Genomic DNA, 72,089 nt, shown 5'->3' with positions numbered 1-72,089 from the left:
AACATACTAGTACTTGCATACTCCGTGCTGTTTGGTTCATCTGGACAACGCAAAGGGTTTCCTCGCAAATCGTAAGAAGTCTCCGGACGTACTGTTTTTATATCTCTCGGTATTTTACTGATGTTGTTTAATCTAAGCAGAACCAAAGAGAGATGCTTAGTGGGGACTAACTTGATGGCTCGCATCGGAAATACAGAAAGGCGGTTTCCTGAGAGTTCGAGGAAGTCCAGACTTACCAAACCGTGAAAAGCCTGTTCTGATATGTGAGAAATGTAGTTGTGTGAGAGGATGAGTTCGGACAACGTCGCGAGAGTAGAAAAAGTGAACTGACGAAGAGAAACGATCTCATTTCTGTCAACATCAAGGTAGACTAGCTCACGAAGTCCTTGAAACATTTGTGGTAATATGCGTTTCACCTTGTTGTTGTCGATAAAAAGGTATCGTATTGCAGGAGTTGTATTGAAAGAGGGGAGGTGGGTTATTTTGTTATTTGACAACCTTAGTGTGTGGGTGTCAGGCGCGATGGAGTCTATAGGGACGTGTGTTAAGTTCTGTCCTGTATAATCAGTGTTATAAGCAGTGATTTTTCCCAAACAAGTGGCTGACAAAGCAAAGATGATGGCGGTAGCCAGGTTTTCCATTTTGCGTCACGGTACAATAATGCGCTGTTAAAACTTCCTGTGGATACAAAGGAAATGATCCAACGAGCAATTACAACAGAAACCAGATACTTAACAAAATTAAAAGTCGTGATTTTGTTGTAAATAGCCTGAACAAGGCACAAAACAACCATGCTACATAAACTTTAGTAAGAAAAAATTCTCTCTAGGAGTAAGACTTCATCGCGGATCGTGCAAAAGTGAGTAATGTTGAAACTGACCTGATCGTGACGCTGGAAGGCCCAAAACCAGGCTAGGGGAAACCGTGACTCTGCGTCTCTGCGTGTGAGGGAGGCCGCGCAAGAAATGCTTTTTATGGAGTGTCAAGTGGTGCATTGCGGCGAAATAAACTTCTGTCATTGGTCCGATGCCATGAACTTCGCCTCAGGAAACAGCCTGCAAATTAGTCTGACATACAATTTACACATTTCCCATTCATTCCGACTATCATGGCATTGAGGCCACCGCCCGGATGAATACTATACAAGAGGAACTTTCTTTAAAAAACTATTGTATCTCTGACCTCTCTTGTCCCATCCCAGCATCTTCTTTAAGATTTATTCGCTCTATCGACGTAGTCACCACCACACTAACCCCGCGGGTCCAAAATCGGTAAAATTTAGCCAAACGGGGTAATAATTAGTCTGGGAAGTTTGGTCACTGTACAGTTCATTTGCAGCACCACCACCCTCCCGCGGACTGACACTCCTAGTCAGCTACTAGTACATGTATTTCCCTTTTTTGCCGAATCCTAAGATCCGTTAACCTCTTTCGCAGACTCCTGATGCGGCGGCGTTAATTTTTTTGGGGAGAGACGGTTTCCGCCGCATCAGAAGTCTGCGAAGGAGAATACCATCCGTTACCCCGTAGGAAGGCTTGGTGGAGACTAACTCTATCGCCTTATGTTCACATGGTAATATGTTCATAACTTCATGGTAAAAAAAACGTGTTTCGTTCCATATTAGGCCCCATATTACTAGTTCCATATGCTATGTTCTTGAATCCGAAGTCTTGAGGGTCCTTGAGAGAAACAATGAATAAAATTTAGCCGCACACTCTCCCAGAGGCAAGAAATCTGCACCCCGTGGATGATTTATGATGAGTATATCCTTCTTGGTACATTGTACCTCAAGGACATTGGTTCAAATTCCGGGGACATGTAAGATAACAGTGATGGGGCCGAGGAAGCACCCGAGGGTAAGGATTATTGTCTGGGAAAAGAACCGCACTATCTTATTACACCCACCGTCGCCTCCCCGAATTCTGCATGTAACGTTACATTCTTACGGCCCTGGTCACTAAACTCGGTATAGTTCAGTGCCCGAACATAACCAAGTTGTATAGAATGCAATCGAACCTCTATTAACTTCTGCACCGGAAAACAAGTTAAGAGTAGACGTGGTAATGATTCAGGTTCTATTCTTCAGGACACCATTTGTATGATACGGAACGAGCAATCTGTCTAATTTGATCAAAGTATGAATTCTCACACAAAAATAACATGAGAAATGTTGAAATTGAAAGTCACAGACAATAAACTGATTGCTAGCTATTCACATTCAATTTTGAGGGACACCAGCGATGATTTGATTTGATATATCATATATTACTAGAAAGGCCGACATTTGCTTGAGAGCAAATGCAGCGATGGCTTCACCACATCCCCCATACCGAAAATGGATCTATTCCACGATGGCCGCCAATAGTCTACACCCCCATGCAGCAATGGAACCTTCCAATGCCGGAAATAGCCAAAAAGCCCTATTTTACATAATTTTAAAGTGGTTTAATTGTCAAAATCGTGAATAACATTCTTTGGACATGTGACCAAGGTATCCCCATACCAAATTTCAGGTCATTCGGATTTAATATTAGGGCACAGGAGCCAAAAATGTACATTTTTGGTCCGAAAATAGCCAAAAAGCCTTATTTTCCCCAATTTTAAAGTGGTGTATGATGAAAGCTTGAATGAAGTTTTGTAGACATATGTCCAAGGTATCCCCATACCAAATTTCAGGTCATTTGGTTTTAGTACCAGGGCCCCAGATCTCAAAATGTACAAAAATGTATATTTTTTGCCTGAAAATGGCCAAAAAACCCAAATAAAACAATTTTTCAAAAAAATTAAAACAGTGCGTCGGGGTACTTGCCCACTCTACCTTCATGCCAAATTTCGTGTTATTTGGCCCAAAAACGGCAGAGATGGATCCATTTAAAGAAATGGCAGGGGGAGGAGGAGGAGAAGAAGAAACATGAGAGAACACAATATGTCTTCACCACTTTGTGGTGAAGCCATAATGAACGGTATTGTCCTAGAAAGGACATGGTATGATGCAATCAATAAAACAAATACTAGTATTGCGATGTAAACTTTTTATTTCCTTTTGTACACATTTATACAATTCTTCTAGCCTTTGCCAGGCTTCAGCGGCCTGAAAGTGTGGAAATTGGCCGAATAGACAGCACTGAAATTAGCCTCTCAAGTAATCTCCAAGCAGATTCTACGGTGGCAAGGCAGTATCCATTGGCAGAGGAGTGTCCACTAGCCACCGGGTGGCCAATGGATACTGCCTGATCAATTTGATACTGTCTTTGGTGACCACTGAAAAATCTGCTTGGAGATTACTCCCAAGTTGCTACCGTTAATTTCTCTGCCGTGAAAGCACGCCACCTAGCGGATTCTTCACTCGTCGCCGGAAGAGAACTTGTGAATGGCTTCGTAGTTGGAGCCATAGGGGAGCAAATGACCTTTCCGGTGGAATCTATGGTGAAACCATAGAAAACAAGCACTTTCAAGCACATTTAACTACCTTTATTTCAAATCCCTCAAGTCTTTACCTCCTCTGCATATTATGCCTGGCATTTTATCATTTTGTTCAGCAGGGGCCTTGCCCAGCACGTGACAGTTGAATTGACTCTTTACGTGACGTCATCGCAAAGCAGACAGACCATGCGCACGCCCAGTCTTTTTGGCAGGAAGGCGACAGAGGGTATGTTAAAGCTAAAAATTCTGGCATCAGGACAGGCTAATACAGAGATGTGAGAAGGATTACATTCCAGTGATCTGTTGCATTTTAAAAATGTGGAAAATAATACATGTACTTACAAGCCATCACATTCTTGAGCAGATTAAAACTACCTTGGCACAAAAAGTGGCAGGTTTACAAAGTAGTATTTTGGAAGAGTGTTTACTGTTTTGTACAAGAAATTTCATCTCCTATTGTCCATTATGTTCAAAGTGTCTTAGGTTTGATGCAATAATGCAGTCACAAAAATGAGCTATACATTTGACTCTTTTGTTCTACCATACATGTATTATAAACCAGGACTGCTTCAGATCTACACATTCTATATATACCCATTATGTTACTCCAGTTTCAGATCAAGACTTTCTTTAATCTAGGCTGAATTTTTACAAGATGTTTTTTTCCTATACTAACCCACATTTGTAGACATTTTATCCTTACTCTTACTATTGTTGAAGATCTAATATTAGAAATAGATTATTAGTTTCCCATTCTTTCTTTTACGTATGGAGTTCACATTGTCAAAGTACTGCTTTTGCACTTTTCTACATTGTATGTTTGCTGTTTGTCAAATCATTTGACAGAACTAGTTCCAAGTTGGCCTTATTAACTTATTAAAACAGACATTGAAATTAAATACATCAAAGTAAGTCTACTTTTATTTAACAACTAAGATGTGTAATAACGAAATACAGATAATTGAAATGGCTAAGAGCATTGGGCTCAATTTGAGTATACCCTTTAGAAGCACATCGTAATGTGCCTGTGTGTGCAGAACTTTTAATTGGTTGTTGGATGTTTAGTCAACATTGCATCAGAATTTGCATGTTGCAGTCAATGTATTCCTTTTAATACATGTAATAACAGAAGTGACAGCTATTGGCAATGCTGAGCCAAAATCAACACTGTCTGAACGAGTTGAGTGACTTCATTCCTCTCATCTTTACCCAGTTATTTTCTGGTTATCTAGAAATACTGGCATTGGTCACTCGTCCGTTGCTTGACAACTTTCATACAGGATGTCCAAATCCTCCATAGTACGGGCACTGTCATGTGCCGCGGTCATGTTTTCGGGTTGCTGTCCGTACAAGCTATTTCTTGAAAGAGAACAGGTCGTTTCGACTTGGTTCTCATTTACCGCACAGTAACATGGAGTAGGGTTACTCAGATTTAGGTCTGTGTTTTCGGGTTGCTGTCCGTACAAGCTACTTCTTGAAACAGAAGGGGTACTTTCGCTTTGGTTCACATTTACCGCACAGTAATACGGAGTTGGGTGACTCTGATTTAGGTTTGTGTCGTCATACACTGGATTTTCTGTTGCCATTCCGTAGGGCCTTTCTTCCTCATCGGACTCAGTTTCATCCATGTGACAGACAGGTTGTCCAGCTCCGGGTTGTAGCGGGTCCGGTCCTGTAGCTCCAGGACCGTAGCCGTCACACACAGGTAGAGGGGGCGGTGCCGCAGAGGCGTAGTGATCCTGTCCCTCCTCAGTGTCTCCAGAATGCCCGAGTGTATCATCGTTACTGTATTGATGGATTTCTGCTTGTGTAGTAAGAAGGGTCGTGTCCGCAGCAGCGGTTTGAGTCGCGGCATGGAGACGAGATCGTGCCTCATCTGTAACTGACGGAGTTTGGACCAGTTGGGAACGTCGTAGGGAGAAAGTGTTGGGATCGAGTTCTTCCTGTATTTGATATGCATTGGGTGCGGCAGGAACAGAGATAACCATAGCTTGTACTCCCGCTTGAAATGTTGCACTTGAAGTGGTAGTGTTATTTCGGTTAGCACCGGACCGTTTTCTACAACACAACACCACGGTGGGAATGAGTACCGCAAGGAAACAACTAATGGTGACGGCAGCGATTAACAAAATGTTAGGTCTCCTGCTTTCTGTAGTAATGTTGCCAGGAGCACAGAACTTCTGACCAACTGGCCTTAAACGATACCCAGGTAAACAACAGGACTTGTTCGTAAAATTGGGACAGTTGTCTGGTTTGTTTTTATCTGTTGTTATCTGGTGTTGCCGTTTCTCACTGTTTTTCTTAACTACGCATAAAACAATATCAAATTTTGCTTTTAGGTCACCTTTTTCCGCTACAAAGGTGTATACGCCGGAGTCCTTTACTGGTAAATTTTTCATCATGCTGACCTCAGCAGAATTGGGAAGTTCGATGCGTCCACTCGGGGTGCTCAGGTAGTACGAGTTTGCGGAACGTAACTTTATATCAAAGACTGAACCAGCCTTGTTTATACCAGGTACAACGTCTTGTGCTAATTCTGTTAGGATGTTTGTGTCTTCAAATACCTTGAAGATGGAGGGATGGATGCCAAAAGATTTAAATCGTTCTTTGACAAATATTATTTTGTGAACGAAAGATCGATTATTTCGTGTGTCGATCATGTAAAAATAGGCCACAAACGTTCTTACATACTCTGTGTTGTTAGATGTGTTGTTTGATTCATCTGGACAACGCAAAGGGTTTCCTCGCAAATCGTAAGAAGTCTCTGGACGCACTGCTTTTATGTCTCTCGGTATTTTACTGATGTTGTTTAATCTAAGCAGAACCAAAGAGAGATGTTTAGTGGGGACTAACTTGATGGCCCGCATCGGAAACACAGAAAGGCGGTTTCCTGAGAGTTCGAGGAAGTCCAGACTTACCAAACCGTAAAAAGCACGTTCTGATATGTGAGAAATGTAGTTATGTGAGAGAATGAGTTCGGACAACGTTGTGAGTGAAGAAAAAGCGAACTGACGAAGAGAAACGATCTCATTTCTGTCAACATCAAGGTAGACTAGCTCACAAAGTCCTTGGAACGTTTGTGGTAATATGTTGTTCATCTTGTTGATGTCGATAAAAAGATATCGTATTGCAGGAGTTGTATTGAAAGAGGGGAGGTGGGTTATTTTGTTATTTGACAACCTTAGTGTGTGGGTGTCAGGCGCGATGGAGTCTATAGGGACGTGTGCTAAGTTTTGTCCTGTATAATCTGTGGTTTTTCCCAAACTAGTGGCAAAGAAAGCAAAGATAATGACGGTAGTCAAGTTTTCCATTTTGCGTCACGGTACAATAATGCGCAGTTAAAACTTCCTGTGGACACAACGGAAAGGAACAAACGACCAGTTACATCTGAAACCACTGAAAGAAATGTTCTCGATTGCAAAAAACAACAACAAGAGGAAAATTTTCTTTGCTGCTATGTGTCACACCTTGAGGTGCAACCAGAAATGCATACAATGGGAACTACATAAATGCATTTTATTCTGTTCGATTCATATTGAGGCACTGTTATGCTGCTAAAAGCAGCTCAGAGGTCGTCACAAATTGCCTATCTCGACACAAGCTAGTCTATATGACAACACTGGTCTGTTCCTTAAACACCAGAACTATTACATGCCCTACTCTGCCTCTTTATGGAAAATGAAAAAGTCAAACTAAAAAAAACACCTTAAAAACAATAAAAGCAAACATGATACTCAAGATATATGTTTTGGTGCATACTTTCGTATACTTGCAGCATTGCTTCACTTTAAATATCCGGAGCTGGGAAGTGGAAATAATCTATAAAAGTGCCGTTGTATAGTTCCAGATATTAGCACAAAAAAGCACACTTGCTTGTGCTGCAGGTTTCTAGTCACTGTTTCTATAATTCAAAGTCGTGGGTTTTGAAAAAGAACAAGGTGCAAAACAGTCATGCTACATGACGTTTTGTAAAAAAATCTCTCGAGGACTTCATCGCGGATCGTGCAAAATTGAGTAACGCGGAAACTGACCTGATCGTGGAAACCGTGTCTCTGAGTCCTGAGTCTCTGCGTATGAGAGAGGCCGCGCAAGAACCTGTTGTTTATCGAGTGTCATGTGGTGCATTGCGGCATAAAACCTTCTGTCATTGGTCCGATGCGCTGCTACGAACCTCGCCATTCACACGTAATTTAGGAAACAGTCAGCAATTTACACATTTCCCATTCCGACTACTAGTATTCAGCACCTGCAGATGATGAATACTATAAGAGGCACTTTTTCTATTATATTAAAACAGTGGCATCTCTGCCCTCTCCTGCCCCTTCCCAGTATCTTCTTTGAGATTTATTCGCTCTATCATCGTAGTCTCCATCAGCCATCAGACTAACACCGCGGGTTCAAAACCAGTAAAATTTAGCCAAACAGGTGTAATAATTTATAGTCTGGGAAGTTTGGTCACTGTACAGTTCATTTGCCCCCACCCCCTCACTTACACTCCTGACCAACTATTTCCCTTTTTTGCCGAATCCTACGATCCGTTAGCCCCCTTCACAGACTTCTGATGCGGCGGCGTTAATTTTTTTCGGGGAGCGACTTTGCTGGGGAAAAACGGTTTCCCGCATCAGAAGTCTGCGAAGGAGGCTGCGAACCGTAACCCCGTAGGAAGGCTTGGTGGAGACTAGTTCTATCGTCTTATGTTCACATGTTCATAACTTCATGGTAAAAAAAAGTGTCTGGTTCCATATGCTATGTTCTTAAATCCGAAAGTCTTGAGGGTCCTTGAGGAGAGAAACAATGAATAAAATCTAACCGCAGCAGTCTCCCAGAGGCAAGGAATCTGAACCTTGTGGATAATTTATGATGTGTACATCCTTCTTGGTACCCCAAGGACATTGGTTCAAATTCCGGGGACAGTGATGAGGCCGAGGAAGCACCCGAGGGTACGGATTATTGTCTGGGAAAACCACTGCCTCTATCTTACTTACCACATAACACCCACCGGCCGCCTACCCGAAAACTCGGTATAGTTCAGTGCCCGAACATAACCAGGAACTGGTAATATTGTCAGAAGTTTAGTGTAAACCAATAAAAAAATCAACTAATAGGTACGAATACACATCTAAGTCAACTAATTCACAAAACTCACAAGTTTGACATCGACTCTAGTTTATTATAAATAACTCTACATATAGAAAACAGACACAAGCCAAGTTTGTAAAAATAGAAGTTTTACACCATGGAGCCTTAAAAGTACTAAGGAGGGTATTACGTATAGGGTATTGCATACAATGGTAACGGAAGTGGCATGTACATATTGGTGATTACAGATTTCTACTTGAAATCCAACATATTGCATTGAACGACTTAAGTGACTCCACTATCATTTCATCTAGTTCTTATTTAGGATTAAGGGCGAGGTTTAAGACTGGTGAGGTAAATATGATTATCTTTTTTTTCATGTCTTTATTTCAGACTAAATTAATGATCTCTAGTGATCCAACTTATACAATAGAGTTTTTAAAAAGTAAAACTTGCATGAGGACACTTTCATTTTCGAATGTCAATGCTGAAAAACGGATTGTACAATATTTCATCATTCAGGTGTCATATCGAGCAGTTTTTTCTAGGGTCGGTCGGGAAACAGTAAACACAACATCTTTTTCCTAGGCCTTAGCCGCTACTTTGCAGACTTGTGCGGCGGCGGCGTTAGTTTTTTCGGGAAGTGACGCGAGTTTTGCCGCGGAGGGGGTTTTACCGGGCAGGGTGTTTTGCCACAGAGTACTAAATGTTAGAAACAGAGCGAATGGGCCGCATCCTTACATCGGCTTACAGATTACCTTGCCCCCCATCTGCGAGAAACGTTGACACGCGGCCTTGTAGAAGTTATGTATGGTGTGTCCTTCTTATAGAGAAAGGACGACAGTTTCATTCCAAACTAGAATTCCGAGATCTCATACCTCCATGAAATATGATCTTGATATGTAAATGTAAATTTCTTCTTTAATTGTTCAAATGACCTCTGCATTAACATGATATATGCATCGTGATGTATGTTAACTTTTGATTAACTTACAGATGTCCCAAGTATGACATTCTCATCATTCACCATTACGAAATCATAGAATTTTCACATTAATTATGCAAATTAGGTCATCATTTGCATAATTAGTATCTGTTGAAGTTCCGCCTGCCATAGGTTACATAGTATAATTGTAAAACACTGTAATTATAGAATTTCCTCATTAATTATGCAAATAAAGTCCTCATTTGCATAATTTACAATTAATTATGTACATCTCTCTCTCAGCTACCTACACACCAAAAATAATGAAAATATGTTGCTCCTGTCTGGACTTATTGGCTTTTAAACATTTCGCCAGAAAGTGCCCTGCAGTTCCAGAACAAGCCGCTAGGGGGCCCAAACTCATATGACTTCTTCCCAAGCACGAGAGCTACCTTCCATCAAAATTTCATGACCCTAGCATGTCCAGATCGCGAGATATCAAAACCGGAAGTTGCGCTGCAGTACCAAGGGAAGCCACTAGGGGGACCAAAATCTCATCATTTCCAGTTTTCGTCACACCCTACCAACACACCAAGTATGAAACCAATCCATCCAGGCGTTCTTGAGTTATCTTGTTGACCAACAGACAGACGGACGGACGGACAGATAAACGCAACTGAAAATATAACCTCCATGACACATTTCATGGAGGTAAATATCTCAAAGGAAATAAGGAAAAGGACAATTGTCTGTCCACGGAAACATCAGAAACACGTGAACCAAGGCCGTTTGGAAAGCCACACATAGGTGGCGCTTTTAGAGCAAACTATCAAGGCGTTGTGTCTAAAATCTATCCTTTCTTTGTCATCTAGTGGTTTTAACATCTTATAAAGGTCATTCTGTTCAATATGTGAATTATTCTGAATGAAACTGACATTTAGATATTCTATACGCCATTAAACGCTGATAGTTTTACCAGTTCTTGGTATATACCACGTTCAGTGACCATGACCGTTAGTATGTTTCATCATGAACTTGCACCACTCAGGGAGGGCGGGCCCGGAGGACAGTGCCAATGATTGTTTTTCCTGACAATAATCCTTCCCTCGGGTGCTTCCTCGGCCTCATCACTGTTGACGTGTCCTCGGAAATGACACTGAGATCCTTGTGGGAGGTTATATCAATTCTCTTACATACTAGTGAAAACATGGGTTTAAGGGGGTGTTAACTATTTTTTTTCACTAGTATAGGCTTCTAATTTTTCTATTAGCGATTTTAACACAGGTAAATGAACTTAACAAGTCTTTGGACGGAAAAAAATTTCTGAACTAAAATATGAGATAAAGAGCCAGAGTTGGATGTCTACGCAAGGTGCAGATTCCTGGCCGCTTGGAGAGTACAAGTATCCTGTATCTGTATAGCCCGGGTATAACTGCCCTTCGGTGTAACACACCAGCTTCGCAGGCACGCGGCGCGGTGGCAGCTGGCTATAGTACACCGAACGACTTGTCACACCTAACCCTTGAACATCTAACTCTAAACGTGTTGAACGCTATCTTAAGATATGTATCTGGTGACAGCGAATTCCACTCCCGATAGTTTTAGCATAGGAAAGAATGAGTTTTTGAACACCTCAATCCTTGGTTGATAACTCCGGTACTTGAAGGCATGACTATTTCTTGTTCTTTTCTGAGCTGGTGTTAGGTACTTAGTACATGTAGTTGGTACGTCCACCAGTTTATTAGTCATTTTGTACATCATGCATACTTTTGACATTTTCTTATTCTTTGTTTCGCCACAAAGTAACAGTGAACACAAGGAGGTTAACATCATAGAACGTAATCGAACCTCTGAATTTTTCCACTGGAAAACAAGGGCAGACGTGTTAACGATTCAGGTTCTGTTCTTCATGACACCATTTCATATACGGAACGACCAATCTGTCTAAGTTGATCAAGGTATTAATTCTCACACAAAAATAGAATGAGAAATGTTGAAATTGAAAGTCACAGACAATAAACTGATTGCTATTCACATTCAAGTTTGAGGAACACACGCAATGATTTGATTTGATGTAATATTTAACATTATTGTCCTAGAAAGGAGGGCATGGCATGATGCAATACACCAAAATGTCAACTTTTTTTCCCTTTTGTACACATTTATACAACTTTCCTAGCCTCTACCAGGCTTCAGCGGCTTGAAAGTGTAGAAATTGCCAGGGGAGTTGGTCCGCTAATTAAAGAGAGAGGTAAACTGTACTCCCACTCATCAACTCTCCTGGCATGTTATCTATTTGGCTAGATTTTACTCTTTCCAGGCGCTCCCGAAATCTGGTAGAGGCTACAACTTTGCGAATATTTCGTATTTTAGATAATAAATCTATTTCAGTCATTTTTATTAATCATTCTGTAAAATTATTTCCTGTCATGGCAGATCCATTTGTCGTCCATTATTGTTTCTCATTTGAGCAATTTTTTTTCTCAAAGGAATCATTAATACTTACTATTAGTAGTACGTGCTATCTATGTACGGTTACTGTCCAAGCAGAGGTTTGGCTTATTTTTGGCGTGTTTTTGTCAGGCTATTTTTTCCCTGTCCATGATACTGCCTTGTCAATTTGATTATGTCTTGCAGCCACCAGAAGATCTGCTTGAAGTCTACTATCCTCGTATCCCAATACGGGTGCTTTGGCCCGTGTGCTAAAAAAAGAATTTTAACCACAGACCTGCTCGGAGAAGCAAAAAGTTTCAATTTCAATTCTGTTCTCTCGTTCTGTCCTCCCTCCAATCGCCGCCCTTTCCCTGCGGTCTGTCAAGAATTTATTTTGCCAGGAGTTACACCGCGGATATTACGTTGCCAACGTTCCAAAATAAAATAGCACCGAAATTCGCCTCTCAGGTACTCTCTAAGCAGATTCTACGGTGGCAAGACAGTATCTATTGGCCATAGGAGTGTCCATTGGCCACCGGGTGGCCAATGGATACTGCCTGGCCAATTTGATACTGTCTTTGGCGTCCACTGAAAGATCTGCTTGGAGATTACTCCAAAGTTCGTAACGTTTCTCTGCCGTGAAAGCACGCCACCTAACGGATTCTTCACTTATCGCCGAGAGAGGACTATTGAATCACTTTGTAGCTACCTACTTGGTTAATGGCTGGGTGTTTATCAATGTTTTTTTTTCCACAGAAATATACATAATAGCAATGGTAAACAATCTATGGTGAGTGTTTCCTTGTATTGTAACAAATTTTACAACTATGGCATCTTAATTTTCTAACCTTACCAACACAGATAAGTTTTCAATCAAATTCATGTGAGGATTTTTTTATACACCTATCTTCAAAGGCTGATTATTTTCTGGACCAGTCATAAAATACAAACTGATGAGACAAGAAACTTCTGACAATCCTCATTTTAATAAAAGAAACCAACATTTTATAAACATCTGGACATTTTTAAAAGCTGCTACCTGACACAATGGCACAGGCAAGGAAACATAAATATGATATAAAAAGAAATTATTGGTCAGACAACATTTCTATATACACTTACCATGGTGGTCACAAGAAATAAAAAAAACACATCCAAGATATCTACATTTGTGGAGAAGCACACTGAGTCATCATTCACAGAGATATCACAGACAAATTTATATACATGGACCTAACATTAGCATGAATACATTGTTGTACCCAAATCTTCTGCCTACAAGTTAGCATTTGTATTCACTGCATACACAAGACTTCTTGGCTGAAACTGGGTCTAGGAATTGCCATTTGGTTTGTTGGATTTCTTAAGATACGTACCAAAGATGCTATAATTAAAGAAAAGGAATATCACAATTTGTCATGTTTAGGTTAATACAGTGTGAACATGTTGGCTGATATTTGTGGCTCATGTATACACTACTGGAATTGTAATAGCATTGATGGTAACATCAGCAGCCTCCTCCACAGGCTTTCTAGCAGGCAGCATTTGTTTGTAATATCTGTGGGGTTTTCTTTCCACCCAATACACCCCTCCCCTTGCTCTAGCCATGCCTGTAGAAACAAATGCTGCCCACTGGAAAGTCTGTGTGGGAGGCTAGTACATCAGTGGGTTTGTAATATGAAAGGGGAATCCAGACAGTGGCACACATTTCTACATTGTTACAGTTCTTGTACATGGCAGAACACACTAATATGTTGTCATTTTCCAAACATTCCAACTGTATTGTTGCTTTATCTGTTCCCAATTACAAATGTCATGTTTTTTGTCCATTCTTCCCCTGTTCAATGCCTCCATCCCCCCATGCCCCTGGGCCTCCCCAATGTCCATCCCCTATACCCCCTCCCCCCTAGCCACAGCCCTATGCCCCCCTCCCCCACTGTCCATGCCCCTATGCCCCCCCTCCCGCCCCTGTCTCCACATCTAGTCAGGACAGCAGCTGGTCCCAGTCTATCTGTGTGGTGAAGACTTCCCGCTGCAGCCACTTCTCATAACCCAGCTTAAATTCCTCAGGGAGGTCCACCTACAGAGCGGTACAGGTATCATGGCTTTAAATACAACTTCAGGGGTAGAAATTCATTCATCTAATCTGGTGCAAAAAAATTAGGTGCACCAAATATATTTTGGGTGCACGACAAAAAACGTAAGTAAAATACATGTATTAGCAATGCCAAATTACCAAAGATGTAATATGTGCAGCAACTGCTAGCCTGTGAAATCTCAACATAAATGTACAATCGATTTTCCACCATTGACATTTAAAATATAAGTGTCCTCATGCAAGTTTTACTTTGTTAAACTGTATTGTACAAGTTGGATCACTAGAGATAGAGAAGTCTAAAAAAAAGAAAAAAAAAGATAATCCCTACCTACCAACCAACCCTAATTTTTTCACAACTGAAACAGGAACACAACATTTTTCTTCCTAGGCCTAATGTAATATACCAGTCGATTTTAAAAACTACAGTATAACCATACCTTCTGTCCAAGCACACTGAGCAGATTGTTGTCGACGTGCTGGAACTCTGCCTCGATGCCGCTGGGCTCCTCACCGTACCGGCGCTGGTTGAAGCGGTCCACGCTGGCGCGCAGGGCGCACTCCTCCGCCTGGAAGTCCCACGGACGGGCGTCCATGTCTGTCACAAAGGGAAAGGGTTCAGTCCGGGACTCTAATCAGCTTGAAATTTTTTCCATCAGCCCAGGTTTGGACCTGGGGGAGAGTGCTCACAATCTAGGGGGAAAATTTGGCAATTTCCCACATTTTGACTTTGAGATGCAAATCATGGGGTTGAGAGTGTTTGTTGGTGGTCCTATTAGTAGCAACAAGTTCCACTCTGCTATACTTCTAGGAAGTTTCTAACACCTTAATCCCTGGTTGATAACTCTGGTACTTGAAGACATGACCATTTCTTAAACCATTCACAGCATGGCGTATCACACAACTTCACATGCGTGGGACTAGCAGATGTATGAAAGGAGATTTCTTTTCTGAGCTGGTATTAGATACTCAGTAGTTAGTACGTCCACCAATGTACTAATCATTTTGTACAAGTCTATAATTCATACTCACCGTTTCCGTAAGCCCAGTCGTCGTTGAGCCTGTGCCTGACCTGCTGGTAGATGGCTGACATGGTCTTCATGTTGCTCTTCCTCCACTGCCTCCCCAGGTACTTAGTCTGCACCTTCAGCAGCTTCAGCACGTACAGCTGCAGCATGGCCTGTTTCACCTTCAGGGCTCGCTTCAGGATGGGCGCTGATTTAAACACCACCAGCATCTGAACACACACACAGGGGGGAGGGGGGTGGTGGTATCAATAGACAAGTCTTAATGTAAGGTGGAGCTCCACTAGCACTCCATTACTGAAGTTTAGGCTTGTGGGATGTGGATTTAAACATCACCAACTTCTGCACACACACAAACACACACACGGGGGTGGGGGGCAAGTTCCACTCAAGACCTGATACTTGTAGAGCTACGCAAATCACAAAACTGAAGAAGAGTGGTGGATGTCACTTGGAACGTCCTGAAGTTATTCCTGTAATGTATCCAGTAGTACAGTTTAAATTTTCTGTGAGTATTTTTGAATTTAGTATTTAGTACAGGTCATTGACCTTTTTTGTTTGAGAAGAAGGAAAAATTAAGCGACAACAATATGCTTTTCTTTAACGAAGATAACCATAACCCTAATATGTGAGTAAAGAGAACCCACCATAGTCCTGGAGTGTTTCCACTTGGTGAGTTTGTTGAGGATCCTGAGAAGGTTGATACAGGAGAACAGGTTCCTCCAGCAGAACTGAATACTGTCTCCTGCTTCCTGTGGAGGGATGGACACACAAACATGGAAATCTCTTACTACACCAAGGAATTAGGCAAAATTTTTGTCCATAATGAGCAGCAACATTCCGTCAAAGGATGGAAGGATGGATGCTGACTAGAACACTGGCATGGACACTTAGTCACATCAGACAAAGTAAGAATCTTGGACACGGCAAGAGGTATAAAGAAAGAGGCCATTTACATCCAAACATTTTATCTATCCCTCAACATAATGGAAATTGTATTTAGGAACCTTCTAAAGCTAGTTACCAATTTTCAGTACATGTTTAGATCTCACACACTTCTCATGTGGTAAAAGAGTGCTCCTAAGTTAAAAGTTAGTCTGGAATACCATTAATATTTCAAGATTCACATTACGAGGAGTGCTGATTGTCTCACCAGACTTTCTGCGGTGAGTTCGGGCTGCTCGCCGATGACACAGTTGGGGAAGTCGATGACAGCGATGGTGTTCTTGGCGGCGATGTAGGACATGATGTTCTGGTTGAAGAACTTCAGCACCAGCGGGATGCAGTTGGCAAACACCAGGTGTTGGGACATGTACTCAAACTGGGGGAAAAGAAAACGTATTACATGTTACACACAGCAATATTGTAGCAGAGACACTTTGTGTAATATTGCAGCAGCTGTTGGGACATGTACTCAAACTGGGGGGGGAACAGAAAACAATTTAACACATTACACAAACAATCAGCAAGCATGTTTTGGGTGTGTATCTCTGTGTGTCAAAACTATTCCACTAATTCTGTGATAACCAAGATCTTTTAAAAATTCCCAATTGTTTTTAGCGGCAATTTCTAATACGGTACCAAAAATTGGACTTACCCAATTTTGACTATACAACTCCAGTCTTTACCAAAGTTTTTTGTTAGAAACTGCAGTTCAAACTTGCTTCATAATCATTATGATTTCTACCTAGTAATACTATACAGATGAACTTTCAAGATGAACTCATCACTTGTTAACATACTTTCATCTGGAGACCTACAAAGCGACAACAACCTGTTTGAAGATTGACATCCTCCTTGATAAGTTCTAATGTCTTCTACATGATAGAAACCTTTGATGATGCGTGTAAGAGCTAATCCCGTCTAATTGTCCCCCGCCCTTCTATAACGAAGGCGTGATGAGCCCGCGCTTTGATGTACTAATCCCCGGCCAGCGTTGGCCTTCTCCCTGCAATCCCGCCGAGACCGTGTTTGGGAAGGGAGCCGTGGAGATGAAGCCCTTATCGCCGTGGTTACCTAATGAGACCGCACAGGCTCACACCTGAGCGCAGTGAGGGGAGTGTTTGCCGGGAGATCAGGCTAAATGTCAGGATATTCCTTCAGACGTGAGCCTGCTACCTGCACTAATTTAGAGTCTTGGAGGTGTGCTCATCTTGTCTCTGTGCTGCACAGCTCACAGGTGAAAATATCACCTGGCTAAATGTACTGTAGGACATTCGTCTATAAGAACATGCTATGTACAAACATGTAACAAGTTTCCTACTCGTATGACATCAGAAAGAAAAAACAAAGTTGGGGCAAAAAAATTGCCTTCATTATAAACTTCCAGTTGTCAGGAAGGTTGAAAAATGACTGAATGCACAGGACACATAAATCATATATTTTTGTTCTTTCACACCTTCTTCTTTGACTTTGGAAGACCTTGCTTCAGGCTTGAAATTCATTTTCTTTAGCCTTCTTGTCATACAAATGGCAAAAAGTTATGATAGAAGAAAGGCATTCTACAACACCAGCAACATTCTTTCTCCTCACTCTGCAGCTTCTTTTTGTATTTGCAGTATGGTGGCAAACTTTTTTTTGTGGGAACTGGATGAAAACTGATGCATGTGCTGATGTCATCCATATAATCAAGTCCTTAATGTAGTTTTTCTTCCTTACTTGGTAGACATGGTGCAGTTTGAGCAGCATCAGAAGTACAGTACAGTTGTGTGATAAACTACAGTGTTTTTCATACTTGGTAGATGAGTTTGAAGTGTTATATTAGTAGAGGCAATACAGTACAGAACTACAGTGTTTTTTTCCTTACTTGGTAGACATGGTTGAGTTTGAAGTGTTTGAGCAGCAGCAGAAGTACAGTACAGTTGTGTGATAAGTACAGTGTAGATGTGGTTGACTTTGAAGTGTTATACTGTATTACCAGAGGCAATACAGTACAGAACTACTGTGTTTTTTTAATTATTCCTTACTTGGTAGACATGGTTGAGTTTGAAGTGTTTGAGTAGCAACAGCAGTACAGCTGAGATGGCCTTCACTATGATCTCCTTGTGTCTGTTCACATCTATACCCAGTTTCATGGACTGCAACACTGTGATCCTGAGGGGGGAGGGGTGAAAAAGAAATTTTGCATAAAAAAATAATCTGGGCCATATAATATGTATGTTGTTGAAATTATAGCACAGTTTGAAAGACATGTAATAAAGACAACTCTTTTCACAACAATTGATGCTATTTGTCACCTTGACTGGTTTAATCAAGATATTCCACACCTGTTAGGTGGACCAAGGGCATGTTTCCTGTCGAAAAGTGGTGAAGACATAACTTCCTACATCTAAAGACAGATGAACATATTTTCACTTGAAAATCTACTTTTAAATTGAATGGGACATGACAGATCCCTCAAAATCGTGAAACAATTGAGTGAAAACCAACTAAATAGCATGTAACCAAAAATGTCCTTTTAGAGCTTGGAAACTTGTTGTGCAAGCTATTTTCCTGCCATGTGTTGCCAGGCTATATACATTAGGTGGTCACTACAACAGGTTTGACCGTACATGTAGTTCAACTCATACATGTACAAACATGGTTAACCCAGTAAAGACTATTCACACACTTAACTCCACTAATGTGGGTACAGCGACTTACGGCATTTCCTCCGGTAGCACATCTGCCAAGATGTTTATGGAGTCTGTCTTGGCTTTAGACGTGGGGGCAGCTGCTAGGAGGATCTTCAACAGGGCGATCTGAGGAGAGGTGGGAGGAAAGTATCTCTCAACAGCCAGCAATAGGCAATGGTTCATTCAATACATCACCATCGTATTTAAGAATAAGAGAATTTTAGTGTAAATATGTAGGTATACTGTGTGTCTTAGAAAAGCAATGATTCTGGCTTGTTGAGAAATACATGTACATTGTATAATTCATAAGTTGTGGTTCCTACAATTATATCAGTATAATATACATTCGTAACAAGATACCCATTAGTTCCTGCAGCCTCCCAGCCAGATTCTAAGACCTTCATTTTCATGCCCTTTCCTGTCTTGTTTTTTTTTTCATCCAAGTCATGGGAAAATTAATGTGCCTGAATGTCATTCATAACATTTGTTTGCTCTGGCCTCACCATGTACTGTGGCAGACTGGGCAGCATCCCCTGGTACAGCACCTCTCGTGGTGTCATCACGATCTCACCTTCACCCTGAGCAACAAGGTCGAACTTCAGACCCAGGGGACAGAAGCACACAGGTCAGAAAAAAAACAGAAAAGTCTACTGGGGACCATCACCAACTCAAACTGAAGGTACTTGTAGGAGCATTGTCAGGGATTACATCATTTTCTCATGTGCAATCCACAACTTTTCGTTAGTGATAGATACTGTCGAAAAGTCGTGGATGCTAGATCTACTTGAAACGTCTGACAGTTTAGTTTAATCAAAATCCATCCAGTTGCTTGAGTAACTATTCCTTGTGTCTCTGGATGTCTGACCTTCCTTGATAATAATAATAAAACTTGCACAATTTTTCTTCTAGATGCACAAAATAAAGTTTCAGGTTAGCATATGGCATCAAAAAAAGGAGACCCTCACCTTTGTCATGGGGTTCTTGGCAATTTCTTCTTCTCTCCTGATTTGGACTTCAGCCAGTGACACGTAAACATGCTGAAAATACAACAGTTTGTAAATAACATGCAGATACAACCTAATCCACTTGTTTAATAAGACATTCTATAAAGGCATATTAGGGCATGTAACTTGGAAGCCATGATAAGATTATTGTCTTATAACCAGTCTTCTAACACTTAGAAGTTTTATACAAACCAATATATCATAGTTACAAAATGTAAATATTGAGACATATTCTATCTACCTTTTTCAAAACTTTAACTCCTTCATGTATAGGTTGTGGAAGTCCTATCAATGTGTCAGAATCTCTGTGCATAATGAAAATCAAAAAGAGTTAATCCATGTCAATTCTTACTATTAATGAGATCTATATCATGCTAATTGGACAAAATTGATGAATGGACCAAATTCAAGAACAAAGGAAAGTATAGAGGGTTAAAAAAAGTTTGAATCATACTTACATTCCGACTGAAAAACCTACAAATTTGTTTCTAGTGTGGTCCAGGAAGCATTCCAAATCTTTTTGTCTGGAACAGGAGAAAACAGTCTTGGAATTGCAGATATGTTTTAGATTCATAAACATTCATTCTCAGAAATACACAATCATCTTATACACACAATCAGCAAGCATGTTTTGGGTGTGTATCTCTGTGTGTCAAAACTATTCCACTAATTCTGTGATAACCAAGATCTTACACATCTTATAGAACCAATCATCTTATACATGTATGTTTTAAGCAAACCTAAGCTTGTTTAATCTCATTGATGTTGACACAATCCGTAGATTTCTTAAATGAGCAACTTGGGACCTTTCTGAAGAAAACAAATGTGTGCTAACTCTCATTTCTTCACATTTATTTACCAAATTTGCACTTACTGTACTAATCATGACATTTATGTCAATTAATTTTTGGCTGCAACTTAGACATGTTCATAATCCTATCAAGGAAGTGGATGTCACGGTGAAGGTTTTCATGTAAAATGGATTTTATCAATCGGAATCATGTAATTATAACAGTACAGTACATGATTTACATAATGTTCACTTTGAAACTAAGCAATGCTTTTACTGGTCGACTCAAAACGTTCAAAATGGGAACTTGTATGTACAAAAATGCAGAAAATTTTACCAAACCATTGAAAAGTTACATTGCTACATGTTACTACTAGATGTTCTTCCTCTTCATCATAACAAGAAATCAAAGATTTCAGCCTTTCTGATTTTTCGTGAATGTACATGTATTAGAACTGTGGAGGGGATTGTATGATGTAATTTAATCAGGTATTACACCACTTCCCGACTTCCTCCACACACTCCTTACTAACACATGATGGGTTTCCTTCAGACTTGACCTCCCTGTCAATCAACTGTCAAAATCACCTCAGATGCACGGCGAACTGACCTGACTTTTGGAGTCCAGGGAAGCCCCTTTGGTACATGGACTAGAGGTGGCGGAGGGGTTGAAGGTCGCATGGCACCCGGCATCCCCTCGTTATAATCATCTAAATCATCATCCTCGCCTTCCTTCCCATCATCCTCTCCTTCCTGCCCCTGCATGGAATCCTCCATGCTCGTCTGCCTCAGTATTAACTCCTGTAACCAGAAAAAAAAATTGGAAAAAAAAAAGAAAGTCAAGGCAAATCTATGCCAACCAACAATCCCGCCGGGAAAAATCAGCAATTAATCATACGATCAGGGTAATCCCCGCGTAATCCGGAGATAATGAAAATCCTAGTTCCGAAGTTTGTGGGGATCTGCTGCGCGCGATGAACATGCAGATGACAGAGAACATTTTTCATGTCACGGCGGGAAGTACATTAAGACCTCTGATCTCTTTTCTGCCATTTGCATACAGAAAATTAAACACAGGGATCGCATGATCAAACAGTAATCATACATCACAGAGTGTGCAGATTATGTATTAGATTTTCTAACAGTGTAAAGTTGTTGTGGAAGAAAGTTTCACTTCCATAATTTACTGGTGTGTGTTGAGGAGGCTTTTGTAGTGTATGTGGAAGGAGCTTTGTTGAAAATAAAGAAAAATAAACAAACTAGCAGATAAAAAATGCTGGCCTTTTCAATCTCGTCATTACCATCATAATTTTTCCACGTATTGATTGCTGTTGTTCCAATGCCGCATTCAAAACCATTGACGTAGGAAAGCCAGTATTTTTTTGACAATGAACCAGAAAAAGTGAGACGCAGTGAGATACATGTAGGTTGTGCAATCCTAGCTACATAATCAAAACACATTTCCACAACACAGAAAGAAGGGTGGGGGCTGCTTTCTGGATCAATTCCAAGTGTATTGAATTTTGTATCTTGATGTTCATAATAACATAATCTATAGGCAGCTTAAGAAATTAGAACACAGCACTACTGTTAAAATCAATTAAAAGTGTTCAGGTTTACCATGTTTTGTGAAGTATCGGCTATTACATTGATTTCAAGAACAAAACTTGGCATAGGGCTATGTTTCATGATAGTAAGTTTAAATTTGTATCTTTCTCCCAATTTAGGTTTTTGGTAAATGAGAAACAATTTTGTACTTGTACGAAAGTTCACAGGTAAATTTCAGTTCTTCTTGCACAAATTATCTACTATTTTACACAGTAGTGTGAAAAGTGTTTCAAGTTTTCTAAGTCGCTTTACTACACTGTCATCCAGCACTGTCAGGAGGTGTTAAATTTGTAGAAAACTGTTAAGTCTTCAGTAATTAACACTAACACGACCGAACGCCCTACCACCTGTCCATACTCTTTAACTGGATTTGACGATCACAAAAATGGCAAGATCTTTCAGCAACATCTCCTCTTTAAAACGAGGAAATTTCAGTTTCCTGCGCATCAAAAATGAAAAGCCTAAAATTGCTAGAGAGTATTAAACGGAAGCTCTAAAAGATAATGATTATCCATGTAAGAACTTCCTGACAGAAAGAGATGCACTTCCATCTATCTTAAATGTCATTAACGTTCATTATCATCATTTCAAAGACTCTCTGCCGCTAAAGATAGAAAGAACAAATTGTCTTCAACGAAACGTTACAAAGAGAAAATCTTCATTTCCGGCTTCTCCAAATCTAACTAAGGTGCAATTAAGGAAATTTTATGTTATATAATAAGTCTTTCTTTCACCTATGACTGATTATGTATCATTACACACTTCTCTCGACATTCAGGTAATTGAAGTAATTGTCGTTTAAGTGGATCATAAATGGGACAAACCATTCTTAACGAGCGCTAACAAGCAGTACAAGGAGCAAATTAACACAAACCCCTGTCATTTCTGGCACTAACTTGCTAGATTGAATCAAAATCATGAATACGCTTATGGTAAAGTCTTCCCTGAAAGCTAACAAAAACATGAAAAAGAGAAAAAAGAGAAAAATGATGAAAAACAATATTACAACATGTAAATACTCTAGTTTAAAAGCCGTCTCTAAATTCTAACTTAGGTTTAAGTTTAGGTTTACTTTAGGTTGGGTTTGACTTCTTTTTCTGAAAGTGAAAGGCGAATCATACAAACACAACCATGAGAAGAAAATCATGCCTATCTCGTTCTATGCCTGAATGGGTTAGGGTAAGGATCAGGCATGGTTCTGGATATATGTAGACTATCCAGAGCTGTGCCTCAGCATGGTTCTGGACGAAGCACGGTTCTGGATACAACAAAAACGTTTTGTGAATTCAGGAATAGAAAGTAGGGATGCTACTATTATATCTAATCTCAAATCTCAAGTACAATTATAAATTACACAGAAGCCGAAGTCAGAATATCTTTCCTGTAAGTGGATGTTAATGGGATGAGCCCTTGATACCCATTCTTAACAACCAAGTTCAAGGAACAAATTAACACAAACCCCAGATTTTTGGCACTTACTTGCTAGATTGAACCAGAGCCATAAAATAATTATCCTTGAAGTAAAAGTTCTTTCACAATCTAGAATTGTATACAATGATGCCAACAGCTCTGACATTAAGTTAATATATCTGAGTTAAGTAATCCCCAATCTACTAAACCATGAGAATCCTTTAATCCTGGATAATCCTGTTAAGTTTTCATTGTCACATTTGTTATTATCTTCCATTCTCTCATGTATAATTGTGTGTAATACTTGTATTAAGAAGATAATGTTATGAAAATACAAATATACAACATGTAGAAGCTGATACAAGACAGTATAACACAAGTGAGGCTCACAAAGAGTAAAGAAAAGTCATACACATGAAAAAAAAGAAACAAATTCAAAGCAGGAAAAAAAAAACACCAGAAAAAAAATTACTGTAAATTTTGAAAGGTTTGCAGTGGTGAAATCCAGACATTGTGAATATGTATTTCCAGTGTATTACCACTGTACAGATGTCACTCGAAACTTCCAGAGATAATCTCCGTTATTTATCCAGAAGTAGAGTTTTACTTGTCCTTGAACATTTCCTGTGTGCTTTCTCCCAACTGAAGGGATGTTTCCCAGTATTAAAACCAACCAGAACCAGAACATACTTTTCTCTGGGACATCCTGGGTCTCCTGGCCTGCTCCACGATCTCGGTAGCGGAGGTGGGAGGGGACGCGGCGCGCATGTTCTTGATGACGTTGAGACTGTCGTCCGGCACGTGGGGCAAACCCGCCACTTCCCGCGCCTTGTTCTTCCAGTCCTGCAGCTCACGAAAACCTCCCAGAGACGTCTGGGCGGAGAGAAGGAGGATTTTAGACAATACCAGATTATGTCTAGAAGAAGTACATTATATATATAAGAGAACCACATCTTGAAAATATGACTGTGTATTCAGAAAAATACCACTGATATACTGGTATATTTAAAAAGTACCAGAGCATACTTAGAAAAGTACCACACTATGAACAAGTACCACAGTGATGTACCATATTATATCTGAAGTACCAGTATATTTAGAAAAGCATAATACTACTATTACATTGAGAAAAGTACTTATAAAGCATAGTGCACACTGTGCAGTGATATATGAAAGAGTCAAGTAATTCTGTCTGACATGTTGCAAAATGCAGTATTTTCAAATTTGTGTTGCAGAGAAAATTTCTTTGAGATGTCTTTTTCTCAGAAATAATGCTCAGAATGTGTATAACTGTCACTTTGAATTTAGAAAATTATGTTCCAAACTTTAACAATGGTACCATGCGGTGTACTTTAGGGCATTAAATGGGCACATCACAAGTAATTTTCCAAGTAGGGTTCTAAAATGCTGTATTTTGGGGCTTTTCTACTAGAGGCTCTTGCAGGGGTCCCCAGATGATTTTTGTGCTTTTCTGCTCAGGGCTCTTACAGAGGTTCCCAGATAACTACTGTCCATAACATAACAGTGCTATTATATACTGCTATAACTGTGGTGTGGTCCTCTTGGACAGTTTAGGCTGTACACACCAGCTTCTATCCTCTTACATACATTTAACTAGATAACTGTACATGTATGTCAACTCAAACATCAAGAGTTTTCTACGAGTTCCTGTAACATCTTTGCGTTAAACGTCTCTCACCAAGACAACTTTCCAGAGTAGCAGCAAAACTTTCTTCATGGGGAAGTGAGGAGCATTTCCACTGCAGAATTTTGTCACCATCCCAAACAGTAGAACAGCCAGGTTCTCTTTACCATAGATGGCTTGGCCTATTGTGGAAAAATCAAAAGAGTTTAAAACTTCATATTCCTTGATATGCAATTAGAAAAACTATTTCCATGTCTTCTTCACAAACTGGCCTGTAGGAACAAGATAGATTACGATCATTTTCATTTTCTTTAGGGGTATCATAGAAAGGCTAGGTTATAGGGACAACATCTAATTTTCGCCACAATATGTGAGCTGCACTATATCTAAAAAAGGTAGAGCATCATACTTGACAATGTTTGGTTGGCATGTACAAACAAGACAAAACTAGTGCTGGTTTCTATGGTGTAGTAAGATTTCAAACTTTAATGGTGCCGTGGTGAAAATCCTAACACCAGGAGTACATACTGCAGTTTTAGATTGCTACTGGATGCATACATAGATTCACCAACATCTGGATGTAATCTCCATTTTTCCAATTCTGTTGTAGAGACTTTTAAATCTATCCATACTTGCTTCATTTCTGTACAGTGGAATCTTAATTTCTTTATAGCACTTAACAAATATACGCTTCATGAGATACATCTACAACATTTGACTTGAAAAGGTTGCCAGAAAATCCCTAATTTCTGACTCCATTCAGAGTTGGCCAGTGGGCGGATGTGTGAGTCTTTTATTCCTCCTTTATACCTCGTTTGGTTTCAGCTGGGGTCAGTAACTCCCGCCTCCAGAAATGGGGCTAATCTTGGCCGTTCAATCGGCCCCCTATAGTTTTTAATTTTCCGTGTGTGCCTGTGTCAGAGCTGCGGAGTGCCGGGAGCAATTATTGCCAGCCGGTTCAAAGGTGCCATTCGGGATGGTGGCAAATGAGTCCGTAGGAGCGACCTTTCACCCCTCCGCCCCTGCCCAGGCCTTTATTGCTCCTACCCTTGAATCTATCAGTTTGTTACAAGTTGATTGACGACCTTGGGGTTCAGAGATCAATGTAAGGTCCTCCCTTATAATAGGCAATTGCTCTGAGGTGTTGGGTGTTGAAGTCTGTGGCTGTAGGGCTGACGGCTTGCCCCTTTCCTCACTCCTCCACCCCCTGACCTCGCCCCTGTTTATTTACTATTCAGCAGGCATAAAGGTGAGCTGTTTGCCCAGGTGTGGACCCGGCTTGACGTCACTGGCTCCAACCAGATGTTCCCGCAAAAGTCTACAAGAATGCCGATTCCCGGCGAGCATGCGAAATTGCCCTAAAACCTTCCAATCGGAGAGCGCAAAGCGAGGGTAAAACGTGAGCGCGAGGGAAAGAAATGACGAGAACCGTCGATGAAGCCGGTTTCCATTGCTCCTCTTGAAATTGATTGATGGGGTATTGGTCAATTGATCCCCCATCTCTGCAGCTGGGTTATTGGTTTCTGTAGCCTCACCAGAGGACACCACCTTACACGTCCCAACAAAAGATCTGCATACCGCCCGTGTGTGAACAGTAATCCTCGACAAGTTGATCACGACTGTTACCACACAGTCCGCACGCGATGAGCAAGACCGATGGGTCCCCACATAATTACGTTAACCGTGGCCGCTACGGTAAACAAATTACTGCATTCCCTGGTCCACTGGTCTCTGTGGTGTGTTTTTTCTAATCCTAACCTTGAGTGCTGAGGTGTCATTTATTACGTGCCCCCCACCCCCCACCGAGGGGCCACCATGTGCGACATGTGGACAAGGTACAACAGGTTGCCCACCTGACCGCAGTAAATTTCCTCTGCTGATGCGCATTAATTACCACAATGTGACACAGTTACAAGGCACGGCTACAACATGACAAAGGCCCATCTTTTAAAAAGGAATATAGGTGATAGGAAGAGTCGCTACTTTTTACAAAAAATGTCACATTTTGTAGCTACTTTCTAGTGAAAAAGAAAGACACGTTTTGTAGCTACTTTTTGATGAAAATGACAAATTCTATAGCTACTAGTACTTTGTAGAGAAAATGACACATTTTAAAGCCCCTTTTTGGGTGAAAATGACACATTATGTAGCTATTTTCAATGAAAATAACACATTTTCTAGCTACATTTTCATGTCCAACTAAAGAGAGTGCAGGTGATCAAGGTTTTTACATTAAAAACAACTCTTCCTGCAATGTATAGACAAAACACAAGAACATCGTCCTCTGTTTTCACATTCCTATCATAGCTTCAACAGTCTGCCACCAGTATTTGATGGTTTACTGCTGTCCTTTCCAACTCACAGTATATCGTAGCTGCAATTGTGTAGGCAACAGGTTGTTATGTGTAATACAGACAGCTGCCACCGCAAAATTTTAAAGGATGATTTGTATATTGGTATATGTCTATATTCTAATGACAGTCATCTTCTTTCTTCCTTTGGACCTCTGTCATCCTTCAAGTACCTCAAGAAGCAGTGAGGTTGCAAATTTTTCTTTTCGGGAAATGGGTGAAAATTGATGTGTGCACAGATGTCATTCATATAATCAAGCCAGTGTGGCCTTAGGGTATCAAGTGACTGCTCCAAGTACATGACATGTCTATTATGTCTTATTTAATTTTAATGTTGTCACTTAACGTGTGGAAGTGACGTTTAATCAATAAATGTGCAATCAGAGATGGCAGGCAGTAGTAGCAGTGCTGAGGATGTATGGGGATGATAGGATTCTTGATGATGAGAATAGCAGAAATACAGATACATACATACATACATATATGTACATACACAGACAGACAGACACAGATAAACACATGCACGTACAAACACACACACACATACACAATGGAAGATAAGATTTTATGTTCATTGTGTTACAAGTTCAAGGTTACAAGGAAGAGGTCACCTTGAAAACCGTGGACAGTTATGGAAGTGTGGACTTTTGGAATTTTGACAGTTATGGGAGTGTGGACTAACCAAGTTCTCGTTGGAACATGTCCCTGAGATGTTGTTGTTCTTGAGTGTCTGCTTCACATCCGACCCTCATGGTCTCTACCATGGTGTACAGGATACTCAGGACAACTCTGTGGGAGAGAAACACATTCATACATTCATTATCTAACCACATATCAGCATCATCATACCCCTTTTTTATCTATTTTAGCTCTCACACAGTATTAAAAGCTAGCCTGGTTGCCATCCTCCGTAGTTTCCGCCAGCTCCCTAATGTTGCTGGCTACGGAGGATGCCACCCAGGCTAATGAGAAGCCGGGCTACCAAGACAAAACTCTGTAAAAGTTTTGTACTGAGGAAAGAATTAAGTTCACATTTGAACTTCTGTCTATCAATAATCGTAACTGTTGCCTCTGGAAGATTGTGCCTACCATTGCACTTGACAGGGATACACAGATTTTATTTGAAAAATTAAATGTATAAAATTTGTAACAGAAACAAGTAATAAAAGTAACAAATCAATTTCTGATGGACAAAAAGTCCTAACAATAGCAAATATTAAAATTATCTAATATTGCATTATCTATACAATTTTTAATATCACATTTGCTTTGCAAGTTTCCACATTGCTGCTTTGAAATGTTTTGAACATCAAAGGCCAACCTCTGATTCTGTCCATTTAAAGGAAATTAAGTTGCAAAAAGTGGCCAGCACCAGATGACCTCACCTTCACAACAAACCCTGGTGTATCCATTACATGACAAACTACACCACCCTTAACACCTTACAAGTGCGAATAACCAACAAAATTTCACAAGAATGCAGGCCCAATAGGTGTTCTGGACAGGCATTGTTGACAGTCAAACAAAAGACAACAATGCATGAGTTGTAGCGCTCAAGGTGAGGCTCCATCCTTTGTAATTAGTAACTAGATATATTGTTACATGTGTGCAATACCTGCGAGGCCACGGATTAGGACAGGCGGGCATTGTTACAGGTGAAACAAAGGCGTCTGCGGGGGAAAACGATACCTGAGGTCCGTGCTGTCCGCCAACGAGACCGCGGGCTTCCTTAGAGCGCTGGCCTGCGCGTTGCCGTTCCTAGAACAAAGGAGAGTCAAAGTTGAGGCCGATACTCAAGCGGCGGTGTGTTTGCGGTTGAACATATGGTCCTGAGCCGGCTCTAAGCCCTCTAGTCTTTTCTTAAAGCTCTCACCTCGAGAGGAACAAGACAGATCACTGCCAAGGGCAACAAAGCCCTGAGGTTTTGATCACGGCCAAACTAATTGGAAATTTGACACCCCCAAAAGGTCACCAGGATTCTTTTACACAGAGGGAAGAAAACACCTTTACAAATGGAAGGTGGTGTCTGGGGTATGTTTATACTCAAGCCAAAAAGAAATCGTAACCTGAAACATCTGATCTAGTCTCATGTTTCATTATAAAGTAAGGCCAATGACGTAATGTACATAAATCTACCACAAGAAGTTATATTAAAGCCTTTATGTAACAAAGGCAAGCCAATATGTGCAAATAGATCTCATGGCTTTATCCTTGATCTGTAGCGATGCCTTGGTATGGAAAACACCAATTACTTCTCTTGTATTTGGATTAAATTTGAAAGCTTTTAAAGTCTTCACTTCCATTTAAGATTAAGGCTTATGGAAGACCACAAACAAAAGTTTGTTTGAGAATAAAACCTTCACGGGCAGAAAAATAAAATCACAAATATGGCCCCAGGACAGACTTGTGTGGACTTCCTTGGAAAGGTTTTACAGAGCTTTCTGTATTACGCAACAAACCGTCCATATGTTTCTTTTCAACTGGCTACAGGGCTCTGTGGCATTTGCAAATAAATCAATAATGACTGTTGCTTTCTTAGAGCTTTGCTTAGCTGAAACAGCCTTGTAGAGTTTCAACCGCTTCGAAATCACGAACCTTCCAAAACCCAGAACCTGAACAAATGCTGAGGAAAAACGCTTTTGTACAGAATGTCTTAAAACTGGAATGATCATTTTATAGTTGGCGTATATGAGCTCATGTCAAGTTGTCTCTTATATTACTTGTTTATTGTTAATTGTCTGTGCATCTATATTCTGATATTTTGTACATGTATGTGTTACTTCATTCAGATTGTGTATCATCTAGTGTTGTATTAATGTTAAGGACCACATGAAGAACAGCAACTATGTACTACACTAACTGAGGATTAAAAAAAACTTGAACAGCTCCCAAACCACACTGACACATTCATTTCTATCATTTTGACTGTGATTTTGAGTTCAGTTTATTCTGTTGTTATATCTTGTATTATTTTAGCAGACTCCAGGAAAACTAGTGATTGCATTCACTAATGGAGATCTAAACTAGAGTCCCACGATCTCATACCTTCGCCAAATGATGTTAATCTTTATGACTGACAAAGCTGATTCCTCCTGATTATGCAAATAGCATCCTCATTTGCATAAATTATATCAGTTGATCATATTCTCCATCAAAAGACAGTTTTATCTTAATAAAGAAAGCCATTCTATCATTTCCTCATAAATTATGCAAATGAGGTCCTTATTTGAATAAGTTATGTTTAATGATGTTCAGCTTCACTTAACTTTTAAATACCCCAAGTATAAAGTTCCAGGCAGTAACCATTATGGAATTATAACATTTTCTCAATAATTATGCAAATTAAGTGTTAATTTACATAATCAATATCTGCCTGTGTTTCTCTCATTCTCAATTTCACATGTCACAAGCTTGAATAGTCCTATAATGTAATGCAGCTGATTTATAGAATTTCCTCATTAATTATGCAAATTACATCCAGATTTGCATAATTGTCACATAATTATGTCAAGCGTCACATAAGCTACCTACATACCAAAAATCATGAAGATCCGTCCACCGGTTCTTGAATTATCCTCTTTTGAATAATTTCAAAGAAATGTCCCTGTAGTTCCTGAGCAAGCCGCTAGGGGGCCCAAACTTGCGTCACTTCTTCCCGAGCACAAGGCCTACCTACCATTAAAATTTTGTCACCCCAGCTTGTCCAGATCACGAGATATCAAAACCGGAAGTTCAGCTGCAGTACCATTAGAAGCCGCTAGGGGGCCCAAAATCTAATCATTTCGAGGTCTCATCAAGACCTACCCACCTACCAAATATGAAGTCAATCCATTTAAGCCTTCTCAAGTTATCGTGTTTACAGACACACACACACACACACACACACACACATACACGAACGCCTCTGAAAACATAACCTTCTTGGCGAAGGTAATAAACCAAACTAAACCAAACCACACTGACTCTATCTCCATGCTGAGCAGCTCGACGCAGGCGGAGAAGACGCCGCAGTCGTACAGCACGAAGACGTTGTGCCGCGCCCACTTCAGCTGGTCCGCCTCCGTTTCGCACTCTCCGAACACACCTGCAGGGACACACACCCACACTAACTATCACTGATATGTGTAGTTCACTATAAACAAGTACCAGTATATCATCTTTTATTCCAGGCTTTCTATCAATGGTTCAAATAACAAATTCAAGTATGTATCACTGATATGCAGGGCTTGAAATCCTTTTTTCTGCAAACCTGAGCTAGTGCAGATGATAGGCCACACATTTACGACGATATACCTTGGCTACAAGGCTAATACAAGCCACTCTTACATCTGGAGGGACTAGAAGAAACAAATTGGCAGGCACACAAGAGGGCATCCAGGCTATCAACTGATAAAAACCCCTCAAGTTTTGTATGTGTTGTTTAATCATTCTGCCAATGTATTAAGATTGGAAAAAAATGAACAGCCAATCTATTGGAAGAAAGACTTTTTTGACTCGAATATTGTTGTGTTTTGAACAAGTTTGTTTAATTCTCCTGCAATGTGAACATCTAGAGTGGTATCTTTGAGTTTGCTATTTCAAACAATACATATTTGTAGTAGCAACACAACTGAAGACAGTTTCGGCTTTCAGGCAAAGGTCTGACTTGGTTCAAGTGTTTTCTTTCATTTTTTAAGACTTCAGTTTTCCACCTGTACAATGTATCACACACCGGGGGTGCCACAAGTGCAGCTGTTAACAGCATCAACTTGCGTTTGAGGGCCACAAATATAAACACTTGAGTACGTATACTACATACTCCCTCTGTTCTCTACAGTCAGACTTTTGCCCACCCAGAAATATAGTCTTTGCTGTCAGGCCTCAGTTAGGTTAAATTTAAGCTTTTAAAGATCATTTTCATGAGAAAAAGAGAAGTTACAGCTTACACATTGAACTTTTCATGAATCAGTATCAAATTTCAACTTTTTGAAGCATATCTCTTCAATATTACTTTGTGAGTTTGTCACAAAGAATTTTTTTGAAATGCCATGTTTCCTCTTTTGAAGTAACTGTAAGGCCACACGAATTAAGTTTATGGTTCTTCTTCCTTTTTTCCTGACTCCTTCAGATCTTTAATCAATTCCTAAATGCTCACATATCAGGACCAACAGTTCTTCCTTGTTGTTATAATGTTTTTCCACTTATCAATGCAGTGTTTGATTACATTTGTAAAATGTATAAGTTAAAATGTTGACTTTGTCACAGTAGCATTTCGGGGAATCACAGGATGCCATTTTTTTCATTTTCACCCGCCCACTTCATTGATTTACTGCAAAAATCTGAAAACCAACAAACCAAATAGGTGTGGCCTAACCATTTAAGTTACTTGTAAGGAGTTTGCAGTTTAAGGCAGTGTGGCTGGCAGCGAGTCTCCTGCAAATCCTGGCACAGAGCCGCGCCAAATCCTAGCAGAGTCGAGAACACACGCACTTGGATCCGCCAGGACTTACCCTGGGCCAGGTACAGCAGCGACCGCATGGACCGGATTCGCCGCTCGCGCCGGGTGTCCTCCGTACCGTTCAGAAGCCGGAGAACGTGCATCTTCTGCAGACCCGAGTCTATTACCGTCCATTTTTCTGGGACTGGAGCATGAAATAACCAATTAATCAAAATATACATACCACTACAAATTTATGGATTTCATATCTAGACTGTGGATAACATAAAAACTGTGTACTATATAAGCAATGTTGCAAAGATTTGGGGCATCACATTTCTGTTTCTTCCTTGTTTTACGGTTTAATGTATTTTCCAGCAACAGAGGATTTAATGTAACCTTCAAGTTTGTAATCTTTGTAATTGATTCAGAATTTTCCACTTGGTTGCAGCACAGTTGGATGGGAGATGATTTAATTAACAACACTGGCGAATCAAAGCTTTGGTACTTAAAAGGTACCACAGGTACAATCTGAGAAGTCCTGACTAATATCACATTATAATGGCAAAGAAAGGGGGGGACAAAAACTAGCACCCCCCTCCTAGCATGTCCCCCTGTATTACACAATTATAACAAACTGGAAAGAAGACGTAAGAAACAAAAATTCTAGTAAAGTAATCACAAAATATATTTAAAAAGACATATACCAGTACCTGCAATTCATATTTACACTATCTATAAGACTGAAAATATCATTTTGTAATAGCAAGTAATGTTTATTACCTTATAGAAATAATAAAATTCAAAATCATATACATTTGCAACAATAGGAAAATTTTGCCAATTTAGCAGTCCTTCCACTCTGTTAAGTATGCATTAGCATTCATAAGTATATGCATAGCTTACAGATTACATTGTTAGGAGTATATAATTATAAATTTCCATCCAGTTTATTCTCACCAGACAGGCCTCCCTAAGGTCTAGAAAACTCATGAATAATGCAAAACGGATCACATAACTCTATTCATCAAGTGTCATGTATTAAAATGATATTATCATGTTCATTTGAATGAAGGAGAAAAAAATCAATATGCTATATGGAGTTTAGGGGGGCCTCACTAGCTTCATTTTGATTATTCAATTTGGTAGAAATAGATTATGGAGGGGATATATCATTATATCAATACTGCAGTGGGGTGTGGAAGGATTAAAAACAGCCATAAAATTCAATACAAGAATTAATTAGTTCACGCTCTGGTGTAGCTTGGGGGCCAATGTCCCAGTCCCTCTGGGGTTAGTCTGCAGAAACCGGGAAGGTTTTCTTGCTTTGCATAAACCATAAAGTCAACAACGTTTTCTATAATAACAAGAACCACAAAACTGGCTATAGAGAAAAGCACAAATTTTAGAGAGATGTCATTACACAATGTGATGAAACTGATTCAGGTTTTAATTTAAGATTGTGAATTCAACAATTTTCTTGGATGAAAAATCTTCATATTTATCATCTTTATATTTGTCTGATCATTTGATATGCTTTACCATGCTCTTACTATGGATGAAATCATAATCATACTATGACAGCCGTACTATGATGAATATTATACTTTTCTGATTTCTTTTCAAATTTAGGCTAGCCACAGGCAAAAGTTTCTATAACGAGAGGTATGAAATATAATAATTTTCTAGCCTGAAAGAACTTTTCATTCATACTTCTTTGGACCATTTATGATATGCCATATGGCACCCCAATGTAAAGACTCTTTCTCTTACACAATATATACTTTTTTAAGGAAGATCATGCTCCCAAATTTGGGCTGGCTATAGCCTAAAGACAAGCTTTTAGACAAACAATTTATATAAAACCTAACGATATAGTTAAAAATTCTATTCAACTTCAAGTAGGCACCCAATTTGCTCTAAAAATACTAATACTCAAGATTGTACTCCAAAAGTTGGGCTGCCTATAGATACAGGTAAGTTTTTCTGTAACACAGTTCATAGAAAAACCTAATGATATACTAGTTAAAAATCCTATTCAATTTCAAGTAGGCACCAAATTTGCTTTCATAATCAACATCCCACTTCAAAATTTGGGCGTACAAAAGTCTTTCCGGAAAAACAAATTGCACCAAGCCTAATGATATAGTTAAAAGTCCAATTTAGTATAGAACTCACCAAATTTCAAGTACTCACCAAATTTGCTCTAATAATCACGATCGTTCTCCAAAATATGGGGTGGTTACAGACAAGTTTTCTATAAAACCTAATGATATAGTTAAAAATCCTACTCAGTTTCAAGTATGCACCCAATTTTCTCTAATAATCAAGATCATACTCCAAAATTTTGGCTGGCTATTGACAAGCTTTTCTATAACTTATAAGTATAGCACAATGTATAAAAAACAGGGATAACCTAATGATATAGATAAAAACCCTATTCAAGCAGGAACCCAATTTGCTAGCCAAGAGCCAGTCAAGTGCGAAATATGAAAAATGAACAAAAACTGCATGCTTTGTTAGAGAATTTATGGCGATGTGAGGTCAAAAAGGGCAGAGAATAAATCTCCCCCTTTTTCCAAGTCAAGAGTGACATTGAATTTTTTTCTCTGACGCTAATTTTGTTTTCACGAACTACACCATTCGTCATGGGCTAACCCATGGCACTTTCAAAACTGGATTTTTCAAATTCAATTTTCTGGTCATTCTTTTTATTCTTTTGAATTGATGCAGTGAGTTGATTCAACCCTACCCCATAGCATTATTACTGATATCTGTGAGGCAAAAATGTGATGTCGCTGATACAATTTGATTGCTTGTTTCATATTGTAGGCTGGTTTTAGATATTTATTGGTGGTACAAACAAATAAAGAGATGCCTCATGTAGCTTGTTTTGGGGCTAAATCAAACACTTCAAGTATGAAATGATGACAAAAATGTGCAAACAAATGACAGTAAATGTCAACACTAAACAGATTTCCTCATCTAGAATATTTTTTGTTTGCCACATTGAACGCCTTTAAAATGAAGAGTCCATATTTTGTATTAAGCTTAATTATGAGATCTTTGCAGTAAAAACTTACAATCCACTGAAGAGAACTAACTCCTTTAATGCTTGTACTTAGACGATGGTACAATGTATATGAACTCTTATACTTCCTAAGGTCATTTCATGGCTCAGTAGTCACAAAATTGGTTAGTAAAACACAAAGCAACATCAACCCGCACCAAATCTGTATTACCTCTTTGCTGATAATCCTCTTCAAAGTATTTTCTGTTTTGCGTGAACTCTGGTTCTTCTGTGTAACTGTAGAGCTCTGAAAAAAAAAAAAACATGCAGAGGTTATGTAACGATAATCATTTGTAATATTAGACAATTTTTCTAAAGACAGGAAATATAGTATGTAACAGGGAGTGTTCAGAATAAAAAGGCGGATGCCAGGGAAATGTCTTTACGTATTTGAACAGCACCAACGAAAAGTATAATTTACTGCTGCTGCATCTATATATGGTAGCAAGTTTGTCATTAACCTAAAGGTTCTGAGTTTGAATCCCTTGCAGGCCTGAATGGTGTGTCCTTGGGAAAATCGTATTTCCTCACTGGACTGAAAAAAATGAGTACAGTACCTAGTCCAGTTGTCTTAACGTTCATAGCATTGAACAATCCAGTTGGCTATCAATTCTGTATTAAGTTATGGGGTTAGGTGGTAAGAAGAAGGATAAACTATGAGTAAGACCTATAGTGCCTAGAACCTTGAAGTGTACATAGTAGCATAACTATCCATAGTTCTTAGAATTACAACAGAAATATACAGAAGAAATCTGTAGACAATAAACAAATTTCTCTGTGTAACATCATGGGAGTACATTATGGTACTGTGCCTAATAGTGACTGTCATTGTCAAGTATACCCAAACTTACACGACATTATAAATCATTTATGTAAGACTTTACTACGGATCCTACTCCAATCATTTCTAGTATGAATTTTTTACGACTTACCGGCATATGAAGAGTAGGATTTTATAGCAAAGCACGCTACCCCTAAAACCCCTTTAGGATTGACATAGATAGGTTCCCAACTTGACAATGATATATGTGAAAAGTGTGCAAATGAGTCTTTTATATCCTCATGATTGATCATACAACTTCTATGTTGCATTCGTAGATACATGTACATTTACATACTTAACTTTGCTTTTTGCTTGTTTGTTTGTTTATTTTCCATTTGCTTGCATAATCTATGCACGCTTGACGGCCATAAATTCAGCTAGAGGCACAAAACGATCAATAAAACAACAAAGTCAGCGAGAAATAATGACATTGTGAGTGAAAAACCCGCGTCCCTTGGTACACCTCCGAGAAATATTATACCCAGAGGAATTTTTTTCCTGTATGTGGGTGGGATAGGAAGGCCCTGTTCAGTATTACGGTTGGCTCGGGCTTATTGAAGTCGATACGTTGTTTTTCTACATTGTTTGAGTGTCATAAAACATCTGCCATTTCCACGAAGCAGACAAGGCATTTGCTCAAACCATAGCTACTTATTCGCATAAAGAACTACCTGATGTTGGGTGATTTATTGCAAAATTCTTTTGGGATTTGTAAAACTGACTTAAATTCAGTGAAAAGTACAACACAACAGTCCTTCTTTGGGAACCTTAATTTAGGTTTCCCTATTTTATTGGCAAAATGTCTTTACATTGTATGTCTATGGAAATATTTCCAAAGCTAGCTAAGAGTCTCAATTACATTTTTATTTTCCACACCAAGTCTTTTTATTTTTGAAGAGCAGATATTGTCATCTCTCAGTCAGTTGATTTTTTTTCAGGAAAGAGCTACTACTGTTAAACCTAAACCCACAATCATGCCTCTAAGTCGTGGGCTTGAAAAATGGCAGAATGGAACCAACCCAAAGTGTCAAAGATACAACATAACAAAATTATGTACCATATCTTTCCCATACAACCACATTTTCAACAGCTGTGTTATTTCAAGTCTAGTTTCTGACATTGCCTCAGTCAAAACTGATAAGAAAATTGAATAAAACGGCCAAACAGTGCCTCAAACCATTCGTTTGTGTTAAAGCGGCCCAGAACTCTAAAAGCATGCACTTACAACCATCAGGAGATGTGTCTTTTCTGGAAGAGTCAGCCTGGAATCCTTGACAAATGGTTTGGCGTGAATCTATTATTCATAGAAAGATATAGAGAGGGCACTACAGATGACAGCATTTTTTCGAATCACACATAAAAATCCTTGTTCCCCTTCAAGACACATCATTTAAATCATTCTAATGACACAATATAAAATGACAACTTAAGACATGAATTTAACTGTAGTATTGAAGGTACTACTTAGTAATTCTCAAGCCACAGTATATTGTCGCTTGCTTTCCTGTCAATTTTCGCTTTGAAAAATGGTTCAGGAACAGCTTAATCTGATTAAACCAAGGTTATCGTCTTGTTCAATCTCAGTGAACAGTCAACAACGCTTGTATTTTGTAAACTCTGTCCTCCAGTGTATCACAGTATCTCCTTGCTTGATCGGCAAATAAGGACATTTTCAGTTTGCCTGGAAAACCCGAACACCCGGTACGGACCATATGTGCAAGTATGTTTGGGTTCAAGGTTCAAACAAATTCTGTTGAGCCAAGACAGACAATTACAAATGGTTGAAGGGAATCCTGGGAGAGGTCAGAGGTCATGAGTGGCTGCTATGTCTGTGTTGTGCATCAGATCAAACAAAGGAAAACAAACAGGACGGGAAACAGGTTTATAAACATGTAAAGTCTACCATATAGAGAATTCTTTCGTGTATAATGCCTCTTACAATGCGTTGACATGCAAAAAATTGAGATAAATCATCGTTTGAAAACTTAAATTTTAATTAAAAACAAATGTAACATGCCACAATTAGAACTTGATTTTAAAATCTAAACAAGTAAAATCTGAGATTTTATACCTCCGGGCTTTTTATTGTATATTTTTCCATGTTGTTTGTTCTGTATAGTTGATGGTGTTGAATTTTATGTGTTAGATTTAGCGTTCCTGGTTGTGTTAATACAGGACTGGTCAACATTTTCATCTGCAGCCCATACCATGTACCCACGGTAAAAATGCATGTCGAGAACGTCTGAGACAGTATACCACGGTATTTGTAAGTTAAGAAGTCGTACTATACGCCGAAAACATCCAAGATTGCGCAAGAGGGCGTTGACCCCTGACCCATTGGCCCACCCGGAAGTTGCGCTGGCAGCCAGCCCAGCGCCGCGCGCGACGATTTTCAGATTTTTACGCCCCAAAACACATATACAATAAAAACAAAAAAACCTGCACCATCTACAGCCCATTAGAAGAACATACACCGAGTCCAGTCTACCCCAACGCGAGATACAACTGCGATAATATTTCAAAATACATATCGGAAGCAGACACCCCCCTGTTTGACCCCTTTTAAATGGTAAGACCCAAAACTGAAACCTCCCCATTCCTTAACAACATGGTAAATTCCATTTTCAGCATGGCGGGGGTGTCCGGAGCACTTAAAAACCTTTTATTTCGACGCCCATAAACACATATACAATTAAACAAAAACGTTCTGCATCATCTGCAGCCCAATAGCAATACGTACACCGAACAACAGACCAATCCGTCCAGCCGATCGCGAGAAACAGCTGCTGACAGAAATGTTTCGAACAATAGTAAAACCTCCTCGCGGAAGGATGTCTCCTTCCCCGGAGGTAATAATATATCCTGAAGTAGTTTTGTTTCAATGGTTAAAATAGTAAGTTGTCCTTACGCCAATTCAAGAAAAACTTCTATTTTCTTGATACTGATGTTGAGACTGCTAATGTTTAACCCCTTTTTAACTCATCAAGTTTCTTAGACATTTTTGTGTCTTCACCCTTACGAGATCTGTTAACATGGTATTGTGCTGCAAACATCACATACTTCCCATGCCCTTCCTAAGTTCCTTGAACCACAAAAATGTTACTCCTGTACATGAGAGTGACGTTCCTGTCATGCTTGTTTACACCAACCTTTCCACACCTTCGCAGTTGAGATAAACAAGTAAACAAACAAACAAATAAACAACCGACCTGCTATCTCCACCTGGTGTCTGTCGGCATCGTCATATTCAAACTCCAGGTCAGGCTGCTCCAAGTTACCCTGGAAAAAAATTTTGAAGTTGTCATTTTTAGAATTTCCTAGCAAATAGTATGCTAGATTTTCTAGCTACATATATGATTTGAATTTTATGATTTACGAAAAAAATTGCTCCAACTTTAATACCCTGAAAAAAATAGTAAAAAATAGTAAAGAAGTAATTTTTATTCTTAAACATGTATGATTTGTTACAGTCAAAGACTCAAATATTCCTGGTTGTAAGCATTATGGTTTGTAACAAAAATTGAGAAATGTCTACATAACTTTTTTTTTCAGTGTACAACCAACGAAAAATGGTGAAGCATGCTACTGTACTTCTAGCAGACAAAATTAAATTAGCCATTTTATCATGATGTGGCAGCTGCGAGGCATCTGATTGGTCTACAGCAATGATTAAACCATTAGATAGCCAATGAAAGAAACAATGGCTTGTATGATATAGAGCCTCTCTTCATATATAGATCTTTTGTTCTTCTGCAAAGTAATACATGTACACATAAATTTGCTTTCCACTGATATATACGCTATGTGAAATATACTGTATATTACACAAACAGAAACACTCAGATCTTGAATACTTGATATGATTATCAGATAGTACAAAATACAAAACTTAAGTTCTGAAAATAATTTCATCAGGTTGGTAGGGCATACAGTAGGGTACATTGGGATTTCCTAATGTACAACCTGCACTTGATAGAAAATGTACGCAAGGTAAGAGAAGTATCGGCTGTGTATAACTTATAAGAATATCCTGTATCCTATTCCTATAATACACTAGTATAAACCTTAGTCTTACATTCTGACTAAGTACTATATGTGATTTCCATCTAATTACTGTGCATACGAAATGTTTGTGTTGACAAAAATCGTAGGTCCAGGTAATGACATTCTTGGGTAAGTCATGGAGTTAAAAGACTCTTTTCTAGCTCCATGGGTAAGTTAGCATGTTATATGGACTCCTGACACAGAAGCATAAACATACTAAGGAAGTGGTCAGATGATTAACACTGGAACAACATATTCACCCCATGACCCAGCCTCCAAAATGATACCTCTTGGCCAATTAATGAGTCAGGCTCAGAGTATGCATGAATCATGTTGGCATATTAGTACATGGTCCCTGGCTTACACATAAACAACGCTTGTTTCCCAAATAAGTTTTATGTCTTTAACGGAAAGTCAGAGCCTATGTTCTCTCTGCTATTTTTCTGAATTTTTACAAGCAAATTCGGCAGTGAACCACCCTCCCAATATTTGAGAAATAAGTTGTCAATTTTTGTTGCCTACTCTTGTTGTATGTGATTTAATTTAAATGAAAAATTGCAAGTGTAAGAAAAGTGTTACTGTTTTTTTTCAGCCTCCAAACAATACAAGTTTTATCAGATATCAGGCTCAGAGTATGTATGAATCATGGTGGCATATTAGTACATGGTCCCTGGCTTACACATAAACAACGCTTGTTTCCCAAATAAGTTTTGCGTCTTTGATGGAAAGTCAGAGCCTATGTTCTCTCTGCTATATTTCTGGATTTTTACAAGCAAATTCGTCAGTGAGCCACTCTCCCAATATTTGGGAAATAAGTTATCATTTCCGTGGCCTACTCTTGTTGTATGTGATTTAATTTAAATGAAAAATTGCAAGTGTAAGAAAAGTGTTACTGTTTTTTTTTCAGCCTCCAAACAATTTTACAAGTTTTATCACATATTACAAAATTCAATGGTTGACATATTACCAAATCAAATACTTCCCAGAAAAATTGGTTTGAGTGTGAAATTCCATAAAACTTCACAAAAAAATGAAACATCAAAACACTACTTTTTCCAATGATTCTTGCACCCCAGTTCCTATCCTTATCTTATCCACAATCAAGTACAAACCATTGAATATGCATTGTGTTGTCACAAAGTCTCAACACTTGAGTTGTTTACCCTTCTACAGTTACTGTATATCACTACATGTATTTCTAAGATAGTAACTATTTGCACACTCTACTACACAGTTAGTTTTCACACAATAAAGTACCTCCAAAACACTGAATGTTTTCCATCACAACGGTTCATCAAAAATACTTTTGTTCCCTGGTACAGATATACAAAGAAATATGATTAACATATCAATGGTGGGAGATGATTGGGCCTTATCTGTTGCAGGAAATCTGATTTGTCCACCTGATCAGTTTGTGCAATCTAGTTGTCTAAAGCATCAGACAAGAGGATCAGGGAAAATAGGATCTGTGAAATCACCTGTAGTGATGATTGTGTGTGGTACCTGTCCCTTATAGCCCTGTGATTACAAGTCGCTAATATAATAAGTCGCATTTCTACTTTTACCTAATTTCTACAGGTCGCAAAACCAAAATACATGTATCACGAATGATTAAAAAACATGAGACGTTATCAACTGCTTCCAAAGAAGTCAAATGCCTCAGTATTCAGTAATGTACACAAAAACAGTAGATAGATCTATAAACTAGACTTTTTTTACCTCTTTACATACTGCGAGCTACCAGTAATGCAATGCCTTTGGATGCGAGTTTGCAAATATATGAATCAATGAATGAAACTAACAGAACTAGGAAAGAGGTGTCAATGGATGTTGGTCTGTTTTGAGAATGAAAGACCAGGAAATAGACTTGTGGTGAGTTGAACTTTGTGTATTTCTTTCCTTAAAAAATCTGTAAATTTTCTACATTCCTTGTGTATTTTCTCTCCCTATATAGAATATATGTTGTGCTAAATTTTCTCCCTAATTTTCTGCAGTCCTTATATTACGTCAATGCCTGCCTCCAAGAAATTTTCTAGAAATGTTCTTGAAATTCTGCCTCTATTTAATTATTGTTGAAATTCAGCTACTACTAGGAATTCAAACTTAGTAAAAATCTGACCATGTTTCAAAACCTTCAAAAGATTTTTGAAAACTATTTTTTAGATTCAGCTACAAGTTTATCTAACCTAGAGTTTGTAGTAAAAACCATTACCCTACTAAATTCCAATTAAAAATCACAAAAGATTTTTGACTTATCCTAGAGAACAATAACTTCCTCTAGAAACTCTATTGAACCCTTCTAATTTGGCGCTACCTCGGTGGAAAACCTTGTTGTAGCAAGGTCAAGTGTGAGTCGTGTCTCTTGAAACTTACTTTGTTGCTGATTTGCATATCACTGCGCTTTCACAACAGGAAATGGATTATGCACATCCCTGAAAGCTACAAGGTAATCCATTTTTTCACAGTGTATAAATCATAATAACTATTAGAATATGAAAGCCTAACTTCTTACTAAGGAGATTAGCGCTACAGTCAAACAGAAGTTTCCTCTGAGGTTTGGATTTTTGTGTGCGCAACAATATGGCATTTTACATCACTTTGTAGCATAACAACCACAAGTGTGGGATGTGAGTGAGGATCTAGATTATAAAGCTTGCATCCTTGATAATATACATTGAAAACACACCTATCTGTGTTGATACTGTATCTAGTAAAAACATCCTTTTTCATTTCTGTCAATGCATAACACCATAGAATATATAGTGCATCAATTCAATACAAATTGAAAAAGACCACAATATCATTTGCAACCAGGCTGTTTACATTTCAACATACACAAAGAGGAAATACTCTTCATTTCCAAAACATTTCATTGTGTATTGACTGTTTAGTATGTGACACTGAAAATCTGAACACTATAACAGAAAAACTGCACATCAAAAATTGATGGACAGTTATAATCATGCAACCAGGAAGAATCTTACTTTGGGAAATATCATTGGAGCAACTTGTATTCCAAAGCTAAGCAACCAGGAAGAATCTTACTTGGGGAAATATCATTGGAGCAACTTGTACGCCAAAGCTAACTGAATATCTTTATCAAATAATTTTGACAAATTCACTTGCGACAGACAAATACTCTTATCCAGGTGACGAAAAACAATTAACGCTTCTCCTCTAACTTTCTCTCTTCACCTCAGACTGAGAACTCAAGGTGGAAGGACTCTTGTCTTGAAGAATTCTTGAGTGAACGTGTCGGAAGAGGTTTTCCTTTGCTTGACCTGGCATAGACTCAGAACTCTCAAGGGTAGAATTATCGTCCTGCAACACCTGAGACTTTCCCAACACTGCTTGAACCTAACATGTCCTTGTTAAATCTTATTTTCCATAGCTCCACTGCACAATTGTTCTCTATAATGTATAAAATTCTCCCCCTGACTTTGACTTTTCTGAGCAAGTTGATAATAATTTGCTCAAAATCAAATCTGAAGTTTTCAAAAGAGCAAGGACAAAAGCAATTCCGTAGAAATCGTGCTTCAGTTTAGTATTCTGATTAGTTTTTAATTCCAATCAGAAGCGGAAAAATTACTAGTATTGTGCTAAAAACCAATTGATTAGCAAATAACAACAGGAAAATGAAGTAAAAATTCATGAAGTGATGAATATGCATTCCACTTCTAAATGTTGGTCCTTATGTGTTAGCTTATGACAGCCAGGGAAAACAAAGACAGAAAGAAATTATACACTTATTTCTTTAAGTTTCTTAAAAAAACTTAGTAGACACGGGAAGATGCTAAAAGATGCTACACTAGGGTCTATTTCCCTTTGGAGCAAACTGACGATTTGGGGCTTTTACCATATCAAACTATATTGACCTACCAGATTGCATACTATTTGTGAATTAGACGTTACATTTACAATAGAGCGTCGGAACATGGCGCAAAACTATCGCAAGGAAGTAGGAAAATCGTCAACAGAGACCAACGTACGTCGGAGTCTTTCCGTTGGCGGCGCAAAAGTTCTCGTAATTTAGGCAGGCCCTGCCTTTTGTTGTTTCCACCGGCCTCCATCTTGGATGTGGGGCCTCAAGCCTCGACGCACGCCCAAACTTATCATAATCAACCGCCTGACTAAACGTGCATCGTTATATCAACTTTTTCAATTTCCTCAGCATCTATAAGTATTAAAAGTATTTCAAAGATTAGCATGTTTTATAGTGTATGTTTATGTAGAGAATTTTAGCAGGTTTGGTATAAATAGGTGTATGAAAAAACTGGCATAATTATTTCATGAATCGGGGCAGGCGAAAGTAGTGCGGAGGGTGCATAATTTGCATTTGCGGGTGTCGAGGGAAAGGGCGAGGTGTCCCGAGCACAGAAAAACTACGTCCAAAACGGCCGTGGAGCGCCATTTACAGCTCCGGAAAGCTGATCTCCGAAGTCAAGGAGTGTTTCAGAACATCTTGCACGGACTTCTAGCGGAAGGAGAGGCCCATTCTGGGGGCCGCGACTAGTTGAATGAGCGCCATGAACCCAGCAGAAAGAATGGCTGCGCTGGGGACCGACAAAGAACTGAATGATTTGCTGGACTTCAGTGCGATGTTCTTGCCCCTTCGCATGGGGGACCGGGCAGAGGCGACCCCCGGGCCGTGGGGGAACGCTCCAGCATGCAGGAGATGGGCCATGGACCGGCCAGGGGGATGAGACCAGGCATGGAGGAGGTCGGTGGTGGTCCATGGTCGCACGGACCAAGTTTTGAGAGCAGCAGGGGGTACCCTCCGGACGGCACTCCTTTCAGTGAGGGGATGAGGGAACGCCGACTGTCCCACGACTAGTCTCAGCCCCCGTTCATCACTTCAGGGAGCATGCCTTCAGTTCCACCTTACCCTTCTCCACTTCCCGTGACGGAGGGCCAGGGTGCCAGGAATGAGCCGAGATGTCCCCCTGGCAAGTCCCAACTCAAGTTCTCCATTCTACCCCTTCAGTTCACCAGCCCAGAGGAGACCTCTTCCAGAGCCCAGCAGTACAGCAAAAAGAAGAAAGGGATCGGGGCATGGTGGGCTTCCAGTCTACTCTCCTAGCAGTTCAGATGAATTCAACCGTGCGTCCCCTAGCTACACGTCTCCCAAACCGTCGGGTATGTACGGGGAGGAGTACTTTAGCGGCGCACACAGCTCTCCCGACCCCTGGGGTACCGGGGGCGTCCCGTCAGCATATCCTTCCATCTTGACATCAACAAGTTCACACATACCTCCCGCGCCCGGTGCACCCTTCAGCAGTATTCACCACAATCCAGACTCGATGGGCTACGGCCCTCCAAGTCTTCCACCCATGAACACTTTCCGTGGCTCCAGTCTCAGCCACAACTCCAGCTCCCCCTTCGTCAGCATGTCTTCAGTCAACAGCAGTGATTCCGTGGTCCCCTCGAGCGTCTCCGCGTCGGGAAGCACCGCCGTGACCTCGCAGTCCAGCGACGCGCTCGGGAAGGCCCTTGCCTCCATCTACTCGGAGCCCACCAGCAGCAGCTTCCCTTCCAACCCGTCAACGCCAGCCGGCCCGGGGTCTCCGCCGGCGCTGACCGGCCCCACCGGCCAGTGGTCCAGACCGACCAGCAGGAATCCGACCTCGCCGCCAGGTCAGCCATTTGAAAGCCATCTACACGCACTACAGAGCAGGGTGGAGGAGAGGTTAGACGACGCTATCCACGTCCTACGAAACCATGCTGCAACCGAGGAACCCCCGATGGGGTCGGGAAGCTCCCTACACCCCATGGGGGGCCTCCTAGCCCCCGCCAACGGAGGTCCGTTCGGTCCGCAGGGTCCCGAGTTCAGCCAGTCCGGGATGAGTTCCCATCTCATGGGCCCGGGAGCGGTGTCCAGCAGCCTGCCAGGCAGCCAGTCCGTGCCTACCCAGAGCGTGACGTCATCCACCGACCTGGGGAAGTCGCAGGAGCCATTCCACACCCTGCAGGGCAGCGGGGTGGCGTCGGGGGACAGGGAAGGCGTCGTGAAGGTGGAGAAAGTGGAAACCAAGGAGAACGTGTCCAGGTCCGACGACAAGGCGAAGGAAGGAAAGGAGAAGGGCAAGGCCGTGCAGAACAGCAAGCCCAAGAAGAGCCGCCCGCCGTCGCAATCCACACGGGACTCGTTTGTGAACTCGCCCACGTCCTCGCTGGACGAGGGCCCCATCCCGGAAGACGAGACGCCCGAGGAACGAGAGAGGCGCGAGCGAGACCGCCGCGCCGCGAATAACGCCCGGGAACGGCTGAGGGTACGCGACATCAACGAGGCCTTCCGGGAGCTGGGCAGGATGTGCTCCTTACACCTGAACACCGACAAGCCGCAGACCAAGCTCACCACGCTGCACCAGGCCGTGGAGGTCATTACCGACCTGGAGCGACAAGTCCGCGAGCGCAACCTGAACCCGAAGGCGGCCTGCCTGAAGCGGCGAGAGGAGGAGAAGGTGGAGACCAGCCAGGCCCTGCAGGAACACGCGGTGGCGGCGGGCGCACCGGCTTCCACCGACCAGGCCTCCATCACCGGTATGCTGACAACCCTCAGTTCCCAGTTTAAATAGGGCTATCTGATCCTCCCTCACACTAAGCCTGACCATGACCAAACCTGTACTACTACTAGAACGCAGGCAAGTGGACCTGCCAGAATTTGCAGAACAAAAAATATAGTCCGTATTGGTCATTTTGCAGTAGCACAACTGTCAGGGAATCAATCAGAAAGCCCTATTTTTCTACAGAGATGGACAACAGTGAATGCAGATAGCTCGTAAGATTGGCATGCACTTAAGAAAAAGTATGACTGGAAGAAGAGACTAGGGCAGTGTAGCTTGTTCCCTAAGTTTGCATGTAACGTATGGCTACCAGCCTAACTCATGTTGCACCTAATGCTGTGTCACAAACATTGACCACTTCTCCCTTGCCTTAGTGCAAAAAAACAAAACTTCGTCAGGACTGATTCCACGTGTTCGGAGGAGGGTTTATATGACAACGTCAATTCTGAAACAAAATGTGAGATTCAGTCAGGTACAGGTAATCTCATTACAACACAGATAATTACCTGGCTTTGTGCCCATTGTTGTGCCCATTGCCAGTTAGTCCTGCCCCAAGAGTGAACCTAATTGGCCTTGATAGGACCAACCCAGCAACCCTAACCTTTCCTCCACACTGGAATCAGTCTGCTACGAAAACACCATGTACAAAACAAATGCAGTGATATTATCATTTCTCACCCAACCTCTGCATTCTCCGAAAGCAACATTACCGAGAAGTTTAGGGTTAGAAATACGTTTTTAAAAAGTCACTATATATATTTGTAAAATATATAAGAGGTATTATGAATTAATAACTATGCTATCATGGAAAATAGTGCTGGCTTAAATTGTGGTGGAGAATTTCTGGCAGTACGAGGTAGTTGTTGGCTTTATATATGCTAGGTTTAGCGTCAAGCCTCCACGGTGAGATAGGTTTTTGGTTTTTGGTGCTTTCTGAAAATGTCCAGGTTGGCACTGCATAGAAGAGAGGATATTTAAGATCACTTTACTGAAAGAAATATTTGTATGCTGGAGATACGAAGTATTCTACTGTGCGAGAAAGAGAAAGAGAGATTTAGAACTGGGAGTTTGGTGCAGTGAGCTTGTCAGGTACCTATCCCAGGGGAGAGTCAGGCAACAGCCTAAGTGCTGGGGGAACGTCCCAAAAGGATGCGATTTCAAGGACTTAGATGTTTTTCGGCAAAGGTTGCAGTTTTAACATTACAGTCACAGTTGCTAAAACGTCTCCTTTTTTCCCCACGAAAATTTGTCCCAAGCTTGACTGTCCCTGGGCAGGGGTAAAAAAAAGCTCTTCTTTAGACCACAGTTGTTTATCATTGTGTATATAGACTTGGGGTTGAAGCAATTTTTTGTTTGTTACGAGAAAGAAAATGAACTTCCTTGTTAAGGGTTAGGATAGCCAATTTCTGCACATCCGTGACCACTAAAACTGAAAGTGAGCATATTGCTAATGTATTCACAAAGGTGTAGTCAACAAGAGGTTTTTCTTCTGCAATTTGCCTGATCATATTTGCAAAAGACTGATCGGTAATGAAAACATTTCAAGAAAGGGCAACGATTTCTTTCAGGAAAGCTACATTTGAACTTACCAGTAGTTAATTTGGCTGTTAGAAGTTGGCAGACTGAAATATGACACCCTATTTTGAGGGGCAGGAACTTTGGCCTGCTGACGGCATTACCCTTACTTTGATACTTCTGGACTCTCTCTGCACCATTGCTTCCAAATGATGTCACCGCCATTAGTTGAGGATGAATTATTAGCAATATCGCTACACTCTGTGCCATTATTATTTATAGTGCTAACTCATAGATAATTGGTATACGCTGCCGTTTGAAAAGTGCCCAATTATTTTCGAGAAGCCATGGCGTGAGCCCCGTTCTTGTTGGGTGCATGTATGGCGTTTCTGTCTGGGAAATATTCTTTTTTCCTTTTCCTTGCAAGGCTCCCGTGTGGTTTGTGACATGCGATGGGGTCCCACTTTTTATGGCTTGTGCCTGTACTTATGTTTCCCATTAGCCAAGCTTGGGCCTGGCTTTATTTGGGGTCATTGTTTCCTTCTCGAGTTACCGAAATCTCAGCCCTTCTTCAAGATTTCAGCAAAGGAGAAGTCTGGCAGATTTTTGTCATTAGCTGGTAGCAGCGACAATGCTGGCTATATGCTAAAGTGTGGAGCCTCCCGTGGTAAGGCTCTATCTTAAACAAACACTCGAAGGCCAGGTGCATTCGGTAAACATCCCCTGTGCCCCCCTCGCAGGCTGCAGATCTATAAGCGTGCGACCCTTGGACTGTCACAACCGCGTTGGGAGAACACCACAATATCAGGCCAGGACAAACAAAAGGAAAGAAGGGCTTGAAATAACAGCCTACTGTTGTCAGTAAGAAAAGGCAGCATTTTTTTCCAGTGCGGCTCACCCAAATTTAAACCTCTGGAAAAAATATACTGTAGTTAGCTTCTTTATACTTACCAGTATGGCATGTGTTGTCAGCAGTTGATTTTTTTGTTCTCAGTATAACTACAAAGGTATTATGTTATGGTAGTGTTATAGTTTTTGTTTGACCATGTGCAGTCGTTCTATCACAAAGCCCTCCCCTCAAAACGACATTCCCGCAAAAACAGTACTCTACATGAGGGGACGAGACACTTGATACGAAAAAAGTTTCAATGTCATTTATTTTCATCTATATTTTACTACAATAAGGTAGTTAAGTAGATATATTTTGATAAAGAATGTCATATTAATGCCAGCTAGCAGGTAGATGCTTTAATCATAGGTAGAGGTGAGAATATGGACAGGGTGGTGTTTTAAAAAACGGTGATGTGGCAGTAATATATGATACACCCCACTGTTGTTCTACCAGCAAAGTCTCTAACAAAAAATGTAAGCCTCTACACAGAGAGAGCTCGTGATCAAGAGAAAAAAACATGGACACAGAAAAAAATGTAGCAAAGAATGGATTTTATTACCATTGCTATGTTCTGTACAAAGGTATGACAACATGATCTTGTGTCCTATTGAAGCTTCTCTACCACACACGAAACTCGATACATGAAAGTTCTAGCGTAAACTATCCGACTGAGATTCCAGCACTGTTTTTGAAATATTCCATGGAGATCTCGCATTTTGTAATTTCTGTACAGTAATAATTGAATAAGGGTTCGCAACCCTTCATTCTACGACTTTTTATTATCATATCTAACCCGAACCTAGCAGGCAGATTTGCTTAGTACATTGACAAAAATGTATAGTAAAAAAATGAACTAGCCTTGCAGGGTTGGTAGGCAGTTTTCTCCGCTTCTTTCTTGGTAGCCGGTGTATTTAAGCTTTATATTGTACGCTTTCGTTCAAACTTACTTGACTAGCCTAGGTGGCCATTTTTATGTGGAATTTCTACAAACAATTAGTACCTGTACAATGTAGTTATACATGACAAGGTAGTTCATGTAGTAGTTATATTTTATTTAACACTTTGTTACCTTTATTGCCAATGTTTTTACACTGACCAATATGTTGGGAGGACGAGGGTCTTTTAGAGGTTTGCCGGTAGGTGATCAAAAGAATAAGGAAAGCTTTGTGTTGCAGTTATAAGGAGGGCCTCCTTCTGTCTTATAAGTGGAAATAGCAGAGAAAAGCATCTCTGATAAGTACTTTTCCTTTTTGTATCAAATCAGGTTGTCTGGCAACCCCCTTAGAGACCCTTGACCACTCATCCCTCTAAACAACTACTAAGTCGGTATATGGTGGCAGTTGATATTCATTGGTTGATTGTTTTTTTCCATCATTCAATAAATTGTCCACCTTCTTGTACATAGGCATGGATTTCCTACATCTGAGTCCCTGTGTCTTTTTGTGATGTGAATCTGAATGGCAAACTAAATAACAACATTACAGTTAGCAGTTTCTTTGAAACTTTCAACTTCAATAGGTGCCCAAATGCTGTTTCAGCTTCTTATTTTAGCTAACATTAGCTTCTACAAATTCCATGTACCAAAACAGTCTTGAAAAATATACTACCCGTTCTATCTTCAAGACTAAATTATACAAATACTGTTTGGTAAATTCTTGATCATACTTTCCTTGACAGTGGTACAGCTACATCTCTCTGCCAGTTAGATTGGAAAGATTACACGTAGGACATGGTCAATATACAGAAGTTACAGTCTGAAATGTGTGCAGTTGGTCTGGCAGGATGATTCAACCCAAACAAACGTGGCAGAAATACTTGCCTCCCAACCTTACGAATCATCTCTCTTTATTACCAGTGAACCAAGTATAAGCTGTTCATTCAGCGGCCGGTCGGAATTTGCGAAATGCTGTTCAAGAATGCACAAACATTTACAGGTTACTGCATGAATCACAACCGAACACAGCAACCGCCAGTCAAAATAAAACAACTGCGGGCTTTATTTGTGGACAAATCGGTAATATTTTCACACAAGTCCGTGTATTTATGTGCCTACGTCATTGCTGGGGTTTTCGCGGAGCTACAATGAAATTACGAAGGGCGTTAGGTGGGGATTACTTGTAGCGACCGTGTCAGTAACGTAATAATGATCCATGTACACCTTTAATCTTCAGTAATTTCATAGGAGCCAAACAAAGTTGTCTCCGGCTCTGTGGCAGTCAAGTGGAAGCATTCAATAGGGATTGTAGAGAATGCCCATGTGTGTTATTGTAGCAATGAACATAAGATATGATTTTCATAGCTTCTGTTTTGTAAAAGATGTAATGTTTTGTTCAAAACTGTGACTTTTCCAAAGCCAGTGGAAAATCCAGTCTAGAACAAAACATTGCATTTTTAATAAAACAGAAGCTACCTAAAAAGCTAGAAAACTTCCCTTTCAGAAAGACAGGATATGTCCCATTCATATAAAACTACCGCCACTGAAACATGTCAGTCTGTGTACTAGGTGAAAATTGCGACACAGTTGTATATAAACAAATGTTGAAAGGGAATTAGAAGACTGTTTACTTCAGGGCTTAGATGGAACATGGTGGGTTTACGACAAAGGACAGCTGCAGCTTTCCTTGCATCGCAGTCTCGCATATTTTCAAGGCCACAGACTGAGTGAGTGTGCAGTGATTGTTTTGGGGGGAGGGCGAGGGAACATCTGGTCCAAAATCTGGGTTTTCTTGGGGGTAACTCTTGCAGGGCGCACAAGAGTTTTTCTCCCATGGCTGTGTTTATATTTTGCTAATTGGCTGTGGGATACAACTTTTAACGGAACACAAAACAGAGGGGACGCTAACATTAACCTCCCTGCTACCTAAACCTTATAACCAATACAAATGTGGTGCCAAATGACTATGCATGTACCTTACCTTACTACCCTTAGCATGCTGAACGTTTTAAAGCAGAGCACAACTACAAGAATTTTATTCTGAACTGTCTCAAAAACTGCACATTTTGAAAAAGGAAAAGCATACATTTTTTAAATATTCTAGCTTGAGTACCTTTTAAGTAACACTAATAGTTTCTGAGGATTTTCCTTGATCCCAGCATTTTCCTGACTGTGGCTTATCCAAAGTGATTGCACCAAATTTGTACTGTGCACAGCAGGGATGCCGCTGATACACTGTAATTGAAAACACTTGAGTAACTTCCCCTAAGGTTTTGAAAATGGTAATAATCCAGCAAAGTATGGAGACATGGCTTTCAAGAAATGTCCCCATATTTTCATACCAATCTCAAATCCCACAGAAAATAGAACATCTCAAATCATGTATCATCTTTAAGGTCAAATAAGTGATAATTTTAACAAAATTGTAACCTTTCATTTGATTTCTTTTTATCAATCAATGAACCTTTTTGCTGTAGTCATCATCTAGAGTGACAAAGTTTTTACCTATTTTGGCAACTTTTGGTCATGGCACCTACTTTATTTCTATACCAACTGTATTTCTGTACTGGTGTCTGTGAATGATTCAGGCTAGTCGCTGATCTACCCTGCCCAGGCTCAAACCCAAGGCAAGGTAGACGGATTTAAACACAGGAAATGATGTCATGATTAACTTACGAAGATTACATGGTGGTGCGGATGCCAAACTTGCTCTTCAAGTGACAACAACTACTTTGCTCTGGCACTGAAGAAATTCTTGGATTTATAGCTACTAGCATTCCTATCCGGTAGCGTTAGACCCAGTGAAGAATGAACACATTTTTCTTGAAATAAGATCTGAAATTGGGTTGCAACTGACACCATGCCAAGCCCCCAAATCACAAAAATATGGGGGCAGTCGGGCAACAAAGGTATTGAAAGAGAACATGGTTGGATAACTTGCCTTACATGTTAATGTGAATCATGTCTATAAATGCATTTGATTTTAAGGTGGTTATATTTAGTGGTACGAGCAAAATAATTATAATTCTCAGTGTTTTCGCAGTGGAGAGGTCACTGCGAAAATAAAACCACTGCAAAAGTTTCTCTGCATTTAGTAATTTACACTACATAGTACACACAACAGCTATCCCATGCCCCTATTGCAGAATGCTCCAAGTTAGTTGCCCACCCCCTGTACTGCGTGTAGCCTGGGTGCCAGACTGTTTCCAGAACCTACACAGGCCAGTTCCTCTTCTCTAGGGCCAATAATACCACAGCTGCCCCCAGTTAGACCTGGGCTAACTCTGGGATTCGCGTGCTATGGGTCTGAAACCCAGGCTATACTCAGATACTGTACTGTGTATTACTTGAGAGCTAGAGGAGGGGCGATGAACAGTTCACTCCTGTTTCTCGATCTCGTGGCATCGATGTTTGCCCAGCTGGATTTTGCCAGCGACCGTCCCCAGTATATCCAGATTTGGGTCATATTTACCGCCAGTCAAGATCCTGTATTTATTTCCTCTGTTGGCAAAAAGGTCAACAGCGATGACAGGTCAAAGGTCAGGAGCAGCCAGTCCTTGTCATGTTGAACTCAATTCACTGGTATCGCAGGAGAACGGGTAACAAGAACCTGAGATTTGTAACTCCCATAGAGTCTAAACAATCATGGATGGTTATGATAGTCCTGTACCATCTCCAAGCAGATCTTTGGTGGTTGCCAAACAGTATCAAAATGGCACAACAGTATCAGATCGGCAAGACAGTATCAAACTGCCAAGTACATGTATCCATTTGGTGTTAAAAAAAAGATACCACTACTAAAAAAGGAAGCCCGATAAAAAAGCCGAAGCATAAACCTCTGCTTGGACATTACTCTATACCCGAAGTATCTTCTTAGGTTGCTGCCATCAACATTCAAGTTTTACTCCACGTGCTCTGCTTTTCCATTTAAACGCCCCATCATCTGACGGCACACACAATATTGGAAACTCAGGCAGCATTCAAATTATAGATTTTTTTTTTCTTTGGAGGCGGCCCGTGTCAATATCGGGGAGTTTGCCCAACCTGGGTTTTGTTTGCAACTGACTGCATTAAGTGGGTCAGACAGTTTGAAGGAATGCCACTGCCTTGTACGTCCCTCGAGGCCTTTATGTGTTCACAGGGAAACCTGTAAATGGCCCACGGTTGCCTACGAAAAGGTAACGCGCCTGTCCAGTAATGTACTGGGCATATCTTCTGGGTGACATAAGGAAAAATGGAAGGTAATTTGAGAGGAGAGAATTGAAGTGCTGTCAGCAGCTTTTCAATCTTGAAGTCTGCAATGTTCAGTACATTGGCAGTTGGCAGTATTTTCTTTTACTTCCTGATACAAGATTGAAGTGAAGAAAATCATTTTCCCAAACAAATTTGTTGACAGCATTGTAGGTCACAGAAAAACATGTAGATTTAATAAAAAGTGTTATCCTTTCTCTAAAAAGGTTGTTCTTCTAGGTAAATTAATTTTTTTAACCAAAATTACTCCACGAATCTTCCTTCCCAAAAGTAAACTAATAGAGTAGAGTAGATATTTGCAAATTGTTTGCTGGCAAAAGTTAGTTCTGGTGGAAAATTTGCCGGAAAATGTGCAAAGTGAGTCAGGGTGCAATGATACTGACTTCCGTCATATACTTGTGTACCTGGTACGACGACATGAAATCTGCCTTCAAAGGTTCAAGCCAAAGGCAAAATTTATGGCTTGGTGGTTGTGGACAGAAAATTCTTTAGAGCAACATGATCAATATCAAGTTTCACATGTAAGAGTATCCCTAGTAGTAATTGGTTACACACTTTGCATTTTGTACTCTGTCCACATATAAAAAGTATCACGGAAAAAAATCATTGATGCTGAAAAATTTCCATTTTCCAAATTTCCAAGAAAAAACGCTCGCATTGCTTCTATGGATGATTCCTAATTTGGACAGTTTCAGGAGTTGTTGCATGCCAACATTGAGGCAGTCATGTGGACATGTAAGCCAAGCCGCTAACTGGGACCCATGCCAACTCAAAACTGTAGTTCATGGCCAACCGTTTGCACTCCGGTGCTTGCTAAAATCTATCACTTGAAGTACACTCAAGGCTACCACACTAGTGTCACTTCTACACTACACTACACTCACGTTGTCAATTATTGCTTGGGGGAACCAATTTTTTTGTCCAAAATCGGGCAAAATAATTGCACACTAGGTGTCATCCATAGAATTTCTTTGCTGTGGCCTTAGTTAGGTCAACAAGTTGGGGTCACTTTGAAGATAGTGCTGCCCAGCTGGTATAATTGTCAACAGGTTTCCTTTAATTCTTCTATTTTCAGCCACAGAAAATTTTCTCTGGCCGGTGATTTGAAACAAGAAAGCAAGTCCAAAACTTTTCAACATCATTTTCAAAACTTCCCAAGTATTTTAGGAAATTATTCATTTTGATAAACTGGTGAAATGTTTGTTTGTGTGTTGAGGCTTAGAAGTTGGTCAAGCGAAGGTAATTGACCTCCAGAGATAACTATCCCCTAATCTGACTTCATGATCTTACTAGGACTGGGCCACGCTGACATTCAGAGAAATCTGAAACCCCTGCAAAATCAGCAGCAGTGGAGGCCAATGAGTGAAAGGTGTTGAAAGAAAGAGGTTTTATTGAAAACTTTATTGAAAACTCAAAGCAGCTTTTATGTTCTGCGGTCTTTATCTCAAAGTTTGCAGGCTAGAGCAATTCAAGATTTTGGTTTGAAGGATCAGCTTATCCCAAAGGCTATACTGCAAAATCATGATGACACCACAAATGTGTTTTGTGCCCACAACTTCCTTTTCACTCCCTGAGATTAAATTCTTGCAAAAATAAATGAACTTACAGTATCAAGAGTATGACAACTGCAGGAAATGGAAAAGCAGGTCATCCTTATGTCTCCAAGGCTTCATCTTAGCATTTTATAGGGCTTTGTTTTTTGCACTGGTTTCTTTTTTTTTGCCAGTTGAACTTACTGCCCACCCAGTGTCTTGCAGCCACCAAAAGATCTGCTTGGAGATTACACAAGAAAATGGAGATTAGATCATCCTTTCCTGGTCTGCTGTACCCCATAGAGAGAGGAATCTGCCCAACCATTCCATTCTTATCTCGTGTTACAAAAAGTCATGCTTCACAATTAATCATAGCTGGTGGAATATATGCGGCACTGCAAATATTGGCATGATGGAAGAAGAGGGTCTGAGCCATATAGTGAGCAATTTTAATCGCAGCCAAGACTTCTCAGACCCCTCTCCTGGAAACGATTGAACAATACAAGAAATCGTTTCCTAAAATGTGTAGCTGAATTTCAGTGCTCTAAACTTGAAATTACAGTAACCGAAGCATGATCTAGATCCAAACACTGACACCATTGTTTGGAATGATACTCCCTAAATTTCTTACCCTACCAAAACTGGAGAGTTGTTGTAACAAAGTTGGTATGTCCGTCTCGAAGCTTGATATGGCTGTTATGTTTCGTAAGTGCAGCATGTGCATAACCATACATGTAACGTTACTTGCACTAGTTAAACGTTACATATCTTGGCAAAGAGACAGACATTCTGGGCCTAAAGAAGCTTTTGTTTCAATTTCCTGTGACTTAGGGCAGGAGAGTTTGGGTAATTGCACAGATGAAATAGCCCAGCCTTGTTGCTAAAAGTTACATCAGTGATAGTGGATAGCAGACAAAAATTAAGGTGAAACTTTGCAAGGGGACTAGGGGAGAGGCGCATCACAAGTCTCTACCTGCCACACATACCCCCTGGCAGAACGCTGAGGAACTCCCCCTCCAGTTATCCTGATTGATGCACACACAGACTTTGAAAGCTGTAAGACGGTCAACTTTCAAGAAGCCAACAAGGTATGTATCAATTTTTATTTCCTTGTAATATTGTATTTGCCGACATGTATGATTGATATATGTGATAGGAATTGATAAGAGCATGCTCGTGCACGGAATAATCACGTAGGTTGGATGTTGTCCTTCAGGGACAGGATATGAATGACTGTCCTTGGCACTGTCTGGCCTGTCTTCACTACCTGCTGTGTCTGCGCTGTCCCTTTGACATGCTGTGACCTTGAAAAATGCAAAAAATAACTATGACCTTGAAGTTGAGAGAAGCAGAAAGGCCCACCAGAGAGCTTACTTGTTCTGACTACTGATCCATTTGTCAATTTATGACTTTCATGAATGAAGAAGTGGGAAGGACTCACCTACCTTCTGCTATGTGATTGGTTGGCTGTTTGAGCCATTGCAACATGATTGGTCAGCTGTTATCCAATCAGATGCTGGACAACCTGACAAGTAAGCTGTAGCTGATCAGAGGCATGATGTGACAGGTTGGAAATACTTTTTGTCTCACAAAATTTGCTATCTTCTGAAGGTAAAAACCTGCACCAATAAGGACTCAAAATGGAAGTTCAACACTAACATCTCATACAAATAGAAAGCCTTTAATTGCAACAAGTTGAGGCTGGTTGAGGCTACAAATACAAATGCTACAAAGAACAAGTGTTCTGTCATCAGGAAAGTTAACAGAATGTGATACGTACAGTGTCCAAAAATAGTTCTAGATGTACAAGTCACTGCACACAGGTCAATCCCTTAGAGAGCCTGGATTTTTTCAGTGGCGGCCACCTCTGCACCATGAGTACTTTAGGGGACAAACCCGCTCCGTAATGCACGGGAAAAATCTCATCTACAGCGTGTGATGTCCTTGAAGTCTTCATGTCAGATGCAAGTCGACAGGAAGTCAGCAAAAATGGCTTTCGACGAACTGTTTTTTTATGGAAACACTGTGCTGCAGGATCATTTCTCAGGAAACTGGCTTTAGTTAGCAGTCTGTTTTGCGCAGGGCACCTAATGCATTAGAAACCCCCGCAAGGTCGATTTACTTACTTACTCTATATTCCCACGGCTCTGCAATACCCGACGGTCCTTAACGACTTCTCTATGCTAAATGTTTGGCGAGGGAATACGCAGGGCTCGTACCGCCATTGGAAACNTTATAGCAATTCCCCGATGCTACTTAGAGCGCTGGCCGTGTCCATGCACGGAAGGCGATCGGAATTTGTAAACCCTCGGGAATCCACATTCAGACTTTCTGTTTCTAAAACAAGAGTTGCAGGAATGTAGTTCGGAGGATGGGTCTGTCTGTTTTGGCAACGTCTGCTCGAGATGAAAACGATAAAACTATGGTTATTTTAACATAACGTTAATCTTTTTTCTTTAACCTCAGTATTTCTGTAGGAAATTTGAAACATTTCTTTTGCAATCCAAAAGTGAGAATTCTGATAGTATGTACCACCCATTTGGAAAAGTGGACCTTTTCTGTCTAAAATGTTGAAAGCCTCTATGTATATGTTAATACAACGTTAAACAAGACGTTCTACCAACGAGCTGTGTTGAAAGATCCCTGGTTCTACCTAAGTGCTATGCACAGTACATTACGAGTTTCGCGCCGGGACAGTATGTTCTGCTGGAATCTCTAAGCAGATGTCGTTGGTTGTCACATTTTCCCTAGCAGCCTGGTTTCTTTAGGCCACACCAATTTAATTTGTTGGTTCTCGGATTTGCCTCTTCGTTTTTTTCTGATTTGCAAAAAAAAAAAAATTTGATTCTGGTCCTGAATCAACTGAAAAATGCTCATGTTTTGCCCCCCAACAGTTGAGGAAAGTCCTTTTCTTCCTAGTTGTTACAGTTTTCCCATCTATCATTGCAGTGGTTTGATTAAAAGTTCAAAATTCATTGTTTAAATATTAACACAACCTTTTGTGTTCACGGCTCCTATCATAGCATTTGGGGCTATAATAGGATGCCTAAACCTGTTTTCATTTTTATTTTTTTTCGCCCTGTCGCTTCATGTTTTTTCTGACAAAATCCGAGAACCAACAAATTAAATTGGTGTGGCCTTATGTCTATATACAGGTATACCTTGGATAGCCTTATTTGTGACAGAACTCACATCAGGGCACCCTCAACATCTGCTTGGAGATTAAACACATGGCAGTGTTACGTACTGTCGAGGATTTAGTAACCATAGAAACAGCTGTGTAAACCGAGATCCTTAACGTACCCGTTTGCCCAAACTGCCCTGCACCAGTCCTGTGTGTGCTTGTTTGCTTCTTAAGTTGCCGGAGTAAATCTATTGATAAGACTAATTCTAGGAAGTAGCTACTAGTTTCTACCTATGGTTGCATTCAAGGCAGCATTCTTCCATTTCAAGTTTTCAAAGAGTCTGAATCGGTTTTGCATACGACCCAGCAACAGGCTTTCCCCTACAAGCACATACTTTGCAAGTGTTTTCCAACTTTTCCTACACGATTTGCGGAGTGACGAATGCAATATTTACGTAACCTGTGTCGCTCTTGCGGCCGAAAATCACCTCCCTCTATCAGCGACACACTTCTACGTTAAGGAGGAAATAACGCACCCTGTTATTTTCTGAGAAGATAAAGGAAGAAAAGATTGAAAGGGACGTCGGTGTCCAATTAATTTGGGTTGATTCAAACAGAAACCGCCCGGCATAATCACACCCCTGTTCCAGGCACAGGTGTACCCTCGAATCCGCCAGAATTTTCTGGGCTCTTCGGCAATTACAGTCGGCACCACAGGTGTGACCCTTGGGCTAATAAATCTTTCCACAGGACGTTCTAATGCAGCGCATTGTTTCAGGTCAAGACCTGGAGTGTGCAGAGGTGTCAACTTAATTTATTCCTCCTGCATGCGTGCCCATCCTTTTGGAAGTATTCGGTTCTTTAGTCCGATCTGGAATAACTGTTGTTGCAGTTTTTTTTTTTTTTTTTAAATCATCCAGTTTGAAAGTTCAAGTTCACTTTAAGACCAGATTGGAGGATGGATTCAGTAAATACAGCCATGCTGGTACCTGTTGCTTTTATTGTACACGGATATTTGCACTCACTTTGGCAAAGTTGAGTACTAGTATTCAAAATTGCGACCAGTTATAGGCAGAAAAAATGTCAGATTTCTCAATTGGATGGAAGTACACTAAAAAGAAATACCTACTGTGAAATTCCTGATGAGGTCTTTTAAAAATGAGACAAATGCAGCATTGAACAACTTGGATTGAACAGCACTGCTATAACATTTCTGACAATTTAATCTACATGTATATACACTGGAGCCCTAATAACGAATCATCTACAATTTCCCAAGATTGGCTTTTATGAATGTTGTAATTAGTTACTGTCTGAAACCATGTGTTTGAATTGATTTAGCCAGATGAGAAACAATTATATGTGGCAAGGGTCTTTATTGCTGGAAGCTTGTGTAAGAAGATAAAAGAAATGAGAAATCTTAGAGAAAAAAACAGGCTTTGAACTCATGGGTATATCTGAACAGCTTGGACTTTTACTACTTGAACTACAGCTCAACGATAGATTTTTGTTCAATTTAAGTTGTGATCGATCTAATTATGATGATGATAATTGTGTACGTTTCACTGAAAAGGTACTTGTAACTGACATTGCAAATCTTGAAATGTTCACGGTTTATTTTCACAGTTTTCCCTGTGACCTCTCCACTGTGAAATCATAGCAGTGCAAACTCACATTTTCATTGTATTTTTACTACCGGGTGTACCACTGAATTGTTTCAACTACGCGTATGCACTGCGAAAAACATCCTATTACAAAATCAAAAGTCCAACAGAAATAAATGAATGTACAGTACATAGTCTTCTTACAGGGTCTTCTTACAAGCCAAGACTTCCTCACACACCCTGGCAGGAAGCTATACCAGTGAGCCAGTCCCATGGTAACCGCTGATCTTACATGTATTCTAAACAAAGGGTTGAGCGGAGCGACTCCACCAGCGGCAGGTGGAACATGTCAGTTGCCATGGTGCCGTTTGCCTTGCCACCCAGACGATAGGAAACCCCAGTCTCACCCAGCCGTCTGGGGCCCCAGGGGTCTGGCATTGGGCAACGATAACCGCCCGTAAACGTCCTCTCTCTCAAGTGCCGTTATATCACATCTTCCCAACAGTGTGTACAAAGAAAGAAGTGAACATACATGTTAATATGATGTTTGAAACTATTGTGTAAAGACCATCTTGCTGAAACTATAACAGAGATGCACTTGAATTATAAATATTAATACTAGTGAAACTTCCAAAAATCTGCTTTAGTTGCATAAGCTGTACAGCATTTTTCTTCCCACGTGCACAATATGAATGTCCAGTGTTCAATGTCCTAAGAAATTCTACCATGTACCACATACAGTATTACTGTCGATAGTGCAGTGAGTTGTTTTCCTTTTCCGCTGGATTTAATTACCAACACAGTTATATTTGTCAAAGGTGTTGAGGCAATTTTGACCCCCATTTACAGGGAGGTTTGATTTGTTCAAGTGTGGGAGTATGTTTGTGTGTTAACCTTCCACCCCCAAATATGCTGTAAAATTGACTGGAAATAACTTAAATATTTTTCAGCCCCATAGATTTGATAAGTGTTTGCTCCAGTGAAAGCTTTCTGTGCCTTGACTGAAATTTCTGTCAATACTAGAGGATCTATGTCACATATATGTGACACCAACTACGTCCAACTCCTGTGGACATACAACAGCCACTGTTACATTGGTTTGGACTTTTTCATCGGAGGCAAAGCTCTCTGATTTTACTTTTCAGCTCATGATCCTCAAAAAAAATTTTCCATTTCATTTCATTTCAAGTCACAATTTCTCTGAGGTGTTCTTAAAGGGGTGGTCTTCCACAAATTGCTCCAAGACAAAAATCTGATGATTGAGCCTCTTTGATGAAACTGAAAGACTAAAAGACTCAGAAGATTGCTACATGTAATGTTATATTGTATTGTTATATGCCAACTAGCTAGAACTTTATTCATCAAAACAACATTGCAGGCTGAAACAGCCTGAATTGTGTTGTAAATTACATGTAAATTCACATTAACAATTGTAACATTTTAGTGTTAAAAGATTAAGTGTTAAAAGGGTATATCCGATAATGACGTATTGTATAAAATATCGATAAGCTAGCAATGTCCATTGCTACATACATGTACATAGAATGCTATATCCATATGGTACATTATGTACATGTCGAAGACCATAGTTTTTTTTTTTCGTCTTGAAATCTGTTCCTCTGTTTTCTGTTTTTAAGAAAAGAAGCAAAGAGCAACTGAAGTGATTGTTAGTAACAATGGGTAGAAATAATTTTTGAAAGTTTGAAAGAGTTTTTTTTTTACTTGTCACATTGTCAAGTAGAAGTAAACCAGCTGTGGAAGTGGTGATCAAGTTTCAGTGGGTTTTCATCACTTGGTTCTACTGACGCATGGGCACATTTATGTACACTTTCTGGCAGGAAGTTTATATCTGTGTTGTTAAGTAATTTTTAATGGATTTCTTGTGTCCATCAGTCCACTAGGGCCACTAAAAAAAGGTATCTGGCCTAAAATGTGTCTTAAACTTGGTGGTGGTCATTCGTTGGCAAAACAAAAAAATGACAAAAACGTGACTGTCCACAATTATATTGACTAGAATAAATTTTGACAAACCAGAACAAATTTGCCACAACAAAACATGCTAAAATTAGAAGCAATTTTCAGAATTTTTCTTCCAATTTTACCACATCTTAATTTGTCATGTGCACAGGTCTATCATTTCCTGCTACGGTATATTGATGCAATCAAGCAGTCCAACAAACAAATTGAAGAAAATTTGGCACCTCTATGTGCACACCACTGTAGTGAGGATTGTAGAGGAGTTTATGATGTGTACATGAATCGATTCATGAGCTTACAAAGAAATCCCCCCTCCCCATCTTAGTGCAAAATCATTGCGAATGTCCTCATGTGCCTTCAGCAAGGAAAATTCAGGAATCTGGGTTGACCATTACTGGGGCTATTTTCATCCTTTGAACATGTCATACTGGAAGACACAATTGTCACCTGATTTTATCACAGTTCCATTTTCCGGGAGTTCCTGTTGAATATTCTGTTTTCACGTGTCTTCCAGGCAAAAGTTCCTGAACCAGGAGCCCCGCTCCTTCCTTTACAGACAGTTACAGGAATCCAGCTGCACACCTTGCGCTATCTGCACACACACAGGCTTTCAGCCACTGGCAACAGCAGTCTGCTCCATCCATCTACCAGGCTGGGGATCTGAAGGGTGTAATACTGGTGCAGAACACTAGGTGTCTCTTTTCTTGAGCATATGGAACTTAATTTATTGTATTCACCTCTAATCGGTAGTCTTTCTGAAGATAACTTTGCAAGGGTAAGAATACCACTGTGATTTGATGAAAATCGTTTGTGCAACCTGTTCCAGATAAAATGAAAAATACTACTTCTCAAGCAGTTTCTTTTGAAAACTGCAAAGTGGCAAAACTCACAATTTTTTACAAGTCTAAAGATTTTAGTGGAAAATTCGAGGCAGCCAGCCTGGATGTCTTACACTTAGGGGTACCTGATTCCTGACTTTCAGCAAATACCTGAATTGGCGCGGGTGTTTCTGACCAGACCTTTGTTTGCCAACAACACGACTGTCAACAGGTGCTGTTTTACATGTAAACGGCTGCTGTGTGTGTGACAACACCTGCGCAGCTCCAGCCTTTTAGTGAGCCAGCAAAACACCACAGGAGCCCAAACATGAAGCACGCTGCAGGTAGACAGCAGTCAGCCTGTTACAGGCCACGCCACTGGGCCATGTGGTGGAGGTCTGTTATCAATTAACCTATCAGGTGTCTTGTTTCTTCATTGCTCAGTCTACCATTGCATCTAGGAAAGTACTTTGTGCCCTCCTGAGGGCTTGTGCATTAACTATGGAAAGGGAGGGGACTTCTTAAAAACAGTTCTACCAGGACTACCCTGGTTACCATCCTGGTTAGTTTACATACGCCCACTCTGATAGTGGCTATTGGTAGGTAATGACTATCTGAGCAGCTGTAAACTAACCAGGATGGTATCAAGGCTACTGAAGAACACCTTTACTACACAATTTTGTGATGTATAGGAGATATAGACACTTGGTTTTACTTGTCTATTTAATATCCCTTCCTCCCCCCACACACACTTTAACTTTTTTTGTTCATTGCCTAGAACAGCCCTGTCAGTTGTTGTGGCATTGAAATGTCTTCTTAATTTCCATGCACAAGTATGTTAACAAATATGCTGTGAAATTCCTGTATAGCATGAATCATTCAAGTCCCTCAGCCCATGGCCCAGCATGTGACAGATGACAGAAGATGAATTTCCTAAATAGATTGGACTAATCCAGTCGGGTCAAGTCCAAGGCAGGTCATGTGGAAACCATGAGCCCTTTGATCTTGATCTCAACTAGAAGTCACAAGTTCAACACCCAACTGTGATGTGTGGAAATGATCAAGAGGAAAGTTAATAAGGTGGACTTCAAAAACTTCACATAGCTAAATGGCAGGTCAGAGTATGACAAAATACCCCCCCCACACACACACAAAGAATTAGATTGTGTCTTTGAGTTATACTGTCATCAAACTTACTTGAATCAAACACTTACCTTTGTCCAATCACATTATATAAGCATCACCGCTTTCGTAGTGACAACCAGAACCTCCCAAACATCTGCTTGGGACGAGCAGATCATGCTGATTTTCCCGCCAGTGACGTCACGACAGGACTCGTCTCTTATTGGTCAAAACTATTGTGTGACCTCTGACCTATCCACAAACCGGAAGTAACCTACATATGATGTAAACACAGGTTTAGAATCCAGAAAATGTGGTAAATTCTGACAATTTCTGCTCGCACGTTCTCAATATTTTCTAAATTTGTGAGTATCTCCAATAACCAGCATACTTGTGGTGCTTTACGCTCACTGCTTTCATTGCCTCGTAGCCATATCAAGGCTACGTCACCCGGCCCAAAATAACTCTATTGTCTGAGCATGTTTTGTTTGATGATGAGGGTTGCACAACTCCCCGCAATGAATGACAGATATATAAATCGTCCTGCGGAGAACCCGGGGAAAGCGAGAAACGCGACCGCTGGTGGAGGTGGCAGCGGCAAAGAGAAACCTCTACAGCCGGACTGTGGCATCGACAGACGAAAGAAAGGTAGGTTGAGAAAAATTTCTTTTTGGAAAGGCACATGTAACACGTTGTGTAGAAAATGATACCATGACACGCCCCTCAACCATATGTAGTGGAGAGTTTTGGAGCGTTTGTTAGGTCATCAATACAGGCTTTGAATAGAAGGAAACAGGAACCATAAAATGAGAGTAATCATCATTTAATTGTAAATACAAGGTTACCAACTTTTGAATTTATCAAAATAATTTCTACAGACGGCATTATCAGAACAGTTACTGTTTTTCATTAATACAGACAATGTTAATCTAACCTACCTAACTAAGTCCTGAATAGTTGCACAATGTTTCATCATCATTATAGGCAATTTTTCTGATGTAAGTTGGTGTCAATAGCATTGAAATTTTAGTCTATTTTTTTCTACCTTCTCCTACCTTCTTCGGTCAATTTATATTGGAGCTACCGGTATTCCATAAAAATTGTGTAAGGAATCCTGCCAAAAAAGTTGCAACATATAAAAGTTCATTTATTTATTCATTCATTCAATATTTGATTTATGAAATAAAATGTCTGATTGTCAAACACTAGCATTGAGTGCATGTTTGTTGTATGTTTTGTCATGGTTTAAAGCTCTCCATTGACGGCATTGCTGTTGTATTATCCAGGCATCACCTAGTACCGTCATCATGGTGAACAAGAAGGGAAAACATGGCCGCCACACCGGCAACACCCTCCGCATGGGCTGTGTGGCGCGCAAGAAGAACAAGAATTACCGTGCAGAATTCGGCATCTATGTGCGCCTGTCTGGACCTGCTACCCTTATAAGAGAGGAGGGCCAGGATATGCTTGATGACTTTTCTGATTTTGCAGACGACGGGGGAATCTCTCAAGGCGCTCTGTCTACTTTCCATGGAAGGAGGAGGCAATGGCAGAGGGGTCCCAATGAAGTTTTCTACTCGATGAACAAGCGCAAGAGATGGGAGCTCCCCACCTGTCTGAAAGAGAGCGTGTCGGATTTGGAGAGGCATGCAGAGTCTGACTACAGAGTCCAGGTGGTGGAGCGAGAGCTGGTGACTGCAGTATCAGGCGTGGGAAGGAGCAGAGCTGACGTTGTATCTGTCACTGACAGCAAGAGGGCGATCCCACAGAAGAAGAGCAAGCGTCAACATGCCTATGCGACTGATCTGATCAGAAACGCAAAGCCCAAAAAGCAGGAAAAGAGGAGGAGAATGAGAGCACCTCTAGAGGAGGAAGAGGAAGAGCATGACCCTATAGACGACCTTCCCATCCTGAAATACGAGTTCTGCTACCCCAGAAATGCCGATGTCTACCCTTGGTACAGCGAAAAGCAGTGTAACCAATATCACTGCTCAGGCAAACGTAAGCAGTTTTGCTTTTACTGTATTTGTACTAATTCATAATCAAATATCCATAAAAACAAGAAAAACGTAGAAGGAGACTAAACTTTTTGTATACAGACAGTTTCAGCTGTGTAACATTTGATTAATTTCTAAGTAATTCACATGAAGTAATGTAATGGACTAGCAAGTTAAGTTTAAACCATGATGTCACTTATTGTTTTACAGAAGAGACTCCCCGTACAAAGACTTTGAAGAAAACCAAGCATCAGCGAGACAAGAAGTCTGGTTACTGGCATGGCGGCTACAGCAGGGCAGAGTTTCACAAGGTTGGTACGTTCTTCGAAGGTACAGATGACTCTGAAGACGATCGAGCAGAAAGCGAAACCGAGCAGTTGTATGAAGCACGGCCAGAGCTGCCTACGACTGGAGAAGTGTTGGCTGATTTGCTTGATACAACAGGCACTGCTAAGAGGAAGCATCAGCGTGTGGACAGTGTCTTTGGGAAAGGATGCTGTGTTCCCAACATTGCTTCCTCTTCTGCTGGATCCATTCACCCAAAAGGAAGTGCAATCGTATGTTCCCCGACAACTTCTGACACAGAAGACAGTGACACTGCTGAAGAGAATGATGCCACGACAGATTTTCATCACAAAGATGATACAGTAGAGGTTCTCGAAGTTTATGAAGAGAAGCCAACAGTTCAAGTGTTCCTAACCACAGAAAGTCTGAAGCCAGATGAACTTGAAGCCTTGACCGAGGTGGGATACCAGGAGAGCCAGTGTGTTCCCAGGGTATTTAGGCTGGACTTGTACGATCTTGTCAGGAGTCAAGTGAGAGAGGGAGGAAACATGAACACATCAAGTGCTCAACTACTGTTCGAAGTTGGGGAAGAAATCAGCATTGTGGATGAAAATGGACAGACTCAAGAATGCTGCAATACCAGGTGAATAAAGTCATTTTTTCTTAGTTGCACAAAATATAACAAGCTTAAGAAAGCCATAAGGCTATTTTTCATGATGATTTATACTAAGTTGTGTTTTTTTATGGGATGGTATTGAGCTGAAACTAGGTAGTCTGAAAATACAAAGTAGAAAACTTAGTATTGAACCATGGATTTTTCTTCCCCCAGACTCAGTCTTGTAACTGGTGAAGAAGACAGTGTAGACTGTGACAGTTGGGGGGAATCATGGGAAGGCAGAGTCGCCATGACTGTTGCGGATGTCGTCAGCCAAACCGCAAGCTTCCTGTCTGGCCAGCTGAGCAACAGGTCAGTGTATAATGTAAAATCCTTCCTAAGCCAAGAAAAAACTTCAAATTTACAGTTCTAACTTCTCACTATTATGTTCCTACATTCATTTGTGGAAAATGTTGTATTGCAGGTCAAATCAGAAGGTAAAGGAAGCACACAAGAAGCGGAATAGCCACTCACTTAAAGTCATCTCCAAAATCTGCAAAGTCCAGACCAGATCAATGCTACCCTCTGAGGCAGTAGTGTCCAGCAAGGTAAATGTTGTCAGTTATGATATCTTTGTTGTTGCCTCCTTTCTTACATATCGATAAAAGGAACATTCATGTCCCGTACAAACAAAAAAGACAGATAATATTTCCAATTACCATATCATAATGTAATCCTTTTTAAAGAATCTATTTCTTGCAATGTTGTGAATAATGAAATAGGAAAGACAACTACAACCTTTTATGCCATTTTATTCAAGAAGCAGAAAGAAAAGGAGCAGGAAGACACCTCCCAGAATGCAAAGCACCCAACCACCTGTGGGATCTGCTGGTCTGACATCGATGCTGGAGATATCCCATCAGCCTTTGCTCTACAGGGCTGCCTACACTGGTTCTGCAGGGAATGCTGGGAGAACCATGTGGCAACCAAAGTGAGGCAAGGGTCGACAGACATCACTTGCCCTGTAAGTACCTTCAGATGCAAATGTAGTCGTAACAGCTTAAAGAGGTTAAGAGCATCTAATTTGCAAAGTCGCGAAGTCTTTGTCGCGAAGTCAAACTGGCTGCTCCATTTGATGTGCACACCCCTTTGTCCACCTGTTGGCCTTTGTATTTTTCAAGGCTAGACTTGTGTTTTGACTGGAAGTACTAATGACTTTGAGACTGTAAACTGATGATGATTTATTTACATTTTGGCCTCTTCTGACATTCTGTAATTCTTTTGTCAGTGGTTAATTGTATTCAAGGGCTCCTTTAAAATCAATTTGTTGAAACTGAAAGGACCACCCATTTGATGAAGAAAATTGTAAATAAACTTTGTAAGTAAATAGAGTTTTTAGTGTTCTATCTCCTCCATCCTGCTACTTTCAACACAAGTAATAATTTGTCTAGTTACAGTATGATTTCCTCAGCATGTGTGGTCGGCTTATAAACTTTGAAGATTTACTGTATGAGCAGCTGTAAGATTTTGTTTAGGTCGGTTTTGAGTGTTGTCGCCTTGAAATGCCGCAACCACTTAATTTTACAAGCCGATCACGGCCCAAAGTTTGCCACCGTTAGGAAGTGGAGGAAGCTTTGCTTACGTTGCTCGTGTTTGTAGGAGTGCGAGTGTTCGGAGGTCGTGGATGACACCACCCTGATGTTACTGTTGCCCGGGAGACTGTACCATCAGTACCAGAGAAGGGTCCGTAACGTGGCGGTGGATTCTGACAACAGTCTTCATTGGTGCAGGGATTCCAAGTGTGGAAGAGTGGTCTCTGTCACATTCACTGGTAAGCAGAGATTTTATGCATGCAGTTCCTTTTGATTCAACATTAACCTTGATCTTTCTTCTGCCTAACCAGATAGTATAAGAATGAAATATATGTATATAAGTTACTACTTTTGCTTATTGATTAGTTACAATGGAAAGACACGCATTTGTTTTCCAACTTGAAAAATCCACTATCGTCAAACCTACAAACACTGCTTGCCCTTAGACATCTGGATATTCAATCAGAGATACACACAAGCTGCTCACAAGGCTGTTTAAAAAGATAACGCACACATGTCCTAGACGTGATACAGGAAGTGAGACTCGTGTCCCGCCTATCACACCTGGCGCAGTTCCAGCCGCGAGCAGCTGGCAGCCCACCTGAGGCACCTCACGCCCCCGCAGCTGTCAACACCTGCACAAACACCCTCTTACCCAGCCTGACCCCGGCAGGAACTGCCCCGGTGTGGGACAGGTCCCAGCCGCAGTGCCTGTCACCACCTGAACTTGAATGGTTCCACAGGCGCTGGCTCCTGTTGGGGACACGCAAACTGGATGGCATCTATTTGTGCACTGATTTTTCCCCTATTCTAACTCAACAAACAACAATAATGATATTATTGTGTTTCAACTTCATGTACCTGTTAGTAGCATATTTAGTAAGTTCAGTTTAGAAAATAATATCCACACCTTTTGGTACATGTAGGGTAGTGCCCATCTCAATTTCTATAGCCCTTAGGCCACACTTGATAATTAGTAACTGTAAACAATCTTGCATAAGGTTTGCCATGTTCAGACAGTGTTAAACAGGGAATGATATTTGCCTGGCCTAATGGAGAATGTGTGTTGTGTCCAGGTGAGGTTGCTGACCCTGTACCGGTGAGATGTGAGTGTGGGTCCATGTGGTGCACCTCGTGTGGGGCGGAGCCACACTGGCCTGCTACCTGTCAGCAGGCACAGGAACACCTGCAGGAGATACAACACAGTAAGTCTTCATATCCTGTCTGTGATAGCTTCATATCATGGCAGCTAGAACATTGCCATGATATCGTACAACTGTTCCAGTTCCAAAAAAACAGTGCAGTATAGTATAGTATTAAAAAATGGTAGAGGAAAATGTGAAATGATGTTAGTATATATTGAGTTTCAAATCAATACATTCATACAGATTGATGTACTAGTAAGTCTAAATCATGGATACTAGTATTCAAGAAAGTCAGTGCTGACTTGATGGAAGAAAAGACAAATGTAATATGCACAAAGCTTCAAAACATGGAAAATGTTGACATACTTTGTAATGGGAGAATGTTAAAAAATTTGTAGACAAGACAGGATCCTAAAACCAGGAAACAAAAAGAAACAAAAATACGGGACAGGAAGCTTAAAGCCCATTCATCTGGCTGAGTGCAACCTATACCCACAACAGGTACTTAACCCGCTGTGTTTTGTACACAGGAAGTCATTGAAAAATGCATCTCTCTTTTTCTTTTCAAAAGGAAACCCCTTGAGTCTTGAGGAAGCGACATACACAGCAATGACCAAGAAGTGCCCATCTTGTCTCCATCCTATGGAAAAGAACGGAGGCTGTCCTCACATGAGCTGCATCTGTGGCACCAGTTTCTGTTGGAAATGTGGACAGGAGTACCAGTCTCACTACAAAAATGGAACTTTCTCCTGCCCTAAGAAGCCATACGCACTAGAGGTATGTTATGTGAAAGGGATGTCAGTTGTAACCATATAGTTCGCAGATAATGCATAAAAATTTCCTGAAAAATTATCATACTGGTATGGCTGATAAAAGAATCTGTTTAGAAGTAAGAAAAACGATATGATTTTGTTTAGATCAGTTTGTGATTTATTTTATGGTTGCTTTCCAGGAAATAGAGATCGACAGCCGGCAAGTCAAGAACATGTCAGTCTACCAGCAGAAATGGTACAAGGCTTCCCTGGAGCATAGGAGGGCCCGAAGGCCGACAAGGATGACACAGGCGTACAAACAAGCCCACAGACTGGCTAGAAAAATGGTAAACACTACCAGGTTATATGATTTTCTCTGGTAGAATCATAAGTGAAGAACATAAGGATCTGTAAAAAAATTGCTGTACAATTGTTATAAAAGTTGTCCAAATGTTTGGAACAGTTTACAAAATGACACTGAGTGACAGGTCTAATTGTTGGATTTCTAAAATGACTTTCTATAGTTATTTTATTGAGTTATTTTGTGTTGTGTCACAGGTACTCTGCACAGATGTCCAGCTCTTCTATAGACTGATGGAAGGGAAGGACAGACACACCTCAGACAACCTCCTGTTA

The 72,089-nt window shown here is 40.5% G+C and overlaps 4 protein-coding genes across 5 annotated transcripts in view; 2 read left to right on the top strand and 2 right to left on the bottom strand.

Moving 5' to 3' along the window:
- Nucleotides 1–4,969: 4,969 nt before the first annotated feature.
- On the bottom strand, nt 4,970–6,734 carry LOC109469082 (decorin-like). Its single transcript, XM_019767469.1, has 2 exons — nt 6,115–6,734; nt 4,970–5,366 (listed from the first exon to the last, which is right to left on the bottom strand). Exons 1-2 carry the CDS (start codon nt 6,732–6,734, stop codon nt 4,970–4,972), a joined length of 1,017 nt encoding a protein of 338 aa, XP_019623028.1.
- Nucleotides 6,735–13,806: 7,072 nt separating this feature from the next.
- On the bottom strand, nt 13,807–44,859 carry LOC109471444 (striatin-interacting protein 1-like). The gene is made up of 21 exons (XM_019770767.1): nt 44,745–44,859; nt 39,921–39,990; nt 36,061–36,135; nt 32,892–33,023; nt 31,366–31,486; nt 29,092–29,160; nt 28,085–28,191; nt 25,106–25,233; nt 24,097–24,279; nt 20,999–21,189; nt 20,057–20,122; nt 19,840–19,903; nt 19,560–19,631; nt 19,098–19,190; nt 18,623–18,720; nt 17,947–18,073; nt 16,134–16,301; nt 15,628–15,732; nt 14,988–15,192; nt 14,396–14,553; nt 13,807–13,940 (listed from the first exon to the last, which is right to left on the bottom strand). Exons 1-21 carry the CDS (start codon nt 44,823–44,825, stop codon nt 13,845–13,847), a joined length of 2,409 nt encoding a protein of 802 aa, XP_019626326.1. The 5' UTR covers nt 44,826–44,859; the 3' UTR covers nt 13,807–13,844.
- Nucleotides 44,860–45,483: 624 nt separating this feature from the next.
- Nucleotides 45,484–51,144, top strand: LOC109470602 (transcription factor 12-like). The gene has a single exon (XM_019769602.1). The coding sequence runs from the start codon at nt 45,681–45,683 to the stop codon at nt 47,328–47,330; it is 1,650 nt and encodes a 549-aa protein (XP_019625161.1). The 5' UTR covers nt 45,484–45,680; the 3' UTR covers nt 47,331–51,144.
- A 14,220-nt stretch (nt 51,145–65,364) lies between these two features.
- The window catches only part of LOC109470113, an 8,301-nt gene continuing 1,576 nt past the window's right edge, over nt 65,365–72,089 (top strand). The window contains exons 1-11 of one of the 2 annotated variants that reach the window (XM_019768906.1): nt 65,365–65,735; nt 66,374–67,088; nt 67,295–68,012; nt 68,199–68,336; nt 68,449–68,572; nt 68,788–68,988; nt 69,624–69,795; nt 70,633–70,761; nt 71,273–71,478; nt 71,654–71,800; nt 72,012–72,089. The exon at nt 72,012–72,089 is cut by the window's right edge and continues 45 nt beyond it. In XM_019768906.1, coding sequence (XP_019624465.1) covers nt 66,395–67,088; nt 67,295–68,012; nt 68,199–68,336; nt 68,449–68,572; nt 68,788–68,988; nt 69,624–69,795; nt 70,633–70,761; nt 71,273–71,478; nt 71,654–71,800; nt 72,012–72,089 — 2,607 coding nt within the window. In that variant the 5' untranslated portion in view covers nt 65,365–65,735; nt 66,374–66,394. Of the gene's footprint in view, nt 65,736–66,373; nt 67,089–67,294; nt 68,013–68,198; nt 68,337–68,448; nt 68,573–68,784; nt 68,989–69,623; nt 69,796–70,632; nt 70,762–71,272; nt 71,479–71,653; nt 71,801–72,011 lie in introns of both variants that reach the window. The other variant, XM_019768899.1, reaches the window with a different exon arrangement.

Source organism: Branchiostoma belcheri, unplaced genomic scaffold (genome assembly GCF_001625305.1).
Source record: "Branchiostoma belcheri isolate BF01 breed outbred unplaced genomic scaffold, Haploidv18h27 scaffold10, whole genome shotgun sequence".
Taxonomy (NCBI): Eukaryota; Metazoa; Chordata; class Leptocardii; order Amphioxiformes; family Branchiostomatidae; genus Branchiostoma; species Branchiostoma belcheri.
This window is presented reverse-complemented; position numbering and strand designations above follow the sequence as displayed.

Coding starts and splice junctions, on each gene's coding strand:
- LOC109471444 (XM_019770767.1), bottom strand. CDS start 44,825: ATGGAGGCCGGTGGAAACAACAAAAGGCAGGGCCTGCCTAAATTACGA. Junction 39,991..44,744: donor GCCAACGGAAAGACTCCGAC/GTACGTTGGTCT, acceptor ATTTTTTTCCAG/GGTAACTTGGAGCAGCCTGA. Junction 14,554..14,987: donor CGACTGGGCTTACGGAAACG/GTGAGTATGAAT, acceptor CCTTTGTGACAG/ACATGGACGCCCGTCCGTGG.
- LOC109469082 (XM_019767469.1), bottom strand. CDS start 6,734: ATGGAAAACTTGACTACCGTCATTATCTTTGCTTTCTTTGCCACTAGT. Junction 5,367..6,114: donor AACACATCTAACAACACAGA/GTATGTAAGAAC, acceptor TATCAAATACAG/GAAGAACTCGATCCCAACAC.
- LOC109470602 (XM_019769602.1), top strand. CDS start 45,681: ATGAGCCGAGATGTCCCCCTGGCAAGTCCCAACTCAAGTTCTCCATTC.